The following is a 72,089-nucleotide window of genomic DNA, read 5'->3' on the forward strand; positions in this document are numbered from 1 at the left end:
ATGTAAATTGGTGTAGCCACTATGGAAAACAATATGGAGGTTCCTTAAAAAACTAAAAATAGAGCTACCAATCTCTATTGATCCTGCAGTCCCACCCCTGGGCATCTACCTGGAGAAAACCATAATTCGAAAAGATACATGCATCCTAATGTTCATTGCAGCACTATTTACAATAGCCAAGACATGGAAGCAACCTAAATGTCCATCAACAGATGAATGGATAAAGAAGATGTGGTATATGTATATGTATACAATAGAATATTACTCAGCCATAAACAAATGAAACAATGCCATTTGCAGCAACATGGATGTACCTAGAGATTATCATACTAAGTGAAGTAAGCCAGACAGAGAAAGATAAATATTATATGATATTGCTTATATGTAGAATCTAAAAAATAAGTGATACAAATGAACTTATATACAAATAGACCCACAGTAATTCATAAATTTTAATGTGCATGGGAATCACATAACATTATTAAAATTTAAATCAGGGGGCTTGGGATTGTACCCCAAGTTCTGAATTTCTAACGACCTTCTGGATGATCCTCATGTTCATGGACCACATTCTGAGCAGCAAATAGCTACACTGCAGTCATGATAACCCTCAATGTAATATAAAAGACAGGGATCAAATATGAATCCTTCAAGTCTAAACCAATCTATTCTACCTCTTCATGAGACTCTACCATTTGTCAGGCATTGATCTATGAAATGACACATTATTAACTTATTTAACACTCACAAGAACTCATAGAGGTAGTCACTATTATAAATTCCATTTCCACATGAGGAAACAAATGTGCAGAGGTAATACTACACTTCACAGAAGTCCTGGAATCCCACACCGAGAGTCTGTGTCATTTTAAATAATTATGTTCTCTTATCAGTTTTACACTACTAATTTATTTTGCCATAGTTCCTCACAAAATTAAAACAAAACAAAATGAGCTATTACTAAATAATGATGGTGACCCTGATGAAGATTTTAGGGTTATAAAAATATTGTAATGATGCATAGAGTTTTTATTTATTTGAATCACCTTAGCTGATTCTGAATACACATTTAAGCCAAAGACATGAGGTGATACACATCAAATGTTGTTTCACTAATAAAAGCCATAGATGATTTGACAATCCATAGAGATAACATCATAAAGCTCTAAATCCACATACAAAAATGTTAATTATTTTCACGTCACAGCTATTACTTTTAGATTACACTTGAATCCTGTCTTATACTTGATTGCTAGTGACTTTTAAAGAAATAATGTACCTATGGAACTGCAAAGAGTAGTAGATTACCAAGGATTCAGGTACCCCTAGCCTAACTTCTCATGTGTGGAAGTATCTTTCTACCTCACTACAGAGATCATGATGAAAGGACTGTATTCTAATGTGGTGGCTTTAGATGGTTCTATGTGATGGTCACAGTTGTACATCAGTAATGATTAGCTTTACAATGTTATTATAGAATTGGATGTAACAACTTTCTATTTGATAGGAATCCTTATAATAAAAGGAGAGGTAATATCTGTGGGCATAAGTAGTAGAAGAATTAAAAATAATGTTGGAGTGGCTCCTCTTTGATAAGGAGCAAGAGTTATGGAATACTTACATTTCAAACTTCATAATCAATAATATTTGTCAAATAGCAAAATTACACAGCCAGGAATATTAAATAAAAATGTATGTGTCTCAAATTGGCTAGGACATTCTTTTTTTTTAACCAATTTATTTTATTTTCTATTGTATTTTTTTATTTTAAAATTTTTATTAGAGTATAGTTGATTTACAATGTTGTGTTAGTTTCTGCTGTACAGCAAAGTGATTTAGTTAATCATATACATATATCCACTCTTATTTATATTCTTTTCCCATATAGGTCATTCCAGAGTATTGAGAAGAGTTCCCTGTGCTATACAGTAGATCCTTATTAGTTTCTATTTTATATATAATAGTGTGTATATGTCAATCCCAGTCTCCCAATTTATCCCTCTCCCCCCTCCCCCTGGTAAGTTTGTTTTCTACATCTGTGACTCTATTTCTGTTTTGTAAATAAGTTCATTTGTACCATTTTTTAAGATCCCACATATAAATTTTTGTTTTTGTCTTATTTTACTTAGTATGATAATCTCTAGGTCCATCCATGTTACTGCAAATGGCATTATTTTGTCCTTTTTCATGGCTGAGTAATACTCCACTGTATATATGTACGACATCTTTATCCATTCCTCTGTCAATGGACATTAGGTTGCTTCCATTTCCTGGCTCTTGTAAATAGTGCTGCAATGAACATTGGGGTGCATGTATCTTTTCAAATCATGGTTTTCTCTGGATATATGCCCAGGAGGCTAGGACATTCTTGGCAAAAAAATCATAATTAAAAGAGATAAAAGAGTGAAGGAGTATCCAGTTCCAGGGCAGGGGGAAAAAAGCTAAAATTTTCCATTTTCTCTTGAAGAGTAGAGCTAAAAACAGTGGACATTATACATAAAACAAACGTAAGTAAACTCTGGAAGCTTGGGAGAGGATGATGATTCTGAGAAGCTGCATGGTAATACTCAAAAGTCATTGCATATATTAGCTATGTGAATTAAAGAAGATAGCCAACAGATGGTTGGTGTAGAAAAGACAAAGCTATGTGATTTACGAAAAAGTATTTCTATAAGAAGATTAATTATTGAGAAATGTATGTGAAGCACAAGACAGAGAGAGAGAAAGAAAGAATATATAGGTGTCATTAAATACTGAACATTCTTGAACCAACTACAAAAGTCCCGAGATCAATTAATGGTCATTATTGTTTGCTAACTGCTCTTAGAAGTCTGTGTGTCCTAACATATTTGTGCAGATACATCTCATATCTAAAACTCAGCTAGTACATACTGAGAATACTTGGGAAAGAAGACAAATATAGACAATGAGTCCAACTTTTCTAGACTGTTTTGAATTCCTTTTCTACTCAGGGTTTTTAACCAAGAGGGAGAGAAATTCAGGTTTGTGTGTCCTAAAGTGAACTATGACTGGATTTCTTTTCTTTTTCTTCCCTTCCCTTCCCTTTCCTTTCTTCTTTCTCTCTCACTCTTTCTTTCTCCCCCCCCCCCCCGCCCCCGCCTTTTTCATTTCCATGGAAAGTGTGTCTGGAGTAGTCTTGGGAAAGTGCTTCTCATTTTCACACTTTATCTACCTTCTCATTTTGCCAGTTTAATCCTCCCCAGATTCCTCTGCTTTCCTGCCTGCAGCCTCTCCCTTACAATTTATCAAGCTTCCTGCTTCCTTAACTTTCTTAAAGCACCAATTTTATTAGGTGTTAGTGTTCTGCTCTGGAACTTTCAATACCTCCTACTCATGATGAGGTCAAGTTCAATTCCATATCCTGCATTCAAGGTCTTCTGTGGTTAGGGTGACCATACAGACTAGTTTGTGTTGTCTGGGGTAGTCTAGTTTATACTAGCTGTCCTGGCATAATTTTTTTAACAATACAGTGGTATTAACTATAGTCACCATGCTGTAAATTACATCCCCAGGACTTATTTATTTTATAAATAGAAGTTTGTACATTTGACCACCTTTACTCTTTCACCCTCCCTCCAGCTCTGGCAACCAAAAATCTGTTCTCTGTATATATGAGTTAAATTTTTTTTGTTTGTTTTAGATTTCATATATAAGTGAGATCACACAGTATTTGTCGTTCTCTGTCTGACATTTCACTTAGCATAATGCCCTCAAGTTTTATACATGTTGTCTCCAATAGCAGGATTTCCTTCTTTTTAATGGCTGAATAATATGTATATGTCACATTTCCTTTACCAGTTCATCCTGTTTCTTGAAATAAATTTTCTACCTGATAATTCAAAATTGTTATGGAGGGTAAAGGTGCTATAATATATAAAATGATATGATTTGTTGACTTTATACACTTAGGAATATATTATTTATAAAATATTGTTAACATACTTTTAAAACATTCATCTTTGTACCTTTACTAATAAACACATTCTAGTTGGTCAACATTTAGAACACTTCAGCAGTCTTCCATTTCTTTTATTTTTATTCATCTTATAATGCATAGAAATGATATCATAACTTCTTGGAAATACTTTTGAGTTTACCCTATATACTCCAAATTTGCATGATTAAAACTATATTTTAATCAAAAATAATAATAGTATGTAGTCTCATGTCAATTTTAGTTTCAAAATGTTTTAATAGTGTAAAATAACATAAGACTCCTAAGTAAATTGTGAAAGTGTACTTTTTCCTCTGTGTTTTGCCTTTCACCATCTTCTAATTCTTTAACACTTTTCCAAAGCATGCATTATCTTCGTAAAGCTTTGACTTTGCTCAGAAGCCTTCACTGCCATGTTTTACTAGAACCTGGCAGAGTTTTAGTGTTTAAATTATATATCTAACTCTAATTTTTTACTCTGTTCTTTTTTTTTTAAATCTTGGGATCTATGTAAGATTCTGGTGTAAGGAGTAAATTAGATAAATCATTTTTGTTAATGAATAACCCTCTGACACTCTCTGGCCCTTGTCTAGATCTTAAATCTTTACCTGTAATAAGAGCTTCATAGCTCTCTGTAGGTAGACTATCTGCGCTTTAATCCTGCTTATACCAGTTATTAACTGTGATTTTGGGCAAGTTACATAAAACCTTTCTCCACCTCAATTTCTTCATCTGCAAAATGTCAGCAAGATTAAAACCTACTTGATAATGTTATTGTGAGAAATAAATGAGTTAACATATACAAAACATTTGGCACAATGTCTGAAACATTGGCAATATTTTTGCTGCTACTTCCTTTTAATTTTAGTTCCACTCATATTGAAATAATTTCAGTTTATATAATGCCCTGGTTTCCTACCTCTTAAATGGATGTTATGTCCCTTGACTACAGTATCCTTTCCCTGTCTTCCCCTGAAGAAATACTTTAAATTCTACACTTTTTTATTCAGCTTTCATCTCTAAGTGTTTTCTGTTGCAGTGTAGCAAATCACCACAAACTCTGTGTCTTAAGAAAATAGATATATTATAGTTTCTGTGAGTCAGAATCCAGGCATACCTTATGTGGGGTCCTCTGCATAGGAGCTCAGAGGGCTGCAATCAAGATGAAAACCGAACTGCTTTTTACCTGGAGCCTTGGTACCTCTTCCAAGCTTATTCAAGTTGTGGCTAAAATTCATTCCTTAAGGTTGCAGTACTGAGGCCCTCAGCCTTTAATGGCTAGCCCTGTCCATAGGAAGTTCACAACTTGGCTATTTGCTTCTTTGAAGCCATCAGTAGAGGCGCTCTAACTTCTTTTTTTTTTATAGATTTATTTATTTATTTATTTATTTTGCGGTACGCGGGCCTCTCACTGTTGTGACCTCTCCCGTTGCAGAGCACAGGCTCCAGACGCACAGGCCCAGCGGCCATAGCTCACGGGCCCAGCCGCTCCGCGGCATGTGGGATCCTCCCGGACCAGGGCACGAACCCGCGTCCCCTGCATCGGCAGGCGGACTCTCAACCACTGCGCCACCAGGGAAGCCCCAGAGGCTCTCTAACTTCTAAGCCATCATTTAAGGGCTTACCTAGTTAGGTGAGGCAACCCAGATGAATTTTCCTTCTGATTAACTAAATGCAAGTTATTAGAGGCCTTAAAAAGTCCCTTCTCCATATAACAAGCCCTGCCCACAATCAAAAGTATGTATTATATAAGGAGTATATCTTATTCAGTACAGGTGCTGTGACAAAGTACTATAGACTTGGTGACTTGTAAATAAATTTCTCACAGTTCTGGAGATTGCAAGTTCAATATCATTGTGCCAGCATGGTCAGTTCTGGTGAGAAGTCTGTTTTGGGTTGCAGACTGCCAACTGGTTGTATCCTCACATGGCAGAGAGCAGAGAGAGGAGGCAAGCCCTCTCCTGACTCTTTTGAAGGCACTAATCCCATTCATGAGGGCTTCACCCTCATGACCTCATCTAATGCTGATCATCTCCCAAAGTTACCACGTCTTATACCATCACATTAGGGGTTAGGATTTTAACATAAGAATTTATGGAGACACAAACATTCAGTTTATATAGCAGAGTGTGTTCCAGGGAACAGGAGTCTAATCTTGGGGGCCATCTTACCATTCTGACTACCACAGTCCATCTTCTGGACTTAATGTTTTACTTCCCTTCCACTTTCAGAATATATTATCCTCATAAAAAAGTCCCCAAGACTCTCATCCTGTTAGAGCATCATCTCAAAGTCTAAAAATCTCATCATCTAAGTCATCTAAGTATAGGTCCTGGGGCATATTGTCTCCATTTTGAAGAACCCATAACACTCCCAATATAAATGGTGGGTCAGGTGGGACTATAACTGTTACAGATATTTGGTTCAAAAAGAAAAAGAATGGAAGGTAAAAATGAGTCATGGGACCCTAAGAGTCCTTAAATCCAGCAGGGCAGACATTTGATTTCCTTGATTAGATTTCAAGTTCTGAAAATAATCCTCCATGACACTTGGCTCCATCTCTGGAATCTTGGTTCCACTCTCTGAGTCATTGTTCCTTTTTCATGAAAGGTATTATGTGTTTGCAACTGAGTAGTTTTCTCATGCTCCTTCCTGCCCAAAAACTTTTGTGAGACTGACAGCCTGATTTCATTACATAGTCTATCCCTTTCAGTCCAAGCTAACAGCAGTTCTGTTGAAACGATTTTCTCAAGAACCCTGTGAGCCTTCATGGGTTTCAAGGGGTTAAAATTCATTAGACAAAAGCCACAGCTACAAATCTTTTTGAGATAATCTTTCTCTCCATATTTGGCTCCTGCTGAGATGGCTGAGAGATAGTGTCCTTCCTAGGGGCCTTCTGGTTTATTTGAGAGGTTCTGTGAGGCACACTCTTAATCCCTTCAGAAGACGCTTTGAGTTGCTTTGTATTCTGACCTTTTGATCTTTGTGAAGTTTTAGCAAAAGGTTGTACAGTCACACACTTAGCCTATTCTGTTTGCCCTGCTTTCCTTAGCCATTTCCAGATTTTAGCATCTTTTGCCTTTGTGAAATTTTCAAAATCATCCCCTCCCAGTTCCTTATGTTTAACTATTCTTTCCTCCATTATTGCTCTTTCCTCACATTTTTCTGTAAGCAGCAAGGAGAAACCAGGCAGCGCCTTCACCACTTTACTTGGCAATCTCCTTTGGTCTCCAAGTTAATGCCTTACATGTTTCTCTTTCCATATAGCTGCAGGCTGGAATTTTACTAAGTTTTCTCTCACTAGGTAACAACTATCCCACCTCCTCTAATTCCTCAATAACATGTTCCCAGATTCCTTCGCAGTCTTTAGCATCCTCAGTATTCAGATTTCTACTAACTGTATGCCAGACTGACTTTCGCTTTCTTCATCATGCTCTCTCAAATTCTGTCAGAGCCCATTGCCCAGTTCCAAAGCTTCTCCCACATTTAAGGTATTTGTTACAGCACTACACCACTTCTTATACCAGAATTAATAATAGTTTTCTATTTCTGTGTAACAAATTATAACAAATATCTTCCTAAAAACACCTAATTTTTTATCTCACAGTTTTACGTGTTAGGAGTCAAGCCACATTTAGGGAAACCGTCTCTTCAGGTTCTCACAGGGCAGCAATCAAAGTTGACCAGGTTATATTATCATTTGCATCTAAGGGTCCTTTTTCAAGTTTATTCAGATTGTTGGCCAGATTTAGTTTCTTGTCATATGTTTCTTGGCTAGTCTCAACTAGAGGCTGCCTTTTTCCATAAGAAGTTTCCAACAGCAGAATTGTCTCTCTTGACTTCTAGGCCCCTTTTGACAGGGCTCAGCTAACTAGATTAGACCTGTTTAGGAGACTCTTCCTTTTGACTAATTCAGCATCAAGTTATCAGGGACCTTACTAACATCTTTAAAATATCCCTCCTACTTTGCCACATAAAATAGAATAATCGTGGGAATCTTATTAATCATATTCACAGGAGCCACAATCACAGGTCCGATCCCACTCAAGGGCAGATTATACAGAGGGTGAAAATCTTGGGGACCACTTTAGAATTCTGCCCACCACATCAACTAAACTATCACTTCCCATTTTGATCATTATATGTCCTCTCAAAGTACCCAGAACCCTTAATATCTGTGATCCATGGGGACTGTTTGGATATATAATGACTCTGCTCTTTTGTGTGATACTTTCCATGTGTCCTTGCAAGTTAGTTAATACTCTTGATTCTCAGGTTCTTAATCTATCAGTTGAAGATAATGCAAGCCCTCATCTCTGGAGAGGAAGAAATACTGTAACTTCTTTGTAATTACAGGATGTTTTAAAACTCACAGTTATGGCTTCAATAAAAATGCTCTCATATCTTCACTAAAAAAAGGTTGATAACATCACTGTCCATAATAGACCCCAAACGGAAATGAGGCAAATGTCTATCAATAGAAGAATAGATGAATACAATGTGGTATATTTATACAATGTCACAGTGTGATGGAATGAGAATAAATAAACTACATCTAAACTGAAAAATATAGAATGATTTCTTGCATACTATATTTAGGGAAAAACCAAGCATAAATATGTAGAAACAGTAGTATTACATTTGTAGAAAGTTCAAAAAGCAAGCAAAGCTAATTTACAATGTTAAAAATCAGTGTAACCCTTAAGGGAAGAGTAATAATGATTGGAAGGGAAATTCTGTGGTGTGGTTAATGTTCTATTTTTTGATATGTGTATTTTCAATATGAGTTATCTCAGGTAGTAAAAATTGATTAGACTCTATACTTTTGAATTGTATTATTTCCTGCTATATGTAATTTATACCTCAATAAAATGTTCAAGGATATATGAGATAAATAATAACCACAATGAAATATGTGGAGGTTAAACATCTTCAATTATATGAAAAAAATAAATAATATCATTCGTGTGAAGAATATGTTTGTGATGACTTGTTCTCTGTATGTACTTTAAGAAATGAAATCAAATTACAGAGAATTTAGAATTACTCATCAACTCCTACATATTGGAACATAAGCACATTTTCTGAGATAAGTTTGTCCCTTTTATTTCCCACAGATCTGGTAGAAGAGGTAGTTCTGCCCTGAGGCTTTTTGTGCTGTCACTTTCATTTTAACACAGAGTTTTGGGTTTATTATGGTAGAATTGCTATATGCCCTGTAGCATGTCAGTATATTTTTGTGGGTTTGGCATAGTTTTTTTGTATATATCATTTTTAAGTTACAAAAAGTAAATAATTATTTAAAATATATAACCATATAGTTTATTTCAAATCACTTTATTTACACAGAACAAAATAAATTATAGCATATCATATTTAAAGCAAGAATTATCATCCCAAGATGTTTGTGAATGCCATCAAGTTATGTTGAGTCAGTAGATATCATGAACACAAATACATGGTTTGGTTTGAATATTAATTGTAATGTACCTTAGAATGACATCAATTTTGACATGAAATCTACATAGCACATTTAATTCTGAGAAATCTTAATTGGGATGACATTTTCCTTATTTTATGTATTATCAACACTGGTGATAGATTTTATAATTCCTATGGTAGTTTTCTGTATTGAGATCAATTAAATGTAGGATATTTTAAACCTCTGGAGTCAGAGGTCTTTAATAGTTAACATATTCACATTTTGTTCCTCCTGGTTCTGTCTTAGACTTTGTGTCTTTTCATTTTATATGTGCTCCTTAGGTGATCCAATCCATTGCTATGCTCTAGAAAATTTATATCTATACTCCTGACATTTTTTTTTTAATTTTAGAGCACTATATCTAATGACCTACAGTAGATTACCTGGATGGCGACAGATACTTAGACACAGCATATACAGAACTGACTAGCTTTGCCACATACTTTCACTGCTTCTTAGTTTTTTTTATCTCTAAAGATGTCTGTAACCTCTGCATATTTGTCACAGAGTTAATTACTGTATTACCCTAATTCAACACATTTAATAATTTGTCATATTGATTTTTTCTTCATAAAAATTCTCTAATTCATCCACTTTTCACTATTCTGGTGACCATTTCTCTATCCCAGGACACTATCTAACTCCCGGATTGAAGCCACACTCAGTTTATTCCCCTGAATGTCATTTTTGATATTTTCAAATATGTTAGCAATATATTTCAAAGATGCTTTTTAAAATGATATGTTTCCCATTTGATTTTTTTCCCCACTGTTTACAACTCTTCAGTGTCTCTCAAGCTGACTTAGAATGAATTGGAAACTTTTTAACAAGGCACATGGATAGCTTTCTCCATTTGGCTCCTGACTAGCAACAAGCCTCACTTCCTAACCCTTCTGCTATATGGAAGTATCTCTCAAACTATAGCAGATTTCCATTTCCATAATTATGCCATGCTCTTTTTCTTCTAGGTCTTCATAAGCAATGTTTATCTTAGTAAATATTAGTGCCTGCTTAATTCCTACTCATTCTTAAAATCTCAGCTTAAAAACAACTGGTGCATCACTGACTTCTAAGTACTGTGTCAGAAACCTCTGAAATTTTGTTCAGAACACCGCAGAATTTTTCTATTGCACTGTTCACCCTAATACTTCAGTGGGAAATATTATATGTTTTAAATATTTACTATATTGAGTGAATAAATGAATGAGCAAATGGGTGGCTTTACTGACATATTTCTTCCTTGGGTGATATTGGAAAAAAAGTTTAAGTACATTTTTAAAAATATCAAGTCAAGCTGCTAAGACAATAAATTTGTATAGGCATTGTTTTCAGGTGTTAAGTAATATTCAACCATAGTATTGTGACAGTTGATAATAACCAACTCTTTGAAAAGCCATCATGCTTTAAAGTGAATAAAATGTGTAATATCTCCATGCTCAAAAAATATTGAGAAGAAAGCAATTATTAATTTTACATGGAAAAACAACATAGCCTTGTTGTCTACAGTAGTTTTTGGCAAGATTCTAGAAGATATACTTTTCTTTTTCCACAAAAGTTTTTCTTGCCTTTATTCGAAAACTCTAATTGTGCCTAGATGCATCTACTAGGGCAAAAATTCTGGATCAGAAATGATTGCTTCCTTAAATGGTAAATACATTTTGGAAAGCAGGTATGTGATATGTTTAGTCTATCGTGTTTTGCCACGTTGGTGCTCTTGCTGCTTTTAGGATGAGAACTACGTTTCTCAGAATCCTCTTCTGGCTAAGAGAGAAATGGGCATGAAACTTGGAAGGCAATACTGAAATAGAAGCTTTCTTCCTCAAACATATTATCATCAGACAGACTGAGCCACATCACAGAGGTGCCCAGTGAGCTCTTGCCTGTCCTGGCATTCTTTCATTCTGTCCTCACATGACTGTTTTACTAACCTTAGACACATTTCAGCCCCTCTTGATAGAGATTAGTTTTTAAAAGGAGACAAAAGTCTCCATTCCCAGTCACCTGTGGGGCATCACCTCAGTGCTTTTTTTTGTTTTCTTTATACCTTGCATCATTTACCACTTGATGAATGATTATATCTAAATTCAAATGAGTAATTTAAACAAAAGTCACAACAACACAGCAGAATAATAATTTTATTATTCATGAAAATATACATTCAGTATAAGGTTATATGCCTCATTATTTGTATTATCCACCAGAATGTAAATGCTTTGAGAGCAGTAATTGTGTCTTGCTTATTATTATATAGACAGAAGATGGCTAGCACAGATTGGCATTCAACATACTATATTGACTGAAGTTGTATTTTTTTATATGTGTGATCAATTATTGTGCAAAATGTTCTAAACTGCACACTGAAAGCTACTGTAATGAAGAGAAGCTTGTTGATACATGAAGTAACTCCCTTTTTTGCCAAAAGCACGATCAAAAATTATGTGGGCTATGACATTCAGTTTTAATTTTTTTACATATGATATAATATAATACAATATAACAATGCAAAAAAGTACAGAGAATAGCGTAAGAAACAATTACGCACAAACCACCCAGGTTTAGTAATCCTTAGTGATGTGTGTTACTTCAGCATATTTTGAAATAAGCGTTATAAGTGGAATTGCAGCTCTATTTTTATAGCTCCCCAACCCCATACTCTCATCTTTCTCTTCCTTCTGCTAACTCAAACCAAGGTAACCGCAAACAAACAAGTGCTGTATCCTTCTTGACTAGACTTTTATAGCGTAATTATATAATTGAATCCATGAGGAACATCTATATTTTTTTGCGCATCTCTCCACTTTACAAAAACTTTATCATAACACACATATTGCAAAGTGCTTTTCTTCACACATCATTAGGTTCTAGAGATTTTGCTATATTCACCCCTGTTAACTCTATTTGTTGTTTTAGTTATGATATGGTATTTTATTTTATGGATATTATGATGTCTTACATGTTCTATATTCTCCTTTTATTGGACACTACAGTGTTTCCTGTCTTCTGTCTGAAAGTTATGTTGCAGTCACTTTATTTGTATATATTCCTTGTGCATATTTGGGAGAATTTATTTTTTAATCTATGGTGTAGATATATATGTAGCACTTCTTTAACACTCATCTAAAATTCAGTATATATTGGCAGATTACTTTCCAAAATATTCAGCAACTTGGTGTATCAGGCTAACTCCTTGTTTTTCTTTTTTGTCATTTATATGATGCATCTTGTGATCAGGCTTTCTAAACAAAGCAGTCATGTTTCTCCTTTCATGAATTAATTGCCTGTAGAAGGCACTTTTTTTTCACTTGTTGATTTTTACAAGCCCTGTACAGGTTTTGCATGTAAAATCTCTAAAATTGCAATTTTTATATTAACCAGCAAAATTTTGTTTATAGTATTTTTGTATTTTTGTATATCAATTTTATCTATGGCAAAATACAATATGGTAAGATATTTATTGTGAAGTCTTGATTAGACTTGATTTGCTATTAGTTTTTATATTTATTACTCCTACTTCACATTTTTAAAAATTTTGTTCCTTTTCTGGCTTGTTGCATTGCAAAATTAACATGCTCTCTACATATTTTTAAACAAATTGATTTATTTGTGTACTTCTTTAACTATGAGCCACTTGTTATTATATGTACTATTTTTATTGATATTCAGTTTTAAGTGTTTAATATCCAGTGATAGTGTACTTTTCAATATCTGTATTAATGAGTATATTTCTTTTTTTAGGCCACACATGAAAGGCATTTTTCTCATTCTTTTTGTTCATTCATAGTTTTTTTTTTTAATTGCACTTCATTTAGAACATTTTGTTTTTCACTGCACCGTAATCACTTTTTAGCCACCGAGATTTATTTTGCAACAGAATATATGTCTCATTTGATAATTTTTCTGAAGTTTATTAGAATATAGGTATATCCTCTTTGTTGGTGTATTAATTGCACCTCTAAAATATTATCTTTCTTCTAATTTTGAGTTTTCTCATTATTGCTCATAGTTCCTTCCAGATATTACAACTTTCCTAATTTTTCCTTATGTTTCTATAAATTTATGATTCCTATATCATTGTGATAATTTTTACTATCATCATTCTCTAATTTCTCTCTTGATTAAAAACTTATCTTAAATATTTTTAGGTATTTATATTAGTAGATGTGCTTCTTTGGTTACTTTTTGCCAGAAATATAATCCTCTTTCTTTGCTATTAAAATTTTTACATCATTATATCTTAAGTGTAGTTCTTTTAAGTGGTATGGTGTCTGGTTTTCTTTGCTTTTGAATCAGAAAGATCTCTATTTGGAAAGTTCTGTTTGTTTATATTTATTTGAATTGTGTTTATTATGTTTTCATACATTGTTCTTTCTTGCTTCTCTAAAAATATTTTAGTAAAACATTGATGCTCATTCGTGTGTGTGTGTGCACGCACGCGTGTGTGAAAGAGAGAGAGAGAATGTGGATATAGATTGTGTACATATGTTATAATTTGAGTGAATAGCTCAAGAGAAAAGGGAAATAGATATCTACATTTAATTCTTCAAATGAGAGTCCATAAGTGAAAATAATTTTCTGCAAATCTTTGATATATTTTTGAAATACAGGATTAAATCTTTCAAAAGCTATATTCTTGCATATTCCTAAGTTAATTGTGTTTGTATTCTTCACCACCATGCAGAGAAATATTTCTTTACAAATCCTTTTTCCTCCCCCTTATCAAAGTAAAGGATGCTTTTACCTTTTGATATTAATTACATTTAAACATCAAAATGTTATTTATTTTTCGTATTTTTGGAAAAAAATCATTTAAAGAGTGATTTGATAGTAAATTTCCTCCTTTTACTTTTAAATTTGACCTCTTTCAGACTTAATTCTTCTCTAAACACTATTTTTTACTTTTCGTCATTTCATCTCCTTAACAAAATCACCATCATCATCATTATAATACATCTTCTGACTATTAATTAAATTTAGTTCATTTTTTCTGGTATAAAATCTTTTCTATTGTGCTTCCATCAGAAACAATGTCCACCTAGGTAACTTCCCATTGTTTACAAATTTCATCCACATGCATTTATTCCTGACTTTGTCTCCTAGTTATTTTCTATATAAGCTATTATTTTCTCCCTAATTATCATACTTAGCTTTGTGGAATGCTTAGGATTCATTTGGATAAATGCCACTCAACTGTAAAGCATAATTTGATGAGAATAACAACTCAAATGGTTATAAAACATTTAACAACTCCTGATGAGGTATTTTTACTTTAGAGAATGACAAGATTTCTGAGAATCTGTAAATATGAGTCTTCTTGAGATGGGTTCTTAAGAGAACATTTTCTGGATCCCTTTCAATATTTTCAGAACAAGTTCCATTTCAATATTATTGTATATATGGCTTTGGGGATAACAGAAAGAGAAAAAAAAAGGAAAATATTTTCTCACCATGACTTGTCTCTATGTCATCATTTGTTCTGACATACCTTTTCATTGTCCTAAAGAAATATGCAGAGTGTAGCTTTGTGTTTAAAACAAGTTGCTTTCCTGATAATAAGAATGTGGTTCAGCAGAGAGTGCATGTGGCTTAATGAATATGTGTTGTGCCACTTTAAGTAATTTGTTGCTTTGTCATTTCTTAACTACTCTATGCCATAGAATTCTGGAAATAAAATCCCTAACAAGTACCACATAAGGTTATTGTGAAGATTACAGGTAAACAGTATGCAAACATCCATTGAGAAATTATAGTATTATAACTATTATATCTTTTTTCATATTTCCATGGGAAAAAAGTTTCCTGACCTGTTTTTTTACACATTAGGGCATTGTATTAATAAAGGTAAATTAACCACAATCTCCATAAAAGTAATTATTCAAACCTCAGTTTAAACAAAAAGATTCATTTTATCGAAAATTGTTTTGCTTTTTCATGTTGACCCTAACCATATTTTTACATTGTCCACACTGTTTTGTATACTCAACATGTCCCATAAGGTTTAGTGTAGATTAATGAGGAAAATATGTAAAATATTTCATTATGAATGAACGTTTATTTCTATAATTCTAGTTTCCAAATTAAAGTAGTGCTTTTTTGTTGTTACTGTGGATTTTTTTTTTTTTTTTTTTTTTGCCGGACGCGGGCCTCTCACTGTTGTGGCCTCTCCTGTTGCGGAGCACAGGCTCCGGATGCGCAGGCTCAGCGGCCATGGCTCACGGGCCCAGCCACTCCGCGGCATGTGGGATCCTCCCGGACTGGGGCACAAACCCGTGTCCCCTGCATCGGCAGGCGGACTCTCAACCACTGCGCTACCAGGGAAGCCGTTACTGTGGATTTTTATCCTGCTTATTTAATAGTTTAATTGACTTTTTACATAGATTAATGTTTATGATTAAAAAATAGATTTTATATGAGATATTTTACACCTACTCTATCAGTGATTGAGTCATTTCTCAGCCTTTGCTCTTGGCATCCTTCCTACAGAAATACTATTAGTAAAATATTTATCATTTTCTAAGACCTATTTAATTGTCTAGATTCTTCAATGTAGGCTTCTTTTAGATATCTTAATTAATTCTTTCATTGAAAAATTTATCTTCATTACTTGCCACATGTCAGGCACTTTGCTAGGTCTTGAAATAGAAGAGACAACATGACTCATTCTCAAGAACTTTGTAGTTTAATGGCAGTGGGGTGGGGCACAGGTTGCAATTTTGCAACAGTATAAACTATACAAAATATTAAAATTACAAAATATTATACAAGTATATGCATATATATATTTAATTTTTATTTGCATTTATTTACGTACATACTTATACATCTTTATATTATATTTTTATTTTAATGGGGTTGCAAAATGTGGGTCAAAATAGCCTTCATAGAGAGTTAAATTGGACAGATTCCTAGAAAATGATAAGTCATTATTCAGGTTGACAAAAGGAGAAAGTTCCTTGTAGGTAGATAAAGCAAGGAGAAAAAAGATAGTATGATTTGAAATGCCTTTCATATTTAATTACTTATGTAAATACGTAAGTGGTTAAATTGTTAAAATAGATGATGTACAGATGAGTGCTTGACAGGATCTGCATTTAAAGGACTGCCAATTGACAGATCATGTGCAAATCACGTAGGCTCTTGTGATTCTAATGCATCTTTTAATTTTATCAGATCAAAGTAAAAACAAAAATAAACAAATGAGACCTAATTAAACTTAAAAGCTTTTGCACAGCAAAGGAAACCATAAACAAAATGAAAAGACAACACGCAGAATGGGTGAAGATATTTGCAAAGGATGTGACTGACAGGGGATTGATCTCTAAAACCTACCAACAGCTTATGAAGCTCAATATCAAAGAATTAAAAAAAACCCAATCAAAAAATGGACGGAAGATCTAAATAGACATTTCACCAAAGAAGACATACAGATGGCCAAAAAGCACATGAAAACATGTTCAACATTGCTAATTATTAGAGAAAAGCAAATCAAAAATACGAGATATTACCAGTCAGAATGGCCATCATCAAAAACGTCTACGAACAATAAATGCTTGAGAGGGTGTGGAGAAAAAGGAACCCTCCTACACTGTTGGTGGGAATGTAAATTGGTACAGCCACTATGGAGAACAGTATAAAGGTTCCTTAGCAAACTAAAAATAGACCTACCATATGGTCCAGCAATCCCACTGCTGGGCATATAGCTGGATAAAACCATAATTGGAAAAGATAGATGCATCCCAGTGTTCATTGCAGCACTCTTTACAGTAGCCAACACATGGAAGCAAACTAAATGTCCATCGACAGAGGAATAGATAAAGAAGATGTGGTACAAATATACAGTGGAATATTACTCAGCCATAAAAAAGAATGCAAAAATGCCACTTGCAGCAACATGGATGGCCTAGAGATTATCATATTAAGTGAAGTAAGACAAAGACAAATATCATATGATATTACTTATATGTGGAATCTAAAAAAAGGATACAAATGAACTTATTTACAGAACAGAAACAGACTCACAGACTGATAAAACAAACTTATGGTTACCAAAAGGGAAAGGTTGGGGGAAGGGATAAATTAGGAGGTTGGGATTAACATATACACCCTGCTATATGTAAAATAGATAATCAACAAAGACCTACTGTGTAGTACAAGGAACTCTACTCAATACTCTCTAATAACCTATATGGGAAAAGAAACTGAAAAAGAATAGATATATGTATGTGTGTAACTAAATCACTTTGCTGTGCACCTGAAACTAATACAGCATTGTAAATTAACTATACACCAATTTAAAAAAAAAACCTTTCATGGCTGAGCAGAATCTTCAGAGGTGGTTTTTGGGGGACACTGAGTCCATCTCCCCAGATTGCTGGCATTCTGATTAAAAGCAGCTTTTCTTTCTACCAAAAAATAGTTGATCAGATCGATTGATGGGCTAGTTTTTAAGCAATTCTCAGCTCCAAACTCACCCTTCTAGACTCTCCTTTGGTTTGCTGATACTGGGCATTCAGCATACCACATTTCTTCTTTTCCTACTGGATTTATGCAAAGCTGTGGCAACATGGAGTACTAGACTGAGACTGTAAGGTTGGAAAAGAAAGATGAGGATTACATCTTCTATGTACTTCCTGTGGGTTCCTTGTGGGCTTCCTCAATCAAGTTTTCAGTGTTTCCGGTGTACAAAACCAGCTTCACTATGCTCAACCTCAGAGTTATATACACCAGCCAGCTGGTGCACCTCCTCAGAGGTGTTGGGGTGAAGGGGTTAAGGGAGGAAGAGGCTTCCTTTGAGCTCAGAGTTACTGGTGTCAGCCAGGTATCACCTATGCTTCAGAGATCTGAATTTCAGCTTCAGAGGCCCGTTCTAGAAATTTCTAAGCTTGAATTATTGCAACTTCTGTTCCCTCAGCACTAGAGTAAGTAGCTGCTTCTTGCAGTTGATACTTCAGTGATATTTTAGAATTTTCTTTTTACCTTTCAGTTATCTAGATAAAATCTTATATCTAGTTAATAATTCCTTATCTTAAATTTTCTTCTTTTTTTTTTCAAAAGACTGTTGCCATCTTTGTTTCTGACTGGGCACCAACTGGAATAACCAAAGCTTCTCAAAACTAGGAAATCATATTTTTTTAAATACAACACTTATTGAATGTAAAGATTCCAAGGCTACTTCTTGGAGATTTGGATTGTATTGTTCTGGGTCTGGGAAAAGATTTATTTTTAAGAAAAAATCCACATGACTCTGGTGACTAGTCCAGTTTGGGAAGTGATCTTGTAAACGTATAGGAAGCCATTTAAGCATTTTTTTAAGTTAATCATTTTAGAAAGATCTTTTTTACAAACCATGACTATTTAAAATAACTGTTGGAGGCAAGGCTGGAATATTGGTGTTCAGTTACAAGACTTCATGTGCAAGATCTAGGTTGAGTCATGGAATTTGGGCTCGTCAGTTGGAGGAGACATTTTCAAATATAAAGCTAAAGGATAAAGATAATACTTGGTTACAGACCAATTTTAAATAGTTTCATCAGTGTTTCAGAAAAATTATCTTCATGCCTAGATTATAATATTTGCTCCACAGTCTTTCTCCATAAGTAACCGTCTCCCCAAAGGGACTGTGTGTTCAACAATGGCAGGCATCAGGGGCTCTCTTTTTTGTTTTTAAAGATTAGATAGATCTATTTAGTAAACATTCAATACATGTTTGCTGAATTAAAAATAAAGCTGTAAAGAAATACACACACACATATACCCACACACATACATACATTTTCTCACACACACACAATATTTGTTTAAGACATTGCCTCATATTTACAATTTGAGTCTTTTAAACTACGTATAAAACACATACAACCTTTATTATGCATCTAATCTGGATTGTATTATACCACAAGAGAGACTATATAATCAAAAATTATCAACATTCCATTTAAATAGGGCACATGTCTTCATAATATTCTTTTTAAGATCTAATTACATTTTAAGGACAATTCTAGAATATACTCATTCTGAGGTCTTGTTGGGCTTCACACACTCCATCTGAGCCTAGCTATTAAAATTTCTCTTTAAGTTAACTGTGTTAACATCATTCCTATTTTATTCTCCAGAGCAGAGAGAGTCCCCTACTGCTGTCTGTTGTAGTGTTTAATTGCTTCACAGACTCCCAGATTTAATTCTGTAGCAATTTACTTTGCTCTCTTGGTGAAACAGTGAGATTTTCAGCATGATTTAAACAAAAATGGAAATCATAAAATGAAGAGAGCACTATGCTAATAAGTAAAAAAAGCAGGGGTTCCTGAAATCCTCTATCCTTTTACTTGATTGGAGGCTAACAGTGAATTAATTAATCTTATAGAATTTTGTCAGCAGATTTGCAGTTTTATTTCAAGGAGGTAATGACTGAAAGTCTCTAGGCCACCCCAGTTCATCATTTCCAAGACTGCACTCACATGCCTGAGAGAGGGGTCGCTGTCTCATATTATGAGCTGTATTATGAAGTTCTCCTTTATAATCCTATAAATGCACTCCTCTTTTTACATTTTTTTCCTTAAGAGGTATTTAAACTAACCAATAAACATGCATTGCACTATGTTTAACTTCTTCTGTTTAATAGTGTAAGATCTGAAGTTTTGGATAAATATGTCACCAAATTAAATAATTAATTGGCAAATTAAATTTCATTATTGATAATCATGACTAATTAGAAGCAAACTTAATGTTACTAACCTAGAGCTGTAGTTGCCAATCAGGTTTCAAGAGTAACTGCTAACACTGAGATGGGCTTTCTTTTACCCTCTGGCAGATAAGGCCTGCCATCTACTGTGCAAGAGCCAACTAACTTGAAGTTTGATTAGAGTGAGGTGAGTCTAACTGAATGATCTTTTATATAAAATTTTTACATTAAACTCCACATGGAAAGAGAATATTGACTAATATATATTAGTACAGATAATTTTGTCAATCAGTATCTAATCACTGAGTCCTTGCCGTTTCTAATTCACCTCATTTTAATTAAGATTACAGATTTTTATATTTCAGAAACTTTAGGATAATGAACTCTTAATATCAAAAAATTCATACTGATTTGCAATTCTGTTAATTCTCTATAGCAGTTGAAAATACTCCCATGAGGAAAATGCTCTGTATCTGCACTGTCCTATACCATAGTTTCTGGCCACTGTCCTATACCATAGTTTCTGGCTGTTGGGCATTTGGAATGTAGCTAGTGTGACAAGTGAATTATTAATTTTATTTAAGTTTAAGTAAATTAAATTTAAATAGGCTCATGTGGATTATAACCACTGTATCTATAGAACAGCATAGCTCTGTAGTATTGTCAGTTAACTCTATTATTTTTTCTTGTTCTTACAAAAATTCTGTAGCATATAGGTATTTTATTTCTGATAAATTATATAGAATAACTTTTCATGGTTTCTTTCACATTGACTTCCAAAATTTGAAGTTATCTGTAAGGAATTAAGTTACTTGTTTCTGTTAAAAAAAAAAAAAGTTAAAAAGAAACAAATGCTGTCTATGCTAAAGTAAGAAACACATTATCAGTAGAATTTGTTGTATTGCGATATTAAGAAATATCTCCCCACATTGTTCTGTGTATTATGTAATGCATAAAAAATTTAAGTAATTTTTAAATGTTTTTTTTTTTTTTTTTTGGTATGCGGGCCTTCTCACTGTCGTGGCCTCTCCCGTTGCGGAGCACAGGCTCCGGACGCGCAGGCCCAGCGGCCACGGCCCACGGGCCCAGCCACTCCGCGGCATGTGGGATCCCACCAGACCGGGGCACGAACCCGTGTCCCCCACATCGGCAGGCGGACTCTCAACCACTGCGCCACCAGGGAAGCCCCAGTAATTTTATATAAAATGAAAAATCACACACACACTGAAAGTATTCGTAGGGGAAACAATAATGAGAAGACTTATTTCTTACACATGTATTTATATGCTTATTAAACATTTAAAAGCAATTTACTTAGTTCTTTTCTGCATCGTAGGCAGTGAAAATGAAATCTCCAGGTTTCATGTTTGAGTAAATCATTTAACCAATGGATAAGACTTTTAATTTCAAAGAGAGGAACTGAATCAGGTCTCATCATTTACAATTGACTTATCTTTACAAGACATGCTACCTCTATGGCCCAGAGCATTACCACATTTTTTCTGTGAAGAGAATTTCTCCTTATTCTGCTCTATCTTTGTCCTGAATAGTTGGCTTTAGGATTTGAATCTCTGTCCTGGGACGTAGGTTTGGAAATATTTCTGAAACTTGAATTCACAGGAAACTCACGCTCTAAGCTCATACTCTGAATTGTAATGCAATTACATTGAACAAAGATGGTCTTTTAATTCATAAAAGGGAGGAAAAAATAATACATACACACACATGCACATATATTCATACATACAGACACAAAGGTACATATGTGCATAAGTGTAGTATATAACAAAAATAATCCACAGTAATTATTATATGAAAACAGAATTATAGAAACATTGCACTACTATTCTCATTTTATAAATTCTTCACAGAATTTTTAAAAAATTAGCAGTAGATCACCTAAATTAATGCTGACGTGGGAGTCAAATTTTGTTTGACACCAAATAATTTTCCCTAATGTGAATATTTAAAAATTTTTATCAATAAATATGCTTATAAGATTTATGAGGTTTTTTAAGAGATATGTAACAAAAAAACTGATGAAAATCAATAATCTATCATTCATGCATCCTTTATAAAATCTCTCACTACAAACACAAGTGTTAACTTATTTTTTAACGTATTTGGTATTTTCTGTGTGTATATAAGTGTGTGTATGTGTGCTTATTACTCAGGAGTATTCATTTTATGAAAAAGTTACTTCAAAAAAATTTTTTAAAAGTATATATGATTAAATCTCCTAAAATAAACTGCAGACATTTAAAGAGATGGAAATATAAAATCAAAGCCTGTAATCAGTTATTTAAGAAAGATGTGTCATCAGAATAAGAACAATGTGGGAAGTCTGAATATGACAAAATTTAAATATTGAAAGTTACCAGACAGAAGGGAAAAAATTATCCACAAGTAACATTAGAATAAGACACTTTCTTTAAGTAAAAATAATGGCCAAAGAACCTGGAATAGTATACTAAAAACATTTATAGTAGGTAGATATAACCTTAGGTTTCTGTATTATATTTTCAGTCAAGAAAGAGAGTCAAGTATAAACATTTTCAGGCTTACAAGCTGTAAAGTTTTTCACACTCTAGATCTTATTGGCATTTTAAAAAAGTGTTGTAGGCAATAGAAGTAAAGAATGAGAAGCAAAACACATAAGATGAACACAGTTTAATTTAATATGTATTGATATTTTAAACTAAATATTGAAATGAAAGAATAATCATTTTTGTGATAAATTAGAAACACCTTTTCTAAACAATAACAAATATGTGACATTTGGGGAGAAACTTTAATTAATGCTGTAATCCTTACATTGCTCAAGATAAGGTAGAAAATGTAAAATGCATTTAAACAACTTGACGGTACTTATTAAAATTCTGAGTAACCGCCCAAAACTTAAATACAGTCTCTTTTAAAGTATTTTGAATAAAAGGAGTAGAGATGTTGTAAGCTTTATTGATCCAGCAAAAATGAGGATGGGGGCAAATAAAAAGCTTGGAACACAGAAAATACACACAAGATAGTAGATTTGCCAATTATATTTATAATCAAGATAAATACAAAATAACTAAGCATAATAATTAAAACATATAAGGGCTACTTTGAGGAAAATGTGTATAGACTTAAATGTAATATAAGAAATTAGAAAACAAGTATGTAACATGTAAAAGTAAAAGAAGATGAAATTCAGACATACTAAAAGAAATGACATGGTAATGAGAGAGGAGATATGAATGAATCATAGTTGCTATATAAATGAGAGAATAAACGAAAGAGCATGAACTTCCCTAAAATATTAATGTCTATAAATGAAAAGCAAATTGCTATAGAAGTAATATTATTTTGATTCTTGAGAAATTGGAAACTAGGATTTAATACAAATATCAAGATTATTAAAACTATTATATAGAAATTTACACACACACACAGATCACCTTGGCAGAGAACTTTCTATAAAGATTCAAACCATGTGATCTTATTATTATAAAGTTTTAAAGGTATGAAAAGAGAGTCTTAGCATGTCTAAGAGGAAGTGCAAGATTCCTGCTTACAAATATATTTGCAAAAAAAAATATTGGAGATGACTTGTAATATGAATTCATCAATTATTATTAAATCATCAACACATAATAGATATATTCCAATAATGAAAAAAAGCCAATTATGAGAAGTTATGTAAATAAAATTTGGCATATTAAGAAAAGACTTTCAGGGGCTTCCTTGGTGGCGCAGTGGTTGAGAGTCCGCCTGCCGATGCAGGGGACACGGGTTCGTGCCCCGGTCTGGGAGGATCCCACATGCCGCGGAGAGGCTGGGCCCGTGAGCCATGGCCGTTGAGCCTGTGCATCCGGAGCCTGTGCTCCGCAAAGGGAGAGGCCATGACAGTGAGAGGCCCGTGTACCGCAAAAAAAAAAAAAAAAAAAAAAAAGAAAAGACTTTCAATCTTGAAATATTTTCAGAACTTGTGCCTGGGTATGTTTGCTTGTACCCTGGATTTTCATATGAAAATTTGTAAAGTAATTCTAGGCCTGTGATAATCACATCTTCCTCCGGAAGAGAAGGAAGTTCCAATGAAGGTTTTTTCTTTATCTTCGTAATACTGGTAGATTGCTAAATAATTAGTTAGCTTTGGGATTGGTAAATTTTTTTATCTTAGTAACATGCATTATTTACTGAGGGCTAAGTTAAATTACTTTGTAATCTAATTAGAAGATTATGAGGCAGAAACATTTTCTTAGAAACTGTGTATAATGGAATCAATTCGAAGTCCACACAGGACAAAAAGAAGCTAGTATCCGAGTTTCAGCACCCACACCATCACTTTGATCTGATAAATTCGACTTAAAATGTTGGGGATCCATATCTGACTTTATGCTTATTATTGATGGTTATATTTATATAATATATAGCTATATAGCTCAAGGAAGTTCTTGTAAAATAAATAAATTTTAAAAATTTATTTTAAGTATATAAAAACATTAAGACATACTAGCTGACATGCTACTTAAAATGTTTTTGGATTGGAAAGTCAATTTGACTCTGATTCTTACAATATCTTGCAAAATGGAAAATATTATACCCCTTCCCTAAGTCCCACAGTATGATCTGTGGAACACTTTTGTCAGTATTTCCAATGATACTGGGAAGCAGATTCCTTGATTCAAGATAAGACTATTTTGGAATCTCAGGGACTCAGACACAAAAATCTTCATTTTTATTATATCTTCTAATTGATTCTTAAGTCCTTTGAACATATGTAAAACTAAAATTTGTGAAATTATTATTTAGTCATTTTGGTTCTGTAGTGTTAGGAAAGTGATCTTTGGCAAAATATTGTACACGCCCATTTTCACATGTTTATCTTGCTTCATAAACACTCTCATTATTTAGGGATGATAACAGAAGGAATGGAATGATTGTTTTTTTAAAAGATGAGGTTATGATTCTGAGAAAAAGGTATATTCTGAAGTATATTTTATCCCATATCATCTGTAAATTAAATTTGCTTATTGTTTGAAGTTAAGATAAACAATGTAAGAAAAGCCTTATAAAAATAAACTACAATAACTTTTCTTTTCCTGAAAAAGATAAGTCAAAGAAAACCATAGATTTGGAGATAATCTTTTTCAGAAAATTAGACTAGAATGTGATGTAGAGAAACTATCCCAAATAATTCAGTTAACATTTTTAAAAAGCAGGATAAAATGTCTTAGAGTATTGCAATGCAAAATAATAAAATGAGAATAATTTAATATAACATGTAAAATTACATTTAATTATATTTTAAGAATCCCTTGAAATAAAAAAAAAAGTGGACAGTATTAAGCTATATCACATTACATAATACAGATCATTTGAATGGATGTTATCACCAATTTTATGGACTTTCATGAAACACCTGGCTTGCTTTTTTACATTTATGGTACTAGTCATCCAGAGTTTTATACTCACTATCCTGGAAAATGCCACTGGCATGCTTATTAATGAAACAAAGCTGCATTTTGCACTTTTATTTTACATAATTTGAAACACATGAGAAGAAAGTCACTTTTAGAAATGTTTTTATTGTGAACAGGTTAAAATTAAAAACTTATAAACTTCACTGTTATACATATGCACAAGTTATACAATAAGCAACCAAAGAAAAAGAAGCATTTGTTATGTGGTTACACCAAACATGATAGGGAGGAGAATAGGATTGGTATATTAAGTACAGGTATGGGTTTCTGTCAACAGAATCACTGCGAAGGAAATTAAATTTCACCGTGGATATCTTTTTTTTTTGCGGTACGAGGGCCTCTCACTGTTGTGGCCTCTGCTGTTGCGGAGCACAGGCTCCGGACACGCAGGCTCAGTGGCCATGGCTCACGGGCCCAGCCACTCCGCGGCATGTGGGATCCTCCTGGACCAGGACACGAACCTGCTTCCCTTGCATCGGCAGGTGGACTCTCAACCACTGCGCCACCAGGGAAGCCCACATAACTTGTATTTTGCCCAAACAGAAATCCAGTTCTCTTACACATGGGACAAACTTTCCAAGGGCTGGGACTTAGGACTGGCATTTCTTCTAAAAATGAGATTTGAATCTGTTCAAGCACTCAAAATATTCCAGGTTCAACCCAAGAGTTTGATTCCAATTAGCATGGAAAAGATCACTTTGGCCTGAGTACTTTGTTGGAACAGGTTTCTTGAAATAAATGGACCTCAATATGATTACTAAAGCACATCTGATTTAAAACATTATTGCAAAATTAGGTGGGCCTATTGGGATAGATATACTGTTCCATGTACAGTGTGGTGGTAATGAGTTATTTAGTAGTGCAGGGTCACTTAAAGGTTTATGAGTTATCCCAGTTTTAAGTTAGAATTAAACTTTTTTTCTCTTCTTTCCTTCTCCTCCTCCTTTTTTCCCTGACAACCCTGAGATGACACAGATGTTAGAATTATCTGACAGGGATCTTAAAACAGCCATCATAAATATACTTCAGGACTTCCCTGGTGGTGCAGTGGTTAAGAATCCACCTGTCAATGCAGGGGATGGGTTCGATCCCTGGTCCGGGAAGATCGCACATGCCATGGAGCAACTAAACCCGTGCGCCACAACTACTGAGCCTGTGTTCTAGAGCCTGCGAGCCACAACTATGGAACCCGTGAGCCACAACTACTGAGCTCATGTGCCACAACTACTGAAGCCTGCGTGCCTAGAGCCCATGCTTCGCACCAAGAGAAGCCACCACAGTGAGAAGCCCACGCACCGCAAAAATGTTTTGGAATTAAGAGAGACTATATCTCTTAAATCTAAAACTTAACTTCATTTACAAGATTTTTTTTTAACCAAAATGTTTCATAAAACATAGTAGCAAAAATTCAAACAGTCCCATTAATTAATGGGTAGTGGAACTGAATGGACATTTCTTCAAAAAAGACATACAAATGATCGACAGTTGTATGAAAAGGTGTTCAACATCACTAGTCATCAGGGAAATGCAAACCAAAACCAGATGAGATATCACCTCACATCTGTTAGGTTATCTATTATCAAAAAGAAGGAGATAACAAGTGTTAATAAGGATGTGGGGATAAGGGAACCCTTGTGTACTGTTGGTGGGAATGTATATTGGTGCAGCCACTATGGAAAACAATATGGATGTTCCTCAAAAAATTAAAAGCAGAACTGCCATATAATCCAGAAATTCTATTCCATATCCAAAGAAAATGAACACAGAACATCAAAGAGATATATGGACTCCTATGTTTATTGCTGCACTATTCACGATAGCCAAGATATGGAAACAACCTAAGTCCCAGCCAATGGGTGAATGGATAAAAAATACATGATTTATGTACAATAGAATATAGGAAATACTGCCATTTGCAAAAACATGGATGGACCTTGAGGATACTATGCTAAATGATGAAGGTGGGAATATTGGGAGATACTGTTAAAGGGAACAAACTTGCAACAAGTCGATAAATAAGTCTTGGAGATCTAATACACAGTGTAATCATTATAGTATTATAAACTTCAGTATTATAAACTTCAAAGTTGCTAAAGAAACTAGATCTTAATTGTTCTTACCACAAAACATTAATTATGTGACATGATAGAGTTGTTAGCTAAAGCTGTGGTGGTAATCATATTGCAATATGTAAATGTATCAATTCAACATACTTTATAGCTTAAACTTACAGAATGTTATATGTCAATTTTATCTCAAAAAAAAAAAACACAGCAAGTTTCCATGCCAAATATTATTTTAGCAAGAAATCTGGTAAAAATATGGGTGTGTGTTTATTGACATACTCTGAAATTCCGTACAGATATTGAATAGTTCTTATGCCTTGACAAGTAGATGACTGGATTCTTTTGTTGTGGATCCTATGGCTTTTACTGATAAACTTCAGGAGTGGCTATTATCTGATAAGAAAAAAATGTATTTTCCCATGTCTCTTTGGGTTCAATTTGAAAAAAGAATTTCAAGGTGTTTCAGGATCACTTACCAAGTATCAGAAAAAAAATACAAAATGTGATTAGAAATATGTATTTCCAGAAAACAGATTAATTTAGAGAAAAACTGTTTTCTCCGAGTGTGGAATTATATGAGCAATCATCCTCAGTTTTTTAAATACATGTGTATAGTTATAAAGATATCCATTGATTAGGATCAATTCTGCCGTACTTCCTTGAAACACAGGCATAAAGTGTTCTGGAGTTTAGTGAAGATTGGACTGAAGAAGTATCAGCGATCATTATTTGGTCTAAATAACAACCTTCTTGAATTCCGTCATTCTGTAAAAAGTGTGCCAAAATTTATTCTGGGATATGAATTATATGTCTTTATTGGCACATTCTTACATAATATGCAATGGTTTTACTTTACATTTTTCATTATTTTTATAGGCTTTTGAATAAGCTTTCTAATTTTGTTATTAAAACAACAAAGCCTCTAAATCGCTGAAATTACATAAAGCATAAATTAGTAACGAACATGGTACAAACAAAAGGCTGCTGTACAGGGAGAAGTGCTGAAAGCACAGCAACAGATTTGCACCTTAGTTTTGACAAATTTAACACAAATTTGTAAAATATGTTACCTCTCAATATTGATTATATAGTATTATATATCATTTATATATAAAACATTATATATGATATACAACATATGCTATATATTACTATTATATAGTAACACATTCATTTCATACCTTTTTTCTAATTATTCAGATTCACTTCTAAGGAAATATCTGTCAATATATTGCCTATTTACAACAAAATTTGAACCAAAAGTAAAGAGACAAATTTTATTTCTTCATTTCCTCCTGAAAATGATACTTTGAAAATATTTATGCTTTTCTGTTTCACTTAAATATTTTTGGGACTTTTAAAACATTAGTACTCCAAATTACAAGGCATAAGAAAATATAAGTGGATATTTTTTGTGTATGTGGAGGAATGTGTTAATTTTTTTTAAATTCATGAATAAATTCATAATTGAAACATTATGTATGAGACTCCAAAGAGTATTTAATAAATTATCTAATTTCACGTAGATGTCTAAAAACTTAATAAACTTTCCTAAGGTTAGAAATTTCTTCCTTTCTTTAAAAGATTATCTCCATATAATTTAAATTACTCTTAAAAATGATGTTAGTGATTCTCCATTTTAATTAAAATTATTGATCAACTATCTTTATATTGCAGTGATATTAAATGCTACAGGGGAAATAATATCCATTTTCTTTTCTTTTGCATATAACAATAATATTAAAAATTCATATAATATTTCTAGTTTATGTTGTTTCTAAAATTCAGTTAATATGAATACTTATTTGAGGAACTCATTCAGTACAATTGGTTATATTTATGATGACATCAGCTGTACTGTTTTGTTTAAAAATATTTCTTATTTCTAAATTCTTAAGAAACTGAAAAACATACCTATAAAACAAATGTAATAAAGGGTTGGTTTTTCAAGGCACACAGTTCTTAGAGAACCATCAGATGCTCCATTTGGGTGCTAAATAATATTATAGTAGTTCATATTTTTTCCACCTGATTCCATCTATTTGAATTTGCATATAATGCTATTTCTGGGAAATTCCAGAATACAGAATGAACTGACATATAAAAGTAAAATATTATGGCTTGGGAAGTTCTCAAGTTAAAATTTTCACTTATTTGAGTTATGAATTTTTTTCAGAAACTGAATCACTAGTCTGTACTTTAGAAGTTAAAAATGATTTGCAAGACATTTAAAAGGGAAGTTAAATTATGCCTTTAAAAAAAATGAATTGCTTTCAATGGATTTATAAAGTTCCTGTAATGTAAAAGACCTTCATGTTTCTCTAACTTAATGATCTCAACACTGACTGTGGAAAGCACCTTCGTTAAGGTTTCCTTGATCCATAAAGATTTAATTGCTCTGTATGTTGCAAATTCACTGCTAACTGAAGTGTAATCAGTGGTTTGCATTTTTCTGATTACCATATTTCTTTGGGAATATTTCATTAATGTTTTAAAACTGTTGAAAACTTTTTAATTGATAATGGTTCCCTTTATTTTTTGATTTCATGGTCAGCACTCCCTAGTGTGCCACTCTATATTATGATTACTGACCTCGAAGAGCATTTAACTTGAATAATTTTCTAAAAACTTTATTTGCTCAAGTCAAGTGAATTCCACTTAAATTTTTCTAACTAAACTAAAACAACAAAAGGATCTTTCAGAGAATAACATCTTACATGTTCGTTCACCCTGTTTAAGGAGAAAATTAATATTATACTGCTTTTAAGGCAAATACAATACAACTATCACTGTATCTGCAGTACCCTATGAGGTTTATGACTCTAGGTTCCCATAGAATGTAGAGCACCATATTGTAAAATTATTCTGACCGTTATTACATTACCTCTATGTTAACCCCAGGGAGAGTTACCCCAAAGGATTTCTGTGTATAATTAGAGGTCATAAAAATGTATTTTATTATTTATTTATTTATTTTTTTGGCGGTATGTGGGCCTCTCACTGTTGTGGCCTCTCCCGTTGCGGAGCACAGGCTCCGGATGCGCAGGCTCAGCGGCCATGGCTCACGGGCCCAGCCGCTCCGCGGCATGTGGGATCTTCCCATACCGGGGCACGAACCTGTGTCCCCTGCATCGGCAGGCAGATTCTCAACCACTGTGCCACCAGGGAAGCCCATAAAAATGTATTTTAAAAGATTTTATGGATGGGCCCACCAGGATGGTCCCTCAACTCACCAGTGCTTTTTAGCTACTGAGAATGTGAAATGTACAACCTGCCAGCAACTGAGACAAACATTAAGAGCCCAAGATCTGTTGAGAAGACTAACTGGCCACTTGATGACAAGTGAATTATACTAAGTCCTTTCTACTGAGGAAGAGGCATGGTTGGTTTTCACCATAATTGATGTGTACTCTGTGTATGAGTTTGACTTTTCAACCAAAGAAGCTCAGCCAGCTCCACTATATGAAGACTTATATAGTGTTTGATACATTGTAGAGGATTTCACAAAACATCACATTCAAAGAATTTACCTTACAGCAAAACAGTTTGGGCAGCATGCATATGACCATGATACCCATTGTTCACATCATACATCACACCTCCCAGAAGCTGCCAGCTTTACAGAATGATAGAGTGACTTTTGAAGGCATAGCTGGTGCAACAACTTGGAGATGATGTTCTCTGAGAATGGGACTATAGCCCTTAGGATACAGTGTAAATCATTTTATGAGACTTTGTCCCCAGTAGGTAGTATGTGTGTAGTCTGGGAAAGAAAGAGTGGAACCAGGAATGGCTTCACCCACCGTAACTCAAAGTAACCCACTTAGAAATGTGAGCATTGTTTCCCCACAAATTGAGGCTCTATAAATCTGTAGGTTCTGGTTTCCAGAATGGTAATGCTTACTTCAGGAGCATTGCCATTAAATTTTAAATGACATGTGCTGACTGATACTGTTAGCCTCTTGAGCCAACAGACCAACTGTAAAGGAAAGGAGTTATTTGTTCTGGTTATCTATTGCTATATAAATATTTACCCCACAATTTTACAGCATAAAATAAAATACTTATTATGCTCATGAATTCTATGGGTCATCAATTTGGATAGTGCATAGTGGGGGTGGCTTGATATCCTTCATGATACCAGGATTCTCAGCAGAAAGACCTAAAGTCTTAGACTAGAATCGTTTGAAGGATTGTTCACTTTCATGTCTGGTGATTGATGTAGGCTGAAATCTGGGCTTCTCTGTGTCGACCTCTCCATGAAATGTCTACCCATAGGCTGGTTAGGGCTTCATCAAAACACAGTGACTGTTTTCCCCTGAGCCACAAGTATCCTCTAGATAGAAAAACCTAACATCAAAGGTCACACATCATTTCTACCGTATCCTTTTGAGAGAAACAGTCCTAAGCCTACCAGACTCAGTAGGAAGGGCAGTGGACTCCACTTCTTGATGTGAAATTGGAAAATTTCAGAAAGAGCATGTGGGACTCGATATACAGCTGTGACTATTTTCTAAAATAAAATTTGTGGTGTTGTCCTGGGAGGGGGGGACATGTAATTAAAACTGATCATAGGAATAGGTAGTACTGTTATGCAGTGAGGTCAGAGACAAATACTTCTTATATCCAGGTGATCCACTGAAGTGTTGCTTTAGAATCCCTTTCCTAGTCCTGATGGTGAGTAGACAAGTGCAAAAGCAAGGCTTGGGAAGTACATGATCAGTGACTTAGAGAGCTCACAGATGAGGGAATAGTTTGTCCTATTAGTTAAGCCATAGAGATTACCAGAGGTGCTACACTGATGAGGGGAATCTAGAACGGAAGGTAGAAAAGGGATATGTTTGCTATCTGTAATGGTTAGCTTTATGTGTCAACTAGACAGGCTGCAGAGTGCCCAGATGAAACATTAGTTCTGGGTGTGACTGTGAGAGTGTTCCCAGATGAGATTAGTGTTGGAATCATTGGAGTCAATAAGGTAGTATGCCCTCCCCGTTATGAATGGGCATCATCAGATACAGTGAAGACCTAAATAGAACACAGGACACAGGAAAGAGAAGTTCATCCCTTTTTTCTGCCTCACTGATTGAGCTAGGGCATCTTTACTTCTGCCCTTGGACTGGGATTTATACCATCGAGCTCCCCTGTTCTCAAGCCTTTGGACTCAGACTGAATACAGCTTACCATCCTGGGTCTCCAGCTTGCAAACAGCAGACTGTAGCACTTTTCAACCTCCATTCCTCACAGGGTTTCACACTGAGCCAATTCTTCATAATGACTCTCCATATATATATAATATACATATAATAAATGTATAATATATAAAATTATATATATGTATCCTACTTATATCTATCTTATATCCTCATGTAATATAACTATATACCATATAATATATCATAATATATAAGTATGAATGTATTTGTGTGTGTCTGTGTGTATATATATATATATATACACACACACACACACACACACACACACACACACACACACACACATACATATCTCCCTTTTGTTCTGTTTCTCTGGAAGATCCTGACTAATACAGCATCCAATGAAGACTTGAGTTGGTTTGTCCCAGTTCCTTATTCATATCAGTTTTCCCTGGAAAAGAGAGCAAAATGTTAGGGCATTATCTATCTATACATATGATATAAATAAAGTAGGTGTTTCTAAGCAGCGCAAAGGATGGAATGTAATAAACTGTAGTGGATTCTGTAGTGTACTGTTCAGATCCCCTAAAGGGTGGAGGCACTCATTTCTCCAGCTTCTGGGACTAAAGACACTCAGCTGAGTCTATCTTTGGTAGTTGACTTCAACTAAAGAGAGCTCCTTTGCTCAAGAGCACAGCTCATCCCCAGGAGCATCCTGGGTGGCAATGACTAGGTAATGTTGGATGTATATGGTCTTCCCCATGTGCATCAAATTGGAAAGACAGAGGCTGAGACCTCTGTGGTGATGGCATTACCATTCAATGTTGGATGGCATTACCATTCCTTCTCATCAAGGAAGGTAGCCCGGCTTCCCTGATGTTTCCAAGATTTGTTTGTCAGAGAACCACAATATATCTCCTGCATGTAAACCTCATAGTCTGTTTTCCATGGAAGCTGAACTTTGATCTATCACATAATACCAAGACATAAGATGACATTTGATAAAATTAAGTGAGACGATTCTGTAAGAATACTATCAGCAATATTTAATAAGGATTAAGAAAGCTTGTCTCAGAATTATATAAACTGATCCCAATAAAAAAAAATGAAACAAAGTGTAAAGTCAGTTGTGTGTGTTTGTTATGCAAATTTATGGAAAATTATGACATTACATACAAATTCTTGATAAATTACACATCAATCATCAAGAAAGGGAATGGGCCCTGGAGATTGTTTTAAAAGGAAACTTTTGCTATTATGAGTACCCAGGCTTTCTGATTTGTTTGATTTTTAAAATATGACAATGTGTTTTTAATTTTTAAAATGAAGGGAAGAAGAAAGAATCAACAATTTATACCTTTTGAAGAAGTAATCTGTCCTCAGTCAAGAAAAGCTTTCATTCTGCTTTAATTTTCATGTGCAATATATAATTGTCCTTAGTAAGATCTACTGCAACTACAAAGTGGAAAGTAAGGTTATCCCTTTCCTCATAGAGAATCCAGTCAATTAAATCTTCAGCAGAATGTCATTTAAAAATATTAATATAAATATAAGTAAAGTTTTGCATCATTTTTTATACAGAAGCCTTTAGACTTTAATAACTGCCATATAATCTACACCAAGCTTTTCAACTTCCTTTCTCAAGAATAATGTGATAGGAAAAAGTTCAAATGATCATAAGTCAATAGAAAAATGTTACTTTCAAGCAAGAATTACTGCATCAAGTTATTAAAAAATGAAGACAGCAGTGACAAACCATTTTTCCAGATCCTTTTTGCATTAATGCTCTACAATTCAAAAGCTAAATTCCCTCTCTCTCCCTCTGTGTGTGTGTGTGTCTCTCTCTCACACACACACAAACACACATTCACACACATCTTTATTTTCTATTTTTGGATTTTGTATGCTCTTCCAGAACTACCAATGAGAGGTGATAATGTGTAAGTTAATAGCATGTCATTCTAAATGTAAAATGTTCAGTGTTAATAATCACTGCCTTCCCTGCATAAATGTGCAGTACACTAATTTTATAACCTGTGTCACAGTTAGGAAAATGACAGGTGGTATCGTTCTCTGTGCTACACTTGAATAACTAATCTGCCTAAGCACAGTAAGAAAGCTCATTGTACAACAACATTATGTGGACACATCCTTTCACGGTGCCATGTGTTTCTAAGACCCATATAAAACAATTATCACAGCTAGCCCCAGATCGTCTCATGGGTGTTTCATTTAGCTCTAGCTAGGAGGCTTAATTACGCCATCATCTCTCCATGATGGCATAATCCTTTTCTGTTCCTTCTCTCTCAAGTCACTTTGTTCTCATTATCACTGGTAGTTTTATTTTCTACCAGTTATCTTTGTCCCTGGCCCTGGACAATTGAAGTAAGGTGTTAGTTACTACCTTTAAACCATAACACTAATTTATTTTTGTCTTAGTTATTTTAATTGGAAATCTTATCTTTTTATACTTTTTTTGTAGAATTCTTTCCTTGATTTTCTTTTTATTATTTTTCACCACTGTCATTTGTTTTAAAAATCTCTATTTATAAAGATTGCCAAGGACTATTTGAATTATGGGTTTTAAATTTTTTATTAAGTATATTAACACAAACTAAAACAATTTTGTCTTTAAAAACAAGGACAAAGAGGATGCTAGAGTAGCAACAACATAAACTCTATTAAAATTTACCCCCAAACTCCAAGTATGGCTTTCTACTGGATTTGGATTTTAATTCAGTCCAAGAGTTTTAGCATTTCAAGTACTAACCAAACTCTGGTCATGTAGGGCCAAACTACCTTATACATTAATTCTGTAAGTACCAGAGGACTTCCTTTAGGTTACATGCAGAAAGATAGTTTTAAGCAAATCTGTTTTCAGTTCACAACTTCCATCTATACACAGTATGAAAACATGACTGCTCCCAGAAAAATTAGAGTCTACATCCCTACTATCCCTATGTTAGTGGCTTTTTCTTATTTTCACAGAGAAAGAAGAATTTCTAATTTATCCAAAACATAGTCATCTACATCTTGCTCCTATCCCCAGGTGAAAACTTCTGGTACTTGAATGAAAAAATTAAATGACTGGATAGAAATATCCTTTTTCATACCTATTGATTTCTAGTTCTTTTCTGTCAAAAACGAAAAAGTCTCTTAAGTGTGTTGTAAATGAACAGAACATTTATTATAATTTTGATAATAAATCAGTATTGATTTTTGACATGTGATTGGGAATTTTTTCCAAATAATTGAAAGCAATTACTTAACAGAACTCCCTTTTATTTCTGTTTAAATTTCAGTGCCAGAAGATCACCAGGAATACATTGTAATCAAACAAATTTAGCTTTCTTGACTTCCTTACAAAAGTGAGAAAGCACTACGGCAACTATGGATTATATCAAAAAGTAGGAGTTAAAGAAAGTTCTTAAAGGCTTCAGGGACTGGGGTTAGTCATATGATGGTCTTGGCAGGGAATGATTAGAATTTGTAAACTGAGGAGTTATTGGGAAGTTTAATAGTTTTCTCCTTAAAACACATAAGTCCATGTGATTGGAGTTTGGTTTGATCTTATCTTGGAATATATGGATCTGAATGAATGAGTGTTGAATCAAGTGCATCGTGATTTGGTCCAGCACAGTTTATCATTTTTATGTGCAATCGAGCAGTCTGTTTGGAAAAATTTGATTTCAAATCTCAGTACCGATTCATTGACTAAAACCCAGTATGAGTGTTTTTCAGCTCCCCTCCCCTTTGAGTTAAATTTCATCTTAAAGTGAAGGATTATACCATTATCTTTTGTGGACATGGATAATCTTAACCTGAACCATTCCACTGATCAGGATGTTGTTCAAAGAATATTGTCTGCAGCTAAACAAAACATAACTCTTCAGATTTCTCTGTTGCAGGTTGATGTGAAAAAGGCTGTGCCGTAGCATTTAAGTCTCTGATAATCACATGTTTGACAAATTCAACAAACAACAAATTAACTTCAGAATTTGTTTTTAGTTTGAAACATGTTCCATATATCCTGTAATCTATTTGGATATTCTTATATAAGTGCCTTAGTTTGGGTATGCATGGTCCAATTTTTTGTCTGAAGAATTGGTCCCATGTTTGGTGATTGTGAAGGATAAGAGAATATCATGAGCATATCTTGGTTAATGAACAGGCATGATTGCTAACAATGTAGACCTTGAACTAGCAGTGAGGGAAGAAAATAATGAAGTGGATGAAGAACAAAATACATGAAGAGTGTGACAGCCAGTGGTATCCATTATCTAGGTGCTCTTATTTCTATGATCCAGTCATCTCGGGCAGAAACAATCATATCTCTGTGTGTGTTAAAATATGCTACATTATACTTTTTTATTAAAAATCTATTGTAACATTAATTTCCAAACAAAAAAATTGCATCTTAATCAACATTAATAACATCTGTGTAAATTTTTCTTTAATCCAGTTAAATATGCCTCTACTTCAGGCATGTTGTCACTATTATAAGTCAGCCATTAGTAATAACTTATATATACATAATTGCACACTTGCTTTGCAATAGTTGAGATAAAATCCCAGAAGTAGAACCTCAGAATCATAGGAACATGTATTGGACAGCTTTTAATAAATAATCACAAAAGTGATATTCAGAAAGGTTATTCCAATTTACACTCCCACCAGCGATATTGCCACAAACTGCCACAAACTACAAGTGTTGTTAATTAATCTTTGCCAATATGTTAGGTGAAATTATTTCTGTTTTCATTTTAATTTCATTGTATAGTTAATTTTTCTGAGACTGAAGTAAGTTACATTTTCTTTTTAAGTTTATACCAGCAGTATATAGAATTTTATAATCTGGATTCTGTTTTATATAATTTTGTTAAGAGAATTTTAGCATTGTGCTTATTTTCAAAAACTGTACAGTGTTAATAATATTAATTCTTAGAGAAGTTATTTTCTGTGTGTTCCCAATTTTACACTTGTTTGTATTTGACAGGTGATTATTTCTTTTTGTTCTTGTATGGAACACTTTAATTTTTAAGTACTGAAATTTATTAACGTTTTCCTTAAGTTTCCTGATTATGGGTTACTTTTTAAAAAGGCCCCTTGTCTCTAAGATTCTACAGGTATTACCTATTTTTATAATGTTGTAGAATAACATATAATCATGTTATTTAAAAAATCCATATTTTCTACAATGAAAAAGATTACTAAACAGTATAATAGAATTATGTGATGCATATGTGTATAGAAATAAAATTGTAGATTAAATAAATAGAATAAAATTGAAATAAAATTGAAAAAACAGTGGAAGAATAAACACCAATTGTGACCATCTCTGGTTTCTAGATTACGACTGATTTTTTTGATCTTTACTGTTTTACATGTAACATATTTTTATGAAACTGCTATTTAAAAATAATAACTATAAAACCATTATTATAATATGACAGCAAACTTAAAGACATATGAGGTCCCTTTACTGTAATCAGGTATTATTTCAGGCACTAACAGTGTAGTGGTAAATTTTAATGACAAGGTTCCTGCAATATGTATTTATATTGTGTAGGAAAAATGATAAGCAGATACAAGAGAAAAATAATCAGAAATATGTGCTATAGAAAATAAAACAGGGTTACATTAAATATTTGGTTAGGAACAATTTTTTAGATGGGGTGATTTGGAAGGACTTTCTGAAAGGGGACATTTACGTCCAGATTTGAATGAGATACGGGTCCCCATGTGGAAGGTTTGGAGATGCCCTTTCCATTTTATTTAAACAAAATCTAATATTGTATTTATGATAAATAAAAACAAATTGATAAAATATTTTCAAAGTGTGCTTCATTGTGTGATAGGAAAAACTACATGGGTAGTCTTAATCAAAAAAATAAAACTTCTGCCCCATATATACAAAGTTAACATTGATAATGTACATTTTTATGTAAATTTAAATATGGCTTTACTGTATTAGTTAATAAAGTCACCAGGCAAGATATAATTTTTGGTACATAACTTTCTGTTGTATACTAAATTGTGTCCCCCTAAATTTCATATGTTGAAGCCCTAATTCCCGAAGTGACTGAAGATAGGGACTTTAAGGAGGTAAATAAGGTTGAATGAGGTTATAATAGTGGGGCCCTGGTCCAATAGGACTGGTGTCCTTATTACGAGAGGAGAAGACACCAAGAGTGGGCATGCACAGAGAAAAGGTACACAGGACACAGCAAGAAGAGAGCCATGTGCAAGCCAGGAAGAGAGGTCTCACCAGAACCAGCTCTGTCAGCACTTTAATCTTGGACTCTCAGCCTCCAGGTCTGGAAAATAAATTTCTGTTGTTGAAGAAGCCACCCAGTCTGTATTATTCTGTTATGGCAGCCCAAGCAGTCTAATACAGTTTCTTACCTTTTTTTTTTTTTTAGCCATCTTGAATTATATTAACTGAAGTCATATGATAAGTGCTAAGTTCAACAATTCTCTATTTTTCATTTTCATCAATATTAATTCCTGCAGAGATCAATTCACCAGTACTTTCTCATAGATACAATTTTCTAAAGACATTATTTTAATGTATTTTAGCTTTTAAACTTGTTTCGTATGAACTTTATCTTTCTCATTTTGTGGACAGAGCCAAAAAGGGGAAAAAGGTAGTAAACCTCTTTATTTTTCCAGAAGCCCTCAAAAATTTGCTCAGCAGTTTTAGAGCAGTAATAAAAAATAAATGATTTTTTACTTAGTTCTCCTATTATTAAATAGCAAACTTTATTTTCATATCCTTTGCAATGTTTTGAGACTCACCTTATGGCCCTTAATATAAGCCATTAAATATGTCTCACATGTGTATGTAGAAAATGGCTGTTTTGCAGTTGGATGCAGTGTTTTATATATATTAATTGGGTTAAGTTCATCCATTGATTATTCCAATATTTCATATGCTTTCTAATGTTGTTGTTTGCTTGTTTCATTAGCTATTGATGCATGTTAAAATCTCCCACCACGATTTTGATGTTGCTCATTGATTCCTTTTTGTAGCTCCCATACATTTTGCTTCAGGTATTTAAATCTATATTATTATGTTCATATACATTTAGAATTGTTACATCTTCTTGGTTGACAAAATGCTTTATCACTTTGAAATATCCCTTAGTCTCTAATAATATTCTATGTGTTATAGTCTACATTCTGTATTACTATTGCAGTGACAACTGCTTTCTCTAGGTTTGTGTTCCACGTGTTATATGTTTTTACATCCTTTTAACTTCAGCTCTCTGTGTTCTCATATTTAAAGAGTAGCTTCTCTAAACTACATAGAGTTGGCTTTTTTTCTAGTCTGTCAATGATTGTCTTTTTTTTAAACTTTGCATTATAAGAATTATAAAAATAGATTAAATATAAGGGTATAGTAAAACCTGTATAAGACAATTTAACTTTGGCATCTATTAACTCATGGCCAGTCTTGTTTTAATTTTCACCTTTATCCATTTGCCTTTTTCATATTACTATCATTTTACGTTTTTATTGACATATAACATGCGCACTAATCTTAAGTGTATAAAGTGCATGAATTATAAGTGTCTATACATATGTGCAATTTCATTGAGCTCAGTGAAATTGTAAATATATATATCCCCATCCAAGTCAAATCACAGAATATTTTCAGCACCCATAAAGGTACTCTCATATCTCTTCCCAGGAAATACTGTCAAGAAAGAAACCCTATTCTGACTTCTCTCACCATCAGTTACTTTTGACTATTCAAATGATACGGCTATCTCATTTTGCTTTTAATTTGAAGTTACCTGAAGAATAAAGATGGTAGGCTTTTGTTTATTTGTTTGTTTATGGGATATATATTCTGTTTCTGATTTTCCTTTCAGTCTCTAAAATATTTGCAGTAGTTATATAAAAATTATCCTACTGTTATGTAGGATAATTATAAATCTATATTACATCTGCTTTTTCATCTTTCTCTTTATCAGTCACATTTCTTGCCTCTTTTCATGTCTTATACTACGTAAAAAAGTCTTAGAGACTAAAGTTTAAGGTCCTATTTCCCAGCAAGTTTCACTTTACTTTCATTAGGAGATAGGGTGAAAGCTCTGAAAACAAACAAAAAAATCATTCATTGACTTGGATCAAGTCTAGATGTGCTTTATTAGTCTCAATTCCTAGCATGTCCCTAGTCCCCTAAGGTGGCACTCCTGTTTTTACTATAACAACTTTACTGATATGTAATCCAAATGCCACCAAGTCTTCCCCTTAAAGTGTATGATTCAGTGACTTGTAGTATTTCCAGAGTCCTATAACCAGTATCAACATCTAATTCCAGAGCATGTTCATCACCACAAAAATAACATTAGCAGTTACTTCCCATTTTCCACTCCCCTCAGCCCTGACAGCCACCAATTTACAAATTTCTGATTCTGTGGATTTGCCAGTTATGGATATTTTATTTGAGTAAAATTATATAATATGTTGTCTGGGTGACTGCCTTCTTTTAATTAGCATGATGTTTTCAGGGTTTGTCCATGCTGTAGCATGTAACAGTACTTCTTTTATGACTGAATGATATTTAATTGTATGAATATACTACAGTTTCTTTATCCATTCATCAGTTGATGAACATTTAGGTTGTCGACAATCATTTTGGCTGTCATAAATAAGGCTGCTATGAATATCCATGGACAAATTTTTGTGTGGACATGTTTTCATTTATTTTTTGTCTATATATAGGAGTATTAGTGGTATATACCTGAGATTTCTAGGTCATGTGGTAACTCTATGTTTAGTTATTTAAGGAACTGCCAGACTGTTTCCAAATCAGCTGTACTGCTTTACATTCCCATAAACAATATATGAAATTCTTATTACTCCAAATCTTATACTTGTTATATGTCTTTTTACTTTTTTCCATCTTAGTGGGTACAGTGGTTTTATGTTTGTTTGTTTGTTTTGTTTTTAGTTTGGTTTTGAATTGTATCTCCCTAATGCTTAATGATTCTGAACATGTTTTCATGTTGTTATTGTCCGTTTGTGTGTCTTTTTGGTGAAACGTCTATTCAAATCATTTACCCATTTTTAATTATTTGTCTTTGTATTGTTTAATTGTTGTTGAATTATATTTGCTCATTATGTAAGTTGTATTTTGTCATTGGGCTTTTTGGAAGGAAAATCTTTTAATATAGTCTGTTTTAAAATTATTTTTATTTATTGTTTCCATATTTTGAATTGTAGCTATAAAACAATCATCTTACATTCCTAGTATATAATGTGGTTCATTCACATTTTTTCCAATACTTTTATAGTTTCATTTTTTGACATTTCAATGTCTGATCTCTTTGGAATTTATCTTTGGCCATGCTGTGTGGTATGGCTGTGCTGTTTTCATTTCCGAAATAATTATCCAATTTCCAAACCCTTTTTTAAAAAAATCGTTTTATTTTAGAATTCAACTAAAACTGAGAGTCTGGGGACTTTTCTTAATGTTAAATGTTCTTAATTCTTCACTCTGAGCTTTTCACTCAGAAAGTAGAAATAATTGTAGAGAAAGGGGATAAGTTCTTTTTTTTTTGGTGATTTCTGTGTTGCTGATAAGAATGGAGATGAATGGAGATAATAGGAATGCCTATTTTGGTGTTTTGTGAGTTGCCACCCTGCTAGGTTTCCTTCAGTGGTCTCCTTTCCCTTCCCATCAGTCCCACAACACTGCTGCTGAACCTGTACTCCTTGTGCTGTTCACAGATTGTGCAGCCAGGGCTCATTCTGTCGGGGAGAATTTTTTTAATGACACTTTCCATGGCTTTACTCGTTGGTATTCTTAGTTGCTCTGACTAGTTTTATGATATTAAAAACAACAACACTGTGAACTAGTTTTCTACTGCTACATAACACCTTACCACAGACATAGCAGCTAAAACAACACCTCTTTATTATCTCGTTTTCTTAGGTCAAAGGTTCAAACATAATTTCACTGGGTCCTCTGCTTAGTGTCTCCCCAGGCTGCAGTTAAGATATCAATCAGGGCTTCCCTGGTGGCGCAGTGGTTGAGAGTCCGCCTGCCGATGCAGGGGACGCGGGTTCGTGCCCCGGTCCGGGAAGATCCCACATGCCATGGAGCCTGCGCCTCTGGAGCCTGTGCTCCACAACAGGAGAGGCCACAGCAGTGAGAGGCCCGCATACCGCAAAAAAAAAAAAAAAAAAAAAAAGATATCAATCAGGGCTGGGGTATCATTTGAGCTCCAGGGTCCTCTTCCAAGCACAGATGGTTGTTGTAGAATTAATTTCCTTAACACTGTAGAACAATTGTTGCTTGATTCTTCAAGAACAGTAGAGAGAAAGTCTCTGAACCCACAGGACCTCGGTCCCTCTTATAAGTTCTCACTTGATTAAATTAAGAGCACCCAGGATAACCTCTCTACTTAGTAAGCCCAAATCAACTCTGTTGACACAAACTACTTCTGAAGAATCCAGTTACCTTTTCCATACTCTGTTTATTAGAAGCAAGTCACAGTATCTATCCCCATTCAAGCAAAGGGATTATAAAATGACATGACTTACTGATATCCAAATTAGGTTAAATCCAACCTACTGTGACTCCATGATTTTCCAAGTCCAGACTAAACTTGTATTTGATGCAAGTCTCCTCTCTTCTCCTTCCTCCGTCACAGGATTGCTCTGCAGTGTACAGGTCACCTCGCTTTACTTTCATAGCCTTCGGTGCGCTCTGTGGAGCAGACTTCTAATGCCAGATCCCTAAATTTTTTGAGGACCGTATGGGACCCCATCTCTTTATAGTATTGTGGACCAAGCTTGACCATTTTTATCCCCTGGACCGCTGGCAGCTTCTGACACCATTTCTGCATGCTGCTCCACAAAATAACTATTTTTAGCCCTTTTGAATGTGGTTCTTAAGGTTGGCTTTAGTTCAACTTTCCACCTTAACAACAGAAAATCCACACAATGTTGACAAACAGGTGTAAATACAGCCCTGGCGCATTACACTTTTGTCTTCTCTCTTGACCCTGCCAATTCTCTAGAGTTCCCTGGAGTTCTCAGAGAGCTGTAGGTTTATATCAGCGAGTCTGCTGCCCAATTTGATACCCAACATGGAAAAGGGATTTCAGTATGATTGCAGGCAATCTAATTTCTGTGGGTGATTCTTTTTGAATTCTACCATGATAAGCAAGGGAGAGACAGACTTGGCCTAAATCCTGCAATCCCCTCTCCAGAATTCTTATATGGATAGAAAAGAAGGAATGTCATAGATGCTAGATGACTATGAGGCATTTTAATAAGCCTCGGGGGAAGCTGTTAGGATTCAATTGAATGGTTTTTTCATGGAGCTTGGGGTTTTAAGTGTATCTTGATTTTAACTGTGGGTTCCAAGCTAATACCAGGACCAAAGAACATCCTGCTCAATTTCCTTTTACAGGTATTTGGATGAAACCAATCTAAAAGGTTGATAAGTTACATTGGGAAAATATATGCATATTATTTAAATAAAGACATTTCAAGGTACAAAGTACCATCATAATCTTTTCATAAGAACCCTGCTCAAGTTTTAGGGTTTCATACCTTCCTAATCAATGTTTTAATTTAACATTGTAGTCATGGCATACCTGTAAATTCAATTTACATTGTATTGAGGCCAATTTTTTCTTTCTTTTTTAAATGAAAGCTTCTGTATTTATTTATTAATTTATTTTTGTCTGTGTTGGGTCTCCGTTTCTGCGCGAGGGCTTTCTCTAGTTGTGGCAAGCGGGGGCCACTCTTCATCGTGGTGCACAGGCCTCTCACTGTTGCAGCCTCTCTTGTTGTGGAGCACAAGCTCCAGACGCCCAGGCTCAGTAGTTGTGGCTCATGGGACTAGTTGCTCCGTGGCATGTGGGATCTTCCCGGACCAGGGCTCGAACCCGTGTCCCCTGCATTGGCAGGCAGATTCTCAACCACTGCACCACCAGGGAAGCCCTGAGGCCATATTTTAATCTTTGGGTTTGATTTTTAGAAATGTGAGTCCTGTGGCTGTAGTAGATAAGCGTTTTCTTTTCAGGCAGTCAGAGTAACTTTCTAGTCTCTCATATGGACCTTGACCTGAGAATTTGCCCTGACTTGATGAATTTCTTTCTCCAAGTTGCTCATTGTTCCTAGAAGCACCGTTCCCCAACTCCTTTATTCTTCTTCTTTTCACTAATATATTCTGTTATGCCCGGCCCTACTTGATAAATAAAACTTTACTTTTATGTGCACTTGATTACAGGTATCTAGAGGTGATCATGTAAGTAGTTGTTTTTCCACTGTGACATGGACTCCCAGTGCCCCTTTTAAATACTGGAAATAGGGACATTAGTGCCATTAAACTAAATCAGGTGAGAGTACCACTTAGAGTCTCATAGTTTTTACTTTGTCTGGAATTATTTCTGGTATCAACAACTGTTTCAGTCAGGATTGAATCAGGAAAATAGAATGACTTTGCCTCTGTGTCTGGTGGTGGTCCTGAAGTAAGCCAGTCCACCTGGTCAGCAGTTGGGACTAGAAGCTGGATGCAGACTGGGTAAGAACAACAAATAGGAACCTGCTGGCATCTATTTGTTATCTCTCACACAAAGTGGAACAAAGATAAGCTGAAAGCCTATAGCACCAATGAATTTCTCTTTTGGCTCATCTAAACAGTGACCTTCAGAGCCTAGTGAATGCTGCTTACTTCCGTGCTCTAAACTTTACTCAGTTCTCTCTCTCCCTCCCTCCCTCCCTCCCTGTCTCCCTCTCTCCCTCCCTCTTAAATTTGAAATGGGAAACATGCAGGGAAGGAAATTTCTGGGAAAGTAGTTCCAGATTATCCAAGTTGAGATAGTATAAAAGTATGACAGCTAAACAAAATTTATAACAATATTTTTGAAAATATTCAGTAATTTCCTCATATATTATTAATTAATCTCTTCACTAAATTATAAGTATATGGCTACTTTTAGTGGTTCTAGTGTTGTCTGCATAGTTTTATTACTGATTCCTGCAGAACAAGATGCATGGTTATTCAACTTGGGGTTGGGAAATAGGAAAATGAGACTTAAACTTGAGATCAGATTGAACCAGGAAATTCTATAAGAAAATATGTATGAACAAAAAAATCATCTTTTTAATACAATGAGGTCAACTGCAGGCTTGTGGTTTAGAATGTTCACTTAATAAAAAAAAGCTGAACTGGGGTTTAGCCTAGCAATTCTAAGCTGTTTACTTTTTCAAGAAATGCTGACAGCTAATCAGAAACTTTGAGGATTATTATGTTTAGCAAAAATATGCTTACATAACATATAATCTTCTATCCTTTTTTATAACTAAGATTTTCTGCATGAAACATATCTTTGTATCTGTATAGTTAATCTTTTGATGGGATCATAAAATAACTTTCACAGCAAGGAATTATGTCAATGTCACCTTTCATTTTGCATTAGTTGAAAAATAAATATAAAGATTTAAATGTTTCTCAGGAAACCAAGTTTCTCATTTTAATTTGATTTTTTTTTTCAGAATCGTTCCGTAGTGCATTCTGTGACAGTGGAATTAGTTTTAAATTCTTAAGGAACTATCTTAAATAAAGAAATGTAGAGTTAACTGCCTCTCTGTGGAGTGGGTAGGGATATTTGCCTTATCTTACAGATAACTATATGGCCTTTAAGAAGTAAATCAAATTTTCAATATAAGTGCCTCCTAATTAAAAAACCTGTAAATGTGCTCTACTAGAAAGAATCTTTTAACAAATTATCCTTACTTCATATTATGTATTTTTTTTTAAAGTTTAGGAACTTCCAAAATATGGTGACTATTATCATAGTCATAATCTTTTTGTAACCAAATAAAATTATATGAACATTGACCTCCTAGATTATCTGATAATATTTTCAGGACCTAGTTAGTAAAATAAAATTATAACGGATTTGTGTTTTCTCAGGTGAGGCCCGTTGTAATACACTGAATTTTTTATCCCAGCACTGATGCCTCTGCCTTCTCAAGAATTGGCTTTTATTTTTCTAAACAACTGGAACACTGGTTGGCATATTTTAAGTGTTCAGTTAATATTTGATGAATTACTGAATAAATGAGTGAATGACTGGCATTGTCTGTAACATCTCATGAAGTTTTAAAATGCTGAAACCTGTATAACTATTGCCAAACAAAAAGTCTTATAAAATATCTAGTCTTAAAAATAAAATCCAGTGGTCTTGTTTTATTTTTGTTTCATTCCTATAAATTTTCTATCCCTAATTATTTTTAAACTCTGGGAATTATTTCTTACATGGACTTAAGTTTTAATTTGAGTAACTCTTCTTGTGAAATAGCTAATAATGCTAAAAAATGCTACCTATGATAGATTAATTTTTTCTTGACCTTTTGTTACAGCAATGTCATGCTGGAAAAGGAATTTAGAAATCACCCAACCTGATCCTATCATATTTCTGTGAAATTTGTGATCTGAGCTATCTAATGTTTGCAGTTCTGAATTTCCTTCTTCTATTTAGATACACATTCTGGTGTCCAATCCTCAGTTGACACAGAGCTGCTGGTTAACACACAAATATTAATATAGTAGATTTAATACTTTGAATATAACCTACTTATGAAACATCAGTTAATCTGGTGTGATATGTGGACTTTTCAATCTATAATTAAGTTCTCTGCAAAGAATTCTATAGCAAACTTAAGGATTTCACACATGCAGAGAAGCACACAGGACAATGATTTTTATCCATATATTTTAATAAGTAAAGTAATAAAGTAACACTTTCTTCTTATATCAAAATAGCAATACCCATTTCAAAGGTTCAAGTTTCTATATTTTCAGAATTCCTGTTTAGCATACTTTCCTATTGTTAAAGTGTGCTCCACACACTTAGGTTACACTACCTGTGCAATTCCAGATTTCAAAATGAGTAGCTAGTGTCATTACATAAGTCTTTAAAATAACTTGCCCTCTATGATATAAAGTCACCGTGTATAAAGGACAGTTTATATTTTTACATGCAATCCAATTATTCAAGGCTTTATTGATCATTAAAATGCTCATTCAGTTTTTAGTCAAAAGGGATTTTATGAAAAGCAACGTAATCTTGCTGCTACTGGTTCAACAAATCATCTATCATACCATTTTATAACAATATTATTTTACTTTATGTGTGTTATTCTCTTTGTTCTTTCCTAATTTAAATAGCAGTGAATGATATTTTCTGTGGGATCAGGATATGTAAAACCAATTCTAACTCAGGTTTGTTAAACATTGAAACTGATCAGTGATTGTTAAAAAATTCTTTATGCTTGCTATAAATTAAGTAAATCCTCTTGTAGCCTAGGTGGTATACATATGGATGGATGTTCCTGATATTAAATGGCAACTAGTAAGATCAACTGTTCCTCCCAGTTCAAGAATTAGAAGTTTATTTTTATTTTAATTTTAGTCTGTATTAATCTGGGCAATTCTGAAACAACTACATTGAGAAACACAAGGATAGAATTCACATGGGAAAAATAAATAAGTACATGACATGTTTATTTTTTGTAATTAAAACATTTATGAACTAACATATATAACGATTAATACCACAAACCCATGTAAATATAATCCAGTTTATGGGGTAATATATTTATATATTACCCCATATATAGTGTGGGTAAATAGTATATATAGTGTTTACCAATCCCACTTATATGTTTAACAACCAACAAATACTTACTGGTTGACTGATTTGTGCCAGGGAGTATTCTAGATACTAAGCACACTGTACTGTATAATTTACCTTTTGCCGCTATACCAAAAACTTAATGCCTTAAGACAAGAAAAAATTGTTATCTTACAGTGTTTGTTGGGGGTTATAAGTCCAAAATGGTTTCACTGGTCTAAAATCAAGGAAGCTTCTGGAAACTCTAGTGGAGAGTCCATACTCTTCCCTTTTCCACCTTCTAAAGGTGTGCTGCATGCCATGGCTGAACACTACTTCTGCCTTCTTCAAACCCAGCAGCATAGCATTTTTTTTAATGTCTTTTTTTTTTAACACCTTTATTGGAGTATAATTGCTTTACAATGTTGTGTTAGTTTATGCTGTATAACAAAGTGAATCAGCTATACATATATATATATATATATATATATATATATATATATATATATCTCCCCATATCTCCTCCCTCTTGCGTCTCCCTCCCACCCTCCATGTCCCACCCCTCTAGGTGGTCAGAAAACACCAAGCTGATCTCCCTGTGCTATGTGGCTGCTTCCCACTAGCCATCGATTTTACATTTGTAGTGTATATCTGTCCATGCCACCCTCTCACTTCGTCCCATCTTACCCTTCCCCCACCCTGTGTCCTCACTCAACTCCATTCTCTACGTCTGCGTCTTTATTTCTGTCCTGCCCCTAGGTTTATAAGAACATTTTTTTTTAGATTCCATATAGAATACAGTACTTGTTTTTATCTTTCTGACTTACTTTGCTCTGTATGACAGACTCTAGGTCCATCCACCTCACTACAAATAGTTCAATTTCATTTCTTTTTATGGCTAAGTAATATTCCATTGTATACATATGCCACATCTTCTTTATCCATTCATCTGTTGATGGACACTTAGGTTGCTTCCATCTCCTGGCTATTGTAAATAGTGCTGCAATGAACATTGTGGTACATGGCTGTTTTTGAATTATGGTTTTCTCTGGGTATATGCCCAGTAGTGGGATTGCTGGGTCATATGGTAGTTCTACTTGTAGTATTTTAAGGAACCTCCATACTGTTCTCCATAGTGGCTGTATCAATTTACATTCCTACCATCAGTGCAACAGGCTTCCCTTTTCTCCACACCCTCTCCAGCATTTATTGTTTGTAAAGTTTTTGATGACAGCAATTCTGACCAGTGGGAGGTAATACCTCATTGTAGTTTTGATTTGCATTTCTCTAATGATTAGTGATGTTGAGCATGCTTTCATGTGTTTGTTGGCAGTCTGTATATCTTCTTTGGAGAAATGTCTGTTTAGGTCTTCTGCCCATTTTGGGATTGGGTTGTTTGTTTTTTTTTGATATTGAGCTACATGAGCTGTTTGTATATGTTGGAGATTAATTGTTTTTCAGTTGCTTTGTTTGCGAATACTTTCTCCCATTCTGAGGGTTGTCTTTTTGTCTTGTTTACGGTTTCCTTTGCTGTGCAAAAGCATTTAAGTTTAATTAAGTCCCATTTTTTTATTTTTGTTTTTATTTCCATTTCTCTAGGAGGTGGGATGAAAAGGATCTTGCTGTGATTTGTCATAGAGTGTTCTGCCTATGTTTTCCGCTAAGAGTTTTATAGTGTCTGGCCTTACAGTTAGGTCTTTACTCCATTTTGAGTTTACTTTTGTGTATGGTATTAGAGAGTGTTCTAATTTCATTCTTTTACATATAGCTGTCCAGTCTTCCCAGCACCACTTATTGAAGAGGCTGTCTTTTCTCCATTGTATATGCTTGCCTCCTTTATAAAAGATAAGTTGACCATATGATAAGTTGACCATATGTGTGTACGTTTATCTCTGGGCTTTCTATCCTGTTCCATTGATCTATATTTCTGTTCTTGTGCCTGTACCATAGTGTCTTCATTACTGTAGGTTTGTAGTATAGTCTGAAGTAAGGGAACCTGATTTCTCCAGCTCCGTTTTTCTTTCTCAAGATTGCTTTTGCTATTTGGAGTCTTTTGTGTTTTCATAAAAATTGTGAAATTTTTTGTTCTAGTTCTGTGAAAAATGCCATTGGTAGTTTGATAGGGATTGCATTGAATCTGTAGATTGCTTAGTATAGTCATTTTCGCATTGTTGATTCTTCCAATCAAAGAACATGGTATATCTCTCCATCTGTTTGTATCATCTTTAATTTCTTTCATCAGTGTCATAGTTTTCTGCATACAGGTCTTTTGTCTCCATAGGTAGGTTTATTCCCAGGTATTTTATTGTTTTTGTTTCAATTGTAAATGGGAATGTTTCCTTAATTTCTCTTTTAATTTTTCATCATTAGTGTATAGGAATGCAAGAAATTTCTGTGCATTAATTTTGTATTCGGCTACTTTACCAAATTCATTGATTAGCTCTAGTACTTTTCTGGTAGCATCTTTAGGATTTTCTGTGTATAGTATCATGTCATTTGCAAACAGTGACAGTTTTACTTCTTCTTTTCTGATTTGGATTCCTTTTATTTCTTTTTCTTCTCTGATCGCTGTGGCTAAAAGTTCCAAAACTATTTTTAATAATAGCGGTGAGAGTGGGTACCCTTGTCTTGTTCCTGATCTTAGAGGAAATGGTTTCAGTTTTTCACCATTGAGAACAATGTTGGCTGTGGGTTTGTCATATATGGACTTTATTATGGTGAGGTAAGTTCCCTCTATGCCTACTTTCTGCAGAGTTTTTATCATAAATCGGTGTTGAATTTTCTCAAAACCTTTTTCTGCATCTATTGAGATGATCATATGGTTTTTTTCCTTCAGTTTGTTAATATGGTTTATCACATTGATTGATTTGCATATATTGAAGAACACTTGCATTCCTGGGATAAATCACTCTTGATCATGGTGTATGATCCTTTTAATGTGCTGTTGGATTCTGTTTGCTAGTATTTTGTTGAGGGTTTCTGCATCTGTGTTCATCTGTAATATTGGCCTGTAGTTTTCTATTTTTGTGACATCTTTGTCTGGTTTTGGTATCAGGGTGATGGTGGCCTCATAGAATGAGTTTAGGAGTGTCCCTCCCTCTGCTATATTTTGGAAGAGTTTGAGAAGGATAGGTGTTAGCTCTTCTTCAAATGTTTGATAGAATTCACCTGTGAAGCCATCCAGTGCTGGGCTTTTGCTTGTTGGAGATTTTTAATCACAGTTTCAATTTCAGTTCTTGTGATTGGTCTGTTTATGTTTTCTATTTCTTCCTGGTTCAGTCTCGGAAGGTTGTGCTTTTCTAAGAATTGGTCCATTTCTTCCAGTTGTCCATTTTACTGGCATTAGTTGCTTGTAGTAATCTCTCATGATCCCTTGTTTTTCTGCAATGTCAGTTGTTACTTCTCCTTTTTCATCTAATCCGTTGATTTGAGTCTTCTCCCTTTTGATGAGTCTGCCTAGTGGTTTATCAATTTTATTTATTATGTCAAAGAACCGGCTTTTTGATTTATTGATCTTTGCTCTTGTGTCCTTCATTTATTTTTTCATTTATTTCTGATCTGATCATTATAATTTCTTTCCTTCTGCTAACTTTGGGTTTTTTTTTGTTCTTCTGTCTCTGATTGCTTTAGGTGTAAGATTAGGTTGTTTAGTTGAGATTTTTCTTGTTTCTTGAGGTAGGATTGTATTGCTATAAACTTCCCTCTTAGAACTGATTTTGCTGCATCCCATAGGTTTTGGGTCGTCGTGTTTTCATTGTCATTTGTTTCTATGCATTTTTTGATTTCCTCCTTGATTTCCTCAGTGATCTCTTGTTTTCTACTTCTTACATTTTTTTTCCTGTGATTGATATCTAGTCTCATAGTGTGTGGTTGGAAAAGAGACTTGATATGATTTCAGTTTTCTTAAATTTACCAAGGCTTGATTTGTGATCCAAGATATGATCTATCCTGGAGAATGTTCCATGAGCACTTGAGAAGAAAGTGTATTCTGTTGTTTTGGGATGGAATGTCATATAAATATCAATTAAGTCCATTTGTTTAATGTGTCATTTAAACCTTGTGTTTCCTTATTTATTTTCATTTTGGATAATCTGTCCATTGGTGAAAGTGAGGTGTTAAAGTCCCCTACTATTGTTGTGTTATTGTTGATTTCCCCTTTTATTGGTGTTAGCATTTGCCTTATGTTTTGAGGTGCTTCTGTATTGGGTGCGTAAATATTTACAATTATTATATCTTCTTCTTGGGTTGATCCTTTGATCATTATTTAGTGTCCTTCTTTTCTCTTGTAATAGTCTTTATTTTAAAGTTTATTTTGTCTGATATGAGAATTGCTACTCCAGCTTTCTTTTGATTTCCATTTGCATGGAATATGTTTTTCCATCCCCTCACTTTCAGTCTGCATATGTCCCTAGGTCTGAAGTGGGTCCCTTGTAGACAGCATATATACAGATCTTGTTTTTGTATCCATTCAGCGAGTTTATGTCCATTGGTTCAGGCATTTAATCCTTTTATATTTAAGGTAATTATTGATATGTATATTCCTATTACTGTTATCTTAATTGTTTTATGTTTGTTTTTGTTGGTCTTTTCCTTTTCTTGTGTTTCCTGCCTAGAGAAGTTCCTTTAGTATTTTTTGTAAAGCTGGTTTGGTGGTGCTGAATTTTCTTAACTTTTGCTTGTCTGTAAAAGTTTTAATTTCTCTGTCGAACCTGAATGAGATCCTTGCTGGGTAGGTATTCTTGGTTGTAGGTTCTTCCCTGTCATCACTTTAAATATGTCCTGCCACTCCCTTTTGGCTTGCAGAATTTCTGCTGCAAGATCAGCTGTTAGCCTTATTGGGATTCCCTTGTATGTTATTTGCTGCTTTTCCCTTGGTGCTTTTAATATTTTTTCTTTATATTTAATTTTTGATAGTTTGATTAATATGTGTCTTGGTCTGTTTCTCCTTGGATTTATCCTGTATGGGACTCTGCACTTCCTGGACTTGATTGACAATTTCCTTTCCCATATTAGGGAAGTTTTCAACTATAATCTCTTAAAATATTTTCTCAGACCCTTTCTTTTTCTCTTCTTCTTCTGAGACCCCTATAATTTGAATGTTGGTACCTTTAATGTTGTCCCAGAAGTCTCTGAGACGGTCCTCAATTCTTTTCTTTCTTTTTTCTTTATTCTGCTCTGCTGTTGTTATTTCCACTATTTTATCTTCCGGGTCACTTATCCATTCTTCTGCCTCAGTTATTCTGTTATTGATTCCTTCCAGAGAATTTTAAATTTCATTTATTGTGTTGTTCATCATTTTTGTTTGCTCTTTAGTTCTTCTATGTCCTTGTTAAACGTTTCTTGTATTTTCTCCATTCTGTTTTCAAGATTTTGTATCATCTTTACTATCATTACCCTGAATTATCTTTCAGGCAGACTGCCTATTTCCTCTTCATTTGTTTGGTGTGATGGATTTTACCTTGCTCCTTCATTTGCTGCATATTTCTCTGTCTTCTCATTTTGTTTATCTTACTGTGTTTTTGGTCTCCTTTTTGCTGGCTGCAGGTTCATAGTTTCCATTGGTTTTGGTGTCTTCCCACATTTGGTAAGGTTGGTTCAGTGGCTTGTGTAGGCTTCCTGGTGGAGGGGACTGGTGCCTGTGCTGTGGTGGATTGGGCTGGGTCTTGCCTTTCTGGTGGTCAGGGCTGCGACTGGTGGTGTGTTTTAGGGTGTCTCAGAAGTTAGTATTATTTTTGGCAGCCTCGCTGCTAATGGGTGGGGTGGGGTTGTGTTCCTCTCTTGCTAGTTTTTTGGCATAGGCCGTCCAGCACTGGAGCTTGCTGACTGTTGGGTGGAGCTTGGTCTTAGCATTGAGACAGAGATCTGTGGGAGAGCTCTCGCTGATTGATATTACGTGGGGCCATGAGGTCTCTGGTGGTCCAATGTCCTGAACTCGGCTCTCCCACCTCACAGGCTCAGGCCTGACACCAGGCCGGAGCACCAAGACCCTGTCATCTACATGGCTCAGAAGAAAAGGGAGAAAAAAGAAAGAAAAACATTAATTAAAAAATAAAATAAAATAATGAAAATAAAAAATAATTATTAAAATAAAAAAATAAAAAGTAATTTAAAAAAAGAAAGCATACAAACCAATAATCAAATCCACCAATGATAACAAGCACTAAAAACTATACTAAAACATAAAAATCATAAACAAGTCAGTCACAGACAACAAACCCTATGTCTACACTTGTTCCCAAAGTCCAGCCCCTCAATTCTGGGTTGATTTGTTGTCTATTCAGGTATTCCACAGATGCAGGGTACATTAAGTTGATGGTGGGGATTTAATCCGCTGCTTCTGAGGCTGCATGGAGAAATTTCCTTTTCTCTTCTTTGTTTGCACAGCTCCCAGGGTTGTTTGGGCCCCACCTGTGTGTGTAGGTCATCCTGAGGCTTCTGTTCTCACCCATACAGGACGGGGTTAAAGGAGTGGGTGATTAAGCGTTCTGGCTGACTCATGCTGTGGGGTAGGGAGGGGTACCATAGTTATAATTGGAATGTGGGGTGAAACTGTGGCTTCAGAGGCTGGCATGACATTGCAACAGCCTAAGGCGTGCCGTGTGTTCTCCCGGGGAAGTTGTCCCTGGATCATGGGACCCTGGAAGTGGCGGGCTGCGCAGACTCCCAGGGGGTAGGTGGGGGGGGGGTGTGGACAGTGACCTGTGCTTTCCCATAGGATTCTTGGTGGCTGCAGCAGCAACGTTAGCGTTTCATGGCTGTCTCTGGTGTCTGAGCTGATAGGCGCGCCTTGCACCCGTCTCTGGAGCTCATTTAGGCAGTGCTCTGCCTTCTGTAGGCAGACAGGGAAGGAATCCCCTCTCTTCGTGCACTCTGAAACAATGGTCTCTTGCCTCTTTGGCAGGTCCAGACTTTTTCCCGGACTCCCTCCTGGTAGCTGTGGCGCACTAGCCCCCTTCAGGCTGTGTTCACGCCGCCAACCCCAGTCCTCTCCCTGGGATCCGACCAAAGCCCGAGCCGCAGCTCCCAGCCCCCGCCCGCTCTGGCAGGTGAGCAGATAAGCCTCTCAGGCTGGTGAGTGCTGGTCGACACCGATCCTCTGTGCAGGAATCTCTCTGCTTTGCCCTCCGCACCCCTGTTGCTGTGCTCTCCTCCGCGGCTCCGAAGCTTCCCCCCTCCGCCACCTGCCGCCTCCGCCCGCGAAGGGGCTTCCTAGTGTGTGGAAACCTTTCCTCCTTCTCAGCTCCCTCCCACTGGTGCAGGTCCTGTCCCTATTCTTTGTCTCTGTTTTTTTCTTTTTTCTTTTGCCCTACCCAGGTACATGGGGAGTTTTTTGCCTTTTGGGAAGTCTGAGGTCTTCTGCCAGCGTTCAGTAGGTGTTCTGTAGGAGCTGTTCCACATGTAGATGTATTTTTGATGTATTTGTGGGGAGATAGGTGATCTCCACGTCTTACTCCTCCGCCATCTTGAAGGTCTCAGCATAGCATCTTTAAATCTTTCTCTGATGCTAACTTTTCCTCCCTCTTTCACTTAGAAGGACAAATATGTCTTCATCAGACTCACTTCAATAACAATCCTAGATGCTGTCTATATACCAAGATTCTTAAGCACTGATGTAAAGTCCCTTCCGCATGTTAGGGAAAAATAGTCACAGTTTCCTCAGGTTAGGGTGCACACATACTGGGGAACCATTATTTTGCCAATCATAAGCAATAAGTAAAACAGAGCAAAATCTCTGCTTCCTTTAAAGTGTGAGAAAGGCAGACAAAAAGCAAACACATAATATATCCTCTTTTTTACCCCTACTACTTATTTGTACCTAGAACCTTTTTCTTTACAGTTTTCCTGAGGAATTATCTGTCTGTATTATTATCCTTCTCAACTAATCCGTTTTTACCTTTCCCAGCACACTCTATTTCATGCATTTATGTTCATGTATATTTCTTTTTCCTTCCACTTTATTTGGTTTAACTCTATTATTTTTCTCCAAACTTCATAACGCATTAGCCTTTCATTTTTATTTACATAAACATTTAGTGTTAAAGTTTTGCCCCATCAATACAGATTTGATAGTATGTTATCATTTAAGATCAAACAATTGTTTAATTGTTCTTTGAACCATAAAATAGTGAGGGTTTGTGTGTGTATGTGATTTCCAATGGTTGGTATATTTTTAAACACTTTAGATCACAGTAAAAAAATATATATATAAAAACATAATTATATTTTCATTTTTAAGTGAATAATTCTGTAGCATTAAGTACATTCAAAATGTTGTCCAGCCATTATCACTATCTATTTCTGGAACTTTTGCATCATCCCCAACAGATCTCTGTACTATTAAACAATAACTCTCCATTTCCCCTCCCCCACCTCCCAGCAACCTTCATTATACTTTTCTGTCTCTTGCCTAGTCTAGGTACCTCATATAGGTGGAATCATACAATATTTGTCTTCTTGTCTCTGGCTTATTTCACATAGCATAATGTTTTTACTGTTTAATTTAAAAAATTGAATTATGCTAAAAATAACCCTGATCTCTTATGCTACCATACATGAAATAAGATACACCTTCGTCTTGCATGTAAGTCATATTCTGCATATAATTCCTGTGTGCTCATGACAAATGTGTTTCTCCTAATATGGTGTTAGATCAAAATTATAATTGTGTTTTTCAAATATTCTGTATCTTTACTCCATTTTGGGTTTCAGAGGAAGAAATATAGCATGTGCACTGTAACAAAGCTGTAAAGAGTAGATGCAAGCACTTCATGACTTACCAAAGAGAGCAAGAAGAGTAAGGAAGGAAGGATTCACCATACTAAGCAAACTGCCTTTTATTTTTCAGGGACTCTATCTGAGGTTAGTCTCCCCAGAGCTTTATGCTTTGCTCAGATGTATTTCAGTAACCATCCACACATGCACTCACACTTTAGATGTCATAAAACGTTCCATCACTATCCACCTTTCTCCCAAATTCTATTGTATGCACATCCATATTTATAGACACATATATAAAGAGATTCAAATATATATTGATACTTATTTCATGAAAATAACTTCTTTTGTAGATCTATTTTCAAATGTAAACTAGAATTCTAATTTTCCAGTCACACTTGATTGTGTGATTGAATATCTTTGTGTCTATTTAAAATACACAAGCTTTGTTTTACTAATCGAGGGCTGAGGAAAACGAGGAATTCAATTTGGGTGTATTTGCAGTAGCTCTGCACTTAAATTTTGATTCTAGTGCTTCTTACCTTTATGACATTGAAGGGCTTTATATTACTGTGGTAGGCAGAATAATATCCTACCAAATGTGCCATTGCCCTAACTCCCAGAAATTGTAATATATTATATTACATAGCATAGATAAATTTTCAGATGCAGTTAAAGTTATGGACCTTATAATCGGGAGATTATCCTGCATTATCTAGCTGGGCCCATCTAAGGACATTAGCCCTTAAATGCACAGAATTTTCTCTGGCAAGAGAAATGTTGCAGAAGGTGAGTCAGAGATTCCATGTATGAGAAGCATTCAAAGCACCGTTGCTGGCTCTGGGATATAGACTCCCATGTGCGGGGACTGGCGAAAAACCTCTAGGAACTAAGGGCATCTGCCAGCTGACAGGCAGCAGGAAATGGATTCTCAGTCCTATGACTGTAAGGACCTGCATTCTGCCAACAACCTGAATGAACTTGGAAGCAAATTCTTCCCAGAGTCTCCTGAGAAAAGTCCAGTTGGCTGACACCTTGTTTTTGGCTTTGTGAAATCTAGAGCAGAGAAATCAGCAGAGCCAACTAGAATTTCTGACCTACAGAACTCTGAAATACTAAATTTGTGTTGTTTTAAACCACTAAGTTTGTGGTTATTTGTTATGGCAGCAGGAAAAAATGAATGCAGTTACCCTCTTCAGCTCAGGTACCAGTCTCTAAAAAATGAGAGAAAATAATATTGTTACAAGTGTATGTATATCTCAAGTCTGCAGAGTGATTGATAAGTAAGTTATATTTGCCATACATTTAAAAATTTAAGTGTAGGTTACGTAAACCACTTTTTTCCCCTTTGTGCGTGTGTGTATGTGTTTAAGACATTTATCACATTTAATTATCCTAGGGGAAAGTATCTACTATGGGATTACTTAATATTTTCATTGATGTATCCAAATCTAATATGGTGATATGTCACAGTGGAAGGTTCCTGAAATGAATGGCACCAATGGTGAGGGTGACTATCATGGCCTAATTCCAGGAAATAGAAATAAGCTATTTTAAGGCAGACAGAAATGCTGTAAATTGTTATGTATTTCATTAAAATAGTATACACTAATATATAATCAGCCAAATTATTACCTCGCAAAATAATAATATTCTTAAATGATAAATAATGAGTTCTACACTGTTTAAAAAAATTACTTTGGAAACTGCTTGACTTCTGATATTTAAAATCTATCTTGTTAATAAAAATATAATTTATACGTTCCTTGATGACTTTCAAATAGATATAAAATGTATACTCATCAATTTAAAATTATGATTGAATGACTCCATGTTTCTATAGAAAATATGCCAAAAGATAGATCACATGGCTTGTAATAGATTTTCAGTGATCCCTATGATTCAATTTTATTTTCACAGTTGGATTTTTTTTTTTTTTTTTTTTTTTTTTGCTGTACGCGGGCCTCTCACTGTTGTGGCCTCTCCCATTGTGCAGCTCCGGACATGCAGGCCCAGCGGCCATGGCTCACGGGCCCAGCCTCTCCGTGGCACGTGGGATCTTCCTGGACCGGGGCACGAACCCGTGTCCCCTGCATCGGCAGGCGGACTCTCAACCACTGCGCCACCAGGAAGCCCCACAGTTGGATATTTTTAAAGCAAGAATAAACATGGTTTTCATTTTTAATAGATAATTCTATTTCTTCTTAGGAACTTAAATTGATTTGAAGATGTTATAGTAAACACATATCAGAAACAGTATTGTATGTGGTTATGCCTTTCAGTCATAGAATGTTTATTTATTTATTTATTTAGGCTGTTTTGGGTCTTTGGTGCTGTGCGCAGGCTTTCTCTAGTTGCGGCGAGCGGGGGCTGCTCTTTGTTGTGGTGCGCAGGCTTCTAATTGCGGTGGCTTTTCTTGTTGCGGAGCACAGGCTCTAGGTGCGCAGGCTTCAGTAGTTGTGGCACGTGGGCTCAGTAGTTATGGCTTATGGGCTCTAGAGCACAGGCTGAGTAGTTGTGGCCCATATGCTTAGTGGCTCTGCGACATGTGGGATCTTCCCGGGCCAGGGCTTGAACCCATGTCCCTTGCATTGGCAGGCAGATTCTTAACCACTGCACCACAAGGGAAGTCCATAGAATGGTTTTATTTATTGATTGATTTCTATTAATTCGACAGTAAATCGTATATTATTTGATAGTATTGTTTCCAGTTTTTGTTACTGAATAAGGTAGTGTTGAATAAAGAAATATTTGTTTGAGACTTTCCATTAATCTCCCACTTTAAAAATAACATAATAGTTCATTATGAAACATTATAAATTTTAAGTTTTGCCATTTCCAAAAAAATAATTACAAATATTTTAAAATATTTTGATATAGAGTTTTCAGTAATGCAGTGTTCAAACAAAATAACTTTGAATTAATAAAATAAAAAGATTCATAAAGTGAATGCTTTCACTTTCTTTGTCCTTTCTTTCACTCATTAAAAACACTAATCTGGTCTTGAATATGAGCCTAGAGGAAAATGTCCTGTAGAGTATACTTAAGAAGGAGCAACAGTCTTTGTAAGTTATTGATCTTCCATTCCAGCTTGATACACCCAGGCATCCATACACAAATTTTTCCGGACTTTCCATTCTTAGAGCCTCTTATGCAGGTTGTTGAATTGTTGAGGGTCTGGGGGAATGGCATCTGCTTTAATATTCTCTATGTCTTTTCAGAAGTTATACTAGCAATTATAAAGATAAGTTGATGATTGAAGGTAATCAGTGAAGTAGATTACACACACATACGTATGCATACATATGATTTACATGAAAATTTTATTCAAAACGAAAGTTAATGAATCTAGTTTTTAAATTTTTTGAGTACTCAATCAGTAATGTATCTTCTGCCTTGTCATAAAAAACAGTTCTTAGAAACAGAAGAACTGGATACTGAGTATAAAATACTGATGTGAAAATCTAAATTAAGGTGTTAAAATTCACATATGGTGATCAGTTCTGACAATAAAAATGAAAAAATAAGAAGATAGGCCAAATAGACTACAGGAAAAAAAAAAAGAAAATTTGAATATTATTTCTTCTGCAAGCAAATATGTTTAGTAACGTATTTTGAATGAAACATTGAGAGAATTTCATATATTTTATTAATAAAAATGTAAAAAGATATTCTACATGGAAGACACATTAATGTTATTTATATCATCACATATTTATTTTTACTTGTAGATAACTTGCATATGTTTTATTGTTATAATTTATACATAGTAAAAAGCAAAACTCTTAATTGTAACAAAACTGTGAATTATGACAATTGTATTTTCAGATACTATCAACCTGTGGAATATTTCTCACTCCAGAAGTGTCCTTTGTGCCTTCCCAGTCAATCCCCTAAGGAAGACACCATTTTGATTTCTGTCTTCATTGACTAGTTTTCTCTATTTTATAGATTTAAATATCCATGTAGTTAGAAAGATACTATATCTTTCTATATATCTATATAGATATAGATATCTATCTATAGTTAGATATATATCTAACTATATCCATGTAGTTAGAAAGATATATACCTATTAGAGCCTTAATTACTTTGCAGAGCAACATATTTTTAGAGATGTTCATGATTTTACATATGTCAGTAGTCTGTCCCAATTTTTATAGCTGGGTGTTATTCCATTGAATGAGTATATCACAATGTGTTTATCCATGTACTTTCTGTTGGATATCCCTTTTGTATATGGTTTTTGTCTTTTGTGACTAAAAATATTACAGATGTTTTGTGCAAGTCTACTTACAGTTATATATGTTCATTTTTCATTGGTATATATTTAGGAGTGAAATTTCTAGATCATAGTGTATATATTTATATGTGTGTGTATATTTAATTTTATACAGATATTATCAGATTATCTACTAATAAAAGGTGATTTTCTACTTCTGTTTTCGTAAAATCTGTGCCTCTCCCCTACTAGCTTTATTGAGGAATAGTATTCATGTAATAAAATTCACTCATTTTAGATGTACTATTTGATAAGTTTTGTTCATTTTTGTACAGTCATATTACATTTACTACAAACAAGATATAAAAAGGGTTTCATTATGCCCCTATGAAGTCTTACTGTTTATCCCTGGACCCTGGCAAACACTGTCTGCTTTCTGTCATTGTAATTTTCTTTTCTAGAATCTCATATACTTTGAATCATATAGTATATAATGACTTTTATCGCTTAGTTGTTGGTGTCTTATCTATGAAAATTTTGCCAACTCCAAAGCCACAAAGATTTTCTTCAAGGAATATTACAGTTTTAGTTTTTGTTTTTAAAATTATGGTCTAATTCAAATAAATTTTAGTATATGGTGCAAAGAAACTGTTGGTGTTGTTGCTGTTCTTTTTTTTTCAATATAAATGAATATTGAATGTCCTATTACCATTTGTTGAGAAGAATATTCTTTCCCCATAAACTTGCTTTGTCATCATTTCAAAAAATTAATTGAACATGTAAGTGATGATCTATTTTTTGTACTTTATTTTGTATTCTTGATCTTTAAGGGTATACATTGACAGTATCAGACTCTCTTGATTACTATAGTTTTAGGGTAATTCTTAAAATGAGAGAATGTAAGTATTTCAACTTTTTTTCTTTAAAAAGTTTTTGCTATTTTAAACTATATCCACTTCTATGTAAATGTTAGAATCAACCTGTTATTTTCCACAAAATTATCTTGTGGATTTTTTATTGATTTTGCTTTGAATCTGTAAATAGATTTGAGGGAATTATCATTCTGAATGTTTAACTCTGAAGTATTCTCTACCACAGGGGTCCCCCAACCCCCAGGCCACAGACTGGTACCAGTCCATGGCTTGTTAGGAACCGGGCCGCACAGCAGCAGGAGGTGAGTGGCGGATGAGGGAGCGAAGCTTCATCTGTATTTACAGCCACTCACCATTGCTCACATTACCGCCTGAGCTCTGCCTCCTGTCTGATCAGCAGTGGCATTAGATTCTCATAAGAACGCGAACCCTATTGTGAACTGTGCATGCAAGGGATCTGGGTTACATGCTCCTTATGAGAATCTAATGCCTGATGATTTGAGGTGGAGCTGAGGCGGTCCCATCACCCCCAGATGGGACCATCTAGTTGCAGAAAAACAAGCTCAGAGCTTAGGGCTCCCATAGATTCTGCATTATGGTGAGTTGTGTAATTATTTCATTGTATATTACAATGTAATAATAATAGAAATAAAGTGCACAATTCATGTAATGTGCTTGAATCATCCCCAAACCATCCCCCACCCCACCCTGGTCTGTGGAAAAATTGTCTTCCACGAAACCGGTCCCTGGTGCCAGAAAGGTTGGGGACCACTGTCCTACCATATTTATTATATATTAGGGTTTAAAAAAAAGTACTCTGAGCTTCTAGGCCAAAATACCCAGTTACTTATTAAAGATAGAAAATCAGTTTAGCATCACACTTCATACAAAATAATGTAAGGTGACAGTAGATTTAAGGTATTAAGAAACTCAAGAATAGACAGTGTAGGTGAAAGATTTTGTACCTGAAATTATTTTCTTCAAATATCCAGGTAATAGAAAAATAATTTATACTTTCAAGAACTCAGGGAAAATTTCTTTCTGAAGTTCTGCGGTATCATCTCAAGCAAACATTTTTGTTTGCTTGGTTTTTGTGTATGTGTTTTGATTTGGGGTTTTTGTTTGTTTTTGGTAAAGGGCAGATAGTACATATTTTAGACTTTGCAGATCACATGATCTCTGTCTTCACTATTCAATTTCAATTCTGCTGTTAAAACATGAAGCCATCCATAGAAAATTGACCAATTCATAATCATGGCTCTGTTCCAGTAAAGCTTTATTTACTAAAACAGGAGGCCAAAGTATTTGGATGTATAATTTGTTGATTGTGCTCTAGTGCAACTATTCTCAGTGTGTTGCCCCCAGGCCAGCACCATCCATAACACCCAGGAACTTGGTAGAAATGGAAATTTTCCCACTTTTTCCCAGATCTACTGAATCAGAAATTTTAGAGGAAATGCTTAGCAATCTCTGTGTCACATAAACTCTAGGTGGTTCTGTGCATGTTAAAGTTTGAGAACCACTAATCTTAAATATCAATTTCAATCAAACAAAGGTTGACTGAAGGAATGTCAGCAAAATGGCAGTTGATGAGCATTGGATACATTTAATGTATATTTACACTAAAGCAAAAGTAGATATGAGGATGGACTCTGCACTTACTCTAGGCACATTTTGACTCCATTGGAGGAGGGACAAGAGAACCAGCTATCCTGCACCCTCCACTAACAGAAGGAAGAAGCCATCTGCCACTAGACCAGAAACTTGCTATGATACAAGGTAGAGGCTGCAGTCCTGGGGGCAGAGCTGGAAGCCTGCCTGTGTTCTGAACTCCACAGTGAGAAGAAGGAAGAAAGTGTTTCTTGCTGGAGAAGTACAAGAATGCTAAGAGTGTCCCAACCAGAGACTCAGGCAGTCTGCCTTGTGGGAGGAGTGTGGGGTGAGACATCCTCTGTTGGACAGGTGTGCAAGACCTGTTGTCTGAAATCTGAAGCTAAGGAGAGATCCTCTAGAATTCTATACCTCACACTCAAAATATGACAGTGAAATCAACCACCAGAGAAATTTCAAGACTTTAGTACACGATGGTAGATTAAAAAAGCAAAGGCACACCCAGCACAACTACAGACAGATTGACTTAATCCTCTCATGAATAGGATGCCGAAAGAAGCCACATGGCTTTCCTCTGGGTGTAGATATTGTTTACCTTAGCCTTACTATGCTTTTACACACAAAGTCTGACATTAAATATATAACAAAAAATCAAGAAACAGTGTTAATAGATATAGTGGAAAAGTAGATACGTTTGTACAGTTGAAAAAAATGAGCAGAAAAATAGAGTCAAATGGAAATGTACTCCTAGAGGCTTTTTGCTTTTGTATAGACCAAATCAATTTCTAATGTAGTTGTTCTAATTTACATTTTCACCAAGGAAGTCTGAAAGTTTCACTTGTTTCACATTCTGGTAAATACTTGCTATTGCCAAGTTACCCTTCTTCTGGGAAGGAAATCCATCATTTTGGTAAAAAGACCCAAACCTTAGGCAAAAAATAGTCTAAATGTCCAACAAAACCTTTGTATAGAGATGATTTTGAACTACAAGTTCAAATATAATATTGAAAAGGTATATGAACAGAAAGTTCTTAGGAAAAAGACTGAATGAGTCATGTGAACTTAGAAGCATCAAAGTAAGTAACTGAAGCCATTTTTAAAGATTATAGCTTGAGAAAAGGAGTCTAGAATTAAAGTATAAAGACCTCCTCTCTTTAAATTCAAAATGAGGAAAACAAAACGTTAAACAACCGAGATGAACTTTCCAAAGAAATCAGAGGAAAACCAGATAAATATAGTGTCATGGGAGCCATACAAAGAGTTTCTCAAGCAGGTCATGGTCAGAATTGTCACGTGGTTTTGAATAGCCTCACATTCATCAGTTTTTGTTTTGAAATATTTTTTTTTTCTTTTTTTTTTTCACACACACACACACACACACACACTGTATTTTATTTTTACAAGAGATAAATAAAGTGACACCAAGCATTGTAAATGGATGACCACAACAAAAGCAACAAGGATTGCAATTACCAAACACGAAACACACTCACACTATGTCATAATATTGACATTCAGTCCAGTGATCCTCCACTGTAACAGCTCCTTTACTTTGCAGTGAAAATTGATTCGTATATTTTTTGCCTCTGAGTCCTTGTGGGACTTTTTTTTATTTATTCAAACAGAAAGGCCCAAAAATTATAATCATCCTCATCAGTTCACGCAGTCCCATGTAATTAATTTTTTTTCATCTTGATCTTTTGTTAGCACTTTTATGAATTCATCAGTTTTCCATTAGAGTTCTGAAAATGCTTATTCATTCAGTTCAGCAGTATAGTCAGTTACCAGAAACCTGTACTTGTCAGAGTCTTTCCCATGAATTCCTTGAAGATGAAACCCTTTTATAGAAACATTTTTCAAAAGCATCAGCGTACACCCAGAACTGTCTGTAAATGACAAAAGACTTAAAAATGACCACGGTTAAAGATCTGATGAAAGTTCATAATAATGCAATTGACAAGGAAATTTAGTTATTTCTGAGATATATATTTTAAAGTAATAACTAGAATTATGACTTATAACATTATACCAGAGCATATAAGATTTTTAGAAATTTCATGTAATGTCTGAAACATTTATATTAACATATTTCTATACAAATAACCCAGAGAAAGTTTAGTATTAGTTGTTGTTTTGTTTGTTTGTTTATACTGCAAGTTCTTATTAGTCATCAATTTTATACACATCAGTGTATACATGTCAATCCAAATCGCCCAGTTCAGCACACCACCATCCCCACCCCACCAGTTTTTCCCCCTTGGTGTCCATACGTTTGTTCTCTACATCTGTGTCTCAACTTCTGTCCTGCAAACCGGTTCATCTGTACTAGGTTCCACATACATGCGTTAATATACGATATTTGTTTTTCTCTTTCTGACTTACATCACTCTGTATGACAGTCTTTAGATCCATCCGCATCTCAACAAATGCCTCAATTTCGTTCCTTTTTATGGCTGAGGAATATTCCATTGTATATATGTACCACAACTTCTTTATCCATTCGTCTGTCGATGGGAATTTAGGTTGCTTCCATGACCTGGCTATTGTAGTAGTGCTGCAATGCACATTGGGGTTCATGTGTCTTTTTGAGTTATGGTTTTCTCTGGGTATATGCCCAGTAGTGGGATTGCTGGATCATATGGTAATTCTATTTTTAGTTTTTTAAGGAACCTCCATACTGTTCTCCATAGTGGCTGTATCAATTTGCATTCCCACCAACAGTGCAAGAAGGTTCCCTTTTCTCCACACCCTCTCCAGCATTTATTGTTTGTAGATTTTCTGATGATGCCCATTCTAACTGGTGTGAGGTGATACCTCATTGTAGTTTTGATTTGCATTTCTCTAATAATTAGTGATGTTGAGCAGCTTTTCATGTGCTTCTTGGCCATCTGTATGTCTTCTTTGGAGAATGTCTATTTAGGTCTTCTGCCCATTTTGAGATTGGGTTCTTTGTTTCTTTAATATTGAGCTGCATGAGCTGTTTATATATTTTGGAGATTAATCCTTTGTCTGTTGATTCATTTGCAAATATTTTCTCCCATTCTGAGGGTTGTCTTTTCAAAGATATTTTTTATTAAGGTCTATATGTATTTCTGTTTCTTTTTAAGATTCCTTTTTTTTTTAACTTCTGGAATTTTAATACTCTTTGTATTTTATAACATAATTCCGTGATCATAACTTTTGTCTGACATTTTTGTCTCCAACATCACTTTTTATACCAACACATTCTATATTCCAAGCAATATCAGTGAGTATATGACCAAAGACAAGTTATTTTCATCAGAATTTTTAACTTGAAAAAAGGTACCTACCAATAAATCAGTACCTTTCCCCCAAATCCCACTAAGCTCTATTAGTCAGAATTGGTTTCTAGTACTATGGAAAAATCTTAACTAGTCACATAACGCTCACTACTGCCCTCATTATTAGATAATTTAGTTGTATCCTAACGTATATAACTGTGGTTAATTGATAGTAATATAGTTGCTTTTAACAGCCACACTAGTGTTTATTCCATATGGAAGTGATCATGCATTTTCAAGCTAAAGTAAACACATAGTGAAAATATGATGGTATAGTTAATGTATGTACTAAAATCAACATCTAAGTTTAGAATTTTGTAAAAGAGGCAATTATATTGGTCTGGTATGATTTATGATTTACTTTTACAGTTTATTGTTTAGTAATTGATTATAATCCAGATGTTTAAAATTCTATCCATAGTTTTAATTTTCAATTTAGTTGACTTTTGTCTTAAGACCACTCTCAAGAAAGTATATAATTTATTTTGAAGAGAAGAATATATTAGAAGAGTAAAGTTGTTCCCTGCAGTTTTCTTAATTTCATTATCAGTATACCTGTAGGAGATTTTACTAACAGTTCATAGTATCTCCAGCAGCAATAACACACAGCCATAACCCCTACCATCTTTGGTTAATGGTTCTTTCTATGTTCATACAATCACTGTAAGGCCTATTATAGTTGTTTAAACTTTTTTCTAGCCAGCAGGTAGGCATATCCAGCAATCATGACTTAAATTTAAACTACATTTTACTTGAACGTATGTTATACAGTAAAACAACTTTAAAGTAATTTTTTTTCTTATGCTCTCTCTAGTCTCTAAAAAGTATCTATCTCAGTCAGACTAATTTATTAAATTTAATGATGCAAAATCTGAGTATGGACAGAAAAAGCAATGGATCTGACAGGATAAAAGAGTGAGAAAATTTAGCAAGAAAGGTCTAGTCAGTGTACATTGAAGAGGTGAGACAAGGAATAATATATTTCCTTCTGGCTAAGGAGTAAAGATAGTTTTTATGGTTTAGAAAGAAAGAAAAAGAATCCTAACTATAGAGGATACAACAGAAAGTAAAGATTTTTGTATGCTTTTCTTCACAGAAACCAAATATTTGTGTACCTTCCATGGAGAAAAGCAATGAACACCAAAAGTTAATTTTTTTAAAAAAGCTGTACTGGCCCAAAAGACTGTCCAGACCACCTGAATATCCTTCCCTGTAGTGTTTTTAGGTGCAAATATGAAGACATAAATAACGAAACCTGTCATTGAGAAGATGCTATTGGATAATTCAGAATAATGTAAATATCATCACAAGGATTTTTGCATCTGTGTTTGAGGGATATTGGATTGTCTTAATCTGCGTCTGTAATTTTTTTGTCTGGCTTTGGTTTTATGGTAACTGGCCCATAAAGTTAGTTAGAAAGTGTTCATTTCTCAACTATTTTCAGAAAGAGTTTGTGTAAAATTTTTATTTCCTTCTTAAATGTTTGAAACAAACAAAAGAAAATAATAAACCCTGTGTGTTAGAATACTAGTCCTCCAAAGGTAGTCACGCCCTAATCCTCAGAACCTGTGAATTGTATGTTAAATGGCAAAAGGGACTTTGCAGATATGATTAAGGATATGGACGTTGAATTGGAGAGATTTCCTCAGTTATCCAGTTAGGCCCAGTATAATTATGTGAATCCTGAAATGCAGAGGGTCTTTCCAGGGCTGTGGCTACAGAGGAAATGTGAGGAGAGAGGAAAGGTGAGAGAGATGACAAATAGCTGGCTTTTAAGATGGAGGAAGAGAAGATGGAACACCTTGGATTCTGGGATCTTTTGGAATCTGTAAAAGGCAAAATAACAGATTGTTCTCTAGAGGCTCCAGAAAGCATTGCAGTCATTCTGTAAATTTCTTGCACTTCAAAGTTAAGGAATAATTTGTCATGTATGTAGTTAAAATGATATTCCATGATTAAAGCTAGAAAGTTGGATTAGACCCAGAATTTTCCTAAGCAACAGTCATTGGTAGAAGAGAGAGAATACATATTTACAAAATTCTCAAGGAGGAACGTAGTAGATAAATAGGCAAACCAGAATGAATAGCTGGCTGAATTGTAAGAGGTCACCCAGGAATTTCAGGTTTCTTTATTCTTGTAGTTCTATAATGCCTTAGGATGTTTTATTCATTTACATGGTCAAAAACTAGAGCATTCAGGGCTTCCCTGGTGGCACAGTGGCTAAGAATCCACCTACCAATGCAGGGGACACGGGTTCGAGCCCTGGTCCGGGAAGATCCCACATGCCATGGAGCAGCTAAGCCCGTGCGCCACAACTACTGAGTCTGCTGTCTAGAGCCTGTGAGCCACAGCTACTGAGCCCGCGTGCCACAACAACTGAAGCCCTGGTGCCTAGAGCCCGTGCTTTGCAACAAGAGAAGACACCACAATGAGAAGTCCGCACACTGCAATGAAGAATACCGCCTGCTCGCCATAGCTAGAGAAAGCCTGCGCACAGCAACAGAGACCCAACACAGCCAAAAATAAATAAATAAATTTATATTAAAAAAAAAAACTAAAGCATTCATAATATGTCACTCCTGCAGCTTGCAAGAGGAAGGAAATAGTAAATAGAGGACAAGCAGCTTCCTTCTGTGGATACGCTCAACAAAAGCTGCCTATCTCATTTCTGCATACCAGTGACCAAAACATTGCTATATACAACACTGTCATTAGATGCAGAGGAGACTTTGGTTGGACCAGTGCTGTGTGGCCATGTGCTCATTTGAAACTTGTGGATCCTATTACTAAAAGAAAAACATCAGGCAAAAGTTAGGAATCTATTAAAAGTATCTGCTTCACTATACTCAAGTCTCTATGTATGTAATTGTCAGTCACTCTTCAGAGAACTAACTAGTTACTGAATGGAGCTCATCATGCAGATTTTTGGGAAGAGTCACTGTACTTTGGAGCCAGTCAAGAGATGGCTCTTCATTTTCTGTTGATCTTTACCTAAAAGACACATTTTCTTCTCTACCCAATATAAATTGGGGAAGAATGAGCAAGATTACTGCAAAAAGCGGGGGTGGGGGGAGGGGAGTGCGGAAAGCATACTGCAGTCAGTATTTTATAGCAATTATTAACCTCTGTTGGTGGTAATTGTGAGAAATTTCCACGATTATCCCCCTGGCAACCCTAGTTCTAGCCTTTAGAAATTCTCTTTTCCATTATCCTCAGTGGTGCCTGGCTTTTCACTGTAGAAAGACCTTTCTAGTCAGTTATCCTCTTTGGCCCCATCTAAAGTGGGCACTGAAGTCTATGGACTGAACAGACTTTGCAGCCTTGTGATTGTGGGCTTATATTTCTTTGGGGATACAGATAGCCTCAGAGGCTTTTGGTTTATTTGCTTCCCATGATTTCAGCAGTTACAGATCACATCTGGTCACAATTCTTGAGAAGCCAGCTGAAACAGCAGGCTTGGAGTGAGCTGGGAAGACCACTACCATTAATCTCTTCTTTGCAGCTGAGCTGCCTCCACTGTCTGGCCCTTAACTGGAGGCTCTAGAAAAAGACACTGAATGTCAGTCCTATCTCCTGCTTCTTGGACTTCAGAAGCCTTTGGCTTTCCCGCCACTGAGGCCCAAAGTTATCGAAATTTCAATCAGTTTAAATTGTAGGCCATATGCATAGAAATTTTCTTAAAGCAGAGTTGAATTCCCTTCTATCTCTGCTTGCAAATTAACTGATTTTTCCCTGATTGAATCCCTTTCTTATGTCTGCCAAAAGCATCAAGAAGCACCAGTACTTTCAGTTTTTTAAATCGCAGATTCAATAAGCACATGCTCTGTGTTCTACATGTGCTCCATGTCCATACATGGGGGACAGTTTTACCACCTGTATTGCCAAGATAATTGTAAACTTTCTACCCTGCATTATAAATATATTGCCTGCATGCCAGCTGCTAAGCCAGTGCCACATACTTTAGATTTTTTTGGTTATGAGAGCATCATGCTTTCAAGTATCAATTTCATGTATTCATGGAGTGTAAATTAAGCCTCTGTAACAGAGTTCCAACAGAAAAATGAATATTTTTTCTTCTCATGTAATATTGCAGAGGATATTTGATGGTTCACAGTGGGTAGAAAGCTCTGTTCTATAAGGACGTTTAAGTTCTTGGTAAAATACTCCCTAAGGTGTTACCCTAGTCTTCACTGCCAACTGGCACACTATTTTTGCCTTATAGCACATAGGATAAAGGAATTGAAGGGCAAACCTCTTTTTAAGGAGGTGATATATAATCTGTGCACATCATTTCCACACACAACCTAATGGCCATGGTTCGCCACAAAACCATACCTGTTTACAAACCAAGCTAAGAAATATGCTTGCACGAACTCAGTAGTTCTATTACAATAAGGAAGAAGACTTTTGTGGAAAAATTAGCAACCTTTGCTGTATATCAGAAATAATACAACTACTGACTTTTATTGTGTTCCAGGGACTTTGTTAGATCAACATCTGCTATCAATGTGTTACTCATTATTTTCTCTATTTATGAAATAATCAATCTTAGTCTCATGTTATGAGTGCAATGTCCAGATTATTACACCCATCTGTGGATTCCAGAACTATAAATTCTTACACATTATTACATAAGTATTTACTGATGTATTGTGTAATTATAGATTCTTAGAGGTAAACAATGGATTAGTGAAGAGTTACATTCAACTTATCATTTTATAGATAAGAAAACTGGTTTTGAAAAGTAGCATATATCTGAATTACTTCAGGAACTGTAACAAGGAAACAAGACTTTCAGAATCTAACTTATTCCTTTTTAAAAGGCTCTTAATTATAATGTTATATATGCACAACATACATGGAAAGCACTCACACTTGATATACATACAGAACGTTGTGAGGACCTGCAATGCAGGTCCAAAACAGT

Source organism: Grampus griseus (genome assembly GCF_964374135.1).
Source record: "Grampus griseus genome assembly, chromosome: 3".
Classification (NCBI taxonomy): Eukaryota; Metazoa; Chordata; class Mammalia; order Artiodactyla; family Delphinidae; genus Grampus; species Grampus griseus.